Genomic DNA, 72,089 nt, shown 5'->3' with positions numbered 1-72,089 from the left:
TCTTTACAGTCCATTGCTCTCACCGCACCAATTGTGTTGCTGCTGCTTTTGAACTGTTATGCTAGGTTTATGCTTAGGGTATTGATGGGCTGTGACGTGTGCACACATAATACCTTGTCATGATTTGAATTCTCTCACACCATTATTGTTTGGAAAAGATTCCTATGCACATTGTTCTTACTGCACCGATTATGTTATTCTTGCTTGTGAAATGAGCTGCTAGGTTTATGCTTTATGCATTACTGTGATGTTTGCACACTTAATGCGTGTCATGATGCACAATCATCATTCAATTTGTACCACATTTTGTCACATTCTGTTCAAGAAAATGCAGAAGTTTTCTGCCTCAGTGCACAGCCTCATCAAGCTTGAGGTTTTTGTTTACACTTCATCCGAATTGTGGGTATCTGCTGCCATTTCTGAATTGTAACTGCTGAACTCATTGCAGGTTTTCCAGTTGCCCGAATTTCGCAGACTATCCCTGTTACCTTGGTGGGGCATGCTAAAAGTTTTGCACTTTCATCACTAACAAAAGCAGGTAAATTAGTTGGATGCCTTCGCATTTTTCAAACCACGAGGAAATCCCATATCAAAATTGCACCTGCAATATACGCGTCACTGATAATGATATTTGATTTTCCATGCTTCAGTTGCATGAATTTGGTTTATAACTGGCCATTCTTCTTTCCGAGTCTTTGTTTGATGCTTTTCTTCAACTCTTATGGTGAAGTTTACTGAAATGCATTGCCATGTTATTCTTTGATTTCATCATACATCATTCCAGCTTGCATTTCATAAAGGTTTGCATTATGGACGTAGTTTATTCTAACCGAGTCTCAAGTCCCTATGTTTTCTTTTTCATTTTTGGTGTTTATGTATCTTTGCGACAGATTCCTAACTGCTAAACTTGTTGCAGAAGTTCCATCCTTCATTCAGGTGCTCCATCCTTTGGAAGGTCCTGCTAGAAACTATGGGATCCCACCAGTGACAAATGCAGGTAAACAGTTAAGCATTGAGTACCTGGCTACCTGCCGCGATTTCTAACTGCTGAACTCATCGCAGGTGGTCTACCTTCACAGGCCATGTCTGCTATCTTGGCACCTCCTTATGACCAGTTCTTGATTACAACAGAGAAAGATGCAGGTAAATTGCACTTTCTTCTCTAAACATGAACGAACCTCCATCTACCGCCGTTTCTAACAGGTGAACTCATTAAACTCATTACAGGTGCTCTGTCCTCAAAGGCCATGTCTGCTATCTTGGCATCTCCTTCTAAATATATCAAGGCAAATGCAGGTAAATCACACGTTCTTTTCCCAACATGGACGAACCTCCATCTGTCGCCATTTCTAACTGTCGAACTCATTGCAGATGCTCTACCCTCAGAGACTATGTCTCCTATCTGGGCATCTCCTTATGAAAACTCTCTGGTCTCGACAATGACAAATGCAGGTAAGTTGCACGTTTCTTCCAAACATGGAAGAATCTCAATCTGCACAATTGGTCCCTGGAATTTTGTTGTTTCTTGACAACAACAAATGCACTTTTCAATGGGTTATATGAATGAATGATAATAATATTAAATATATTGTCAGACTAGTTCATTCGGTCTCTTGTGTGCTTCTATTTGTATTACTCCCTCCGATCCATATTACTTGTGTAGCTGAAATGGATGTATCTAGTGACAAGTAATATGGATCTGAGCGAGTACTTGTTTTTTGTCGTTGTAGAACTTGGAGCAGTTTGGCGGCTTCTCTTAATACAGGGGATGTGTTACTGTTTCGCAATGTGCACAAGTTTTTTGTCGGCTGTCAAACTTGGAGCAACAACACATTTTAGTGTAATGGAGATTTGTTGTTGTTTTGAAATGTGCACAAGACACGTTTTTCATCTTTTGTGCTTGAAATGTTCGTTGTTAATGAGCATTAAACATGTAATTGAGAGTCTTAAAGGGGTATTTTGTTGTGATAGTACTGAATCCATTAAACCTTAATGCTATTATAATTCCTGGCCAGGTACACATAAGCATTTGAGTCAAGAACATTGCTATACTGAGAATGTTTGCCAGGATTTCAGCCCAAGGAAGAATCCAAGGATGGAACTGACAACTGTTGGGCAAGGCTTTAATCCGAAAAGGCAACGGACAACTCCAGTAAGATGCTCTGATGCTGAAACTGGTGCTTAAATTTTTTTTGCGAATACGCATGTTGCGTATCATTCCATTGATAGAGGGTACAAATTACATGGTGGCGATCCTCGTATAGAGTACACTAAACACTAGAAGGCGCATACAGGGACGCAAATGAGCAGAAAGAGAGGGGTTGCTCGGCCCCAAGTTGCACGAAAATAAATAAATAAAATACAGTGAGTAAACAGTTAGCATGCAATCTTATATTATGTGGTGCCATGATATTTGAATAAACAATTAGTTCTTTACATGATATATGTAGCAACAACAAGATGTGGTCCACAGAAAACTCGCTCAATGTATTTCACGTTTCAAGAATTTCCAAGTTCCTTTACAACATTCTTGAACAGTTGAAGTTTCTAATTTTAGAACTAAATACTTGGCATATTTGGTGGTGGATATGGGTGCTTCATAATGTTGAGGGCATATTTACTTCGTTTTTAGTTGATGCTTATGTCAATTAATATAGACGCATGATTATAAATGTTTAACTCTAGCATGGATATCCTACTAAGGTACACTATTATGAATTGTTTTACCGAACATCACAATGGTCCCTGAGGTGTCGTAGAGCTGTATTATCAGTAGTATACTGTACTAAAACTTCACTGCTAACAAGCCACACCACTATCAAAATTGTAGCAATAGATCAAACTTAATCAAAATTACAATCCTTGTGTCTAAAGTACTGGAGAGATCATTTGATTAGAGTACATCTTTTCATCACAAAGATGAAAGTTTATAATCATGCACATTGTTTCATGAATTAAATGGAAAACATGTCATAGCAGAGTAATGCGTGGGCGATAGCAGTAGTTGCAAGTATTTTACAATAGTCCCCTCTAAAAGGGCCATAGTTTTGTTGACAATCCGTGCATTTTACAACACGATGTTGTATGCACTTAAGAAGTACTCTGTACTAGTTATCAGGCAATCTTGTTGCACTATGTGGCATCACCCTATTAATTGCTGTCTTGGACATTGCTAACAGGTATAATACTGTTCGAGTGCAGGCTTCGCTGATTGAAGGTAAAGCTGAAGGTCACCTCACACCATGTTCTTGAGTGGTGGGATCGACTTCACTCATGGGGCTTCTATCTTTGTGAAAAGACGCCCTGATACTGTTAGTGGGCTTGTTGTGCTGCTGCCCCCAGCGTGAACTTTGTTGTTTTTATTTTTTGTGAACCTATGTTGTGCATTCCGATTGTACTTTGAACTATGTATTGTCGCTACTTGAGCCAAGTTATGTCTTTTCTTTTTGTGAAATTTGAGTCGGCAACGTGTTTTTTCTAGGAATTTGGCTTAAAATTTGACATCGTTTTTTACTTGATTTTCTTGTTTGCTAGCTTACTAGTGATTTCTGGCACTGGGAATTGGAGTATGTTTGTGTAAATTGTGGTTCACAACATATTTGTTGGTGGTGTTATTGTGGATGCAATAGGCAAAACAAAGAACAGATGGGAGGAACTTGAGGATGCAATGGAAGAGTGGGAGGAACGCTTCCACCAGCAGGCCTAGGAGTGGAAATGAGGCATTCATTGGCATGAGCAAACACCAAGCTTCTGCATTGATAGGGTTAGTGTGAGAGCTTGTGTTGATGATGAAGTTCTTAGTTGCAAGTGTCCTGATGTTGTGTGCTGTTGGTGTTGTTTTCATTCTGAAAACGTAATGTACTGCATGTATGTGTTGTTTAGGTGCCAGTCAGTACCGTTTAAGTGTACTTTGGTTTTTGAACTTAATGGATGGACCTGATGTAAGACAAAGTTGAAGTTGATCATGTCATGTATGAACCTGCTGTATTTTGGACTTTATGATGCGCTTGTATCATGTTTATCCTGTAATGTGAAATATATGCAGTCTTTAGTCTATTATGGAAGTGGCTGATGAAGTTTATTTCTGTCAAGATTATTGAACGATGAAGCACATGTATGTGAAGCAGATCGACTACCTTTGACCCTGTTTGTTTGAGCTTCAATTGGATTCAAATTTGCTTCACTGACGAAGCTGATTTGAATCAACTTAAGATTTGCCACAAAAGCACATCGGGACGTGCTTCAGGGAAATACGCTGAAAAAGGCCCGAATCAGATTCCAACTTCATTGGCAAAGCTAATTCAAAATAGTTGTTTGTTGTAGATTCAACTTTTCAAATTAAGGAATGCCTCTACATGAGCGATAGTATCGCTCCTGGTATTGCATCAAAAGTACTGGTCCAGTAGTACCGCTGCATGCGGTACTACCACCATCTGGTGCTACACGGTAGAGAAGGTCGGCACTGCCGGACCTGGAAAGAGCCGGTAGTACCGCTCCATCAATCAGATGTACCGCTCAGGCCTCTCTTTCACACGCATTGCATTGACACATACCCTTCTCTCCCCCCTCCCTCTCTCCCATGTACACACGTACACTTACGACTCTCTTGCACAAACCATCTAGGTCGATGTTACACACATACACTCTCATTCTAGGTGGAGTACGTACACGAAGTGTTACATCCCAGGTTTTTTCAAATCTGAAATGTTTTAAATTTTCACAAGGAATTAAAATAATTCTAAGAAAACCTATGCACTAGTAGAAAAAGGACAATTTGTCCCGGTTCTAGAGGCCCATTTGTCCCGGTTTTGGAACCGGGACTAAAGAGTCGGGACTAAAGCCCAATACTTTTAGTCCTGGTTCGCCTACGAACCGGGACAGATGGGGCTCCACGTGGCCGCTGCGGCTTGCCCAGGCAGGAGGGCCTTTTGTCCCGGTTGGTAACACCAACCGGGACAAAAAAGCATCCACGTGTCAGCAGTTCAGGGGCTGGGGTTTTTGTTTTTTTTTGAAGGGGGGGGGGGGGGTTGGGGGTTTTGTATGGTTAATTTAGGGGTTTCATATATTGTGTTAGCTAGCTAATAGAGAGAAGTGACCTCTCTTATCTCCGTGCTTAGTCGACGCTACGTACTATACGTATAGAGAGAACTCACTACACGCCAGCTAGTAAGCAAATGAAGGGAACCATTAAGTACACAAGATCGTCATGAACATATACAGATAGAAGTGATCGACCTCCTCCTTCTCCGAGAGATTAATCGAACAACAAGTTTTCGTATATCTATCCGACGCTACTAGCTACATATATACAATATAAGATCTCTTACAATCCCTAACATCTGAAGTCAAGTTCCACATGGTATTCTCCGGATTTATTGATGACGTAGTCAAGAAAGAATCCTGCGATTTCCGCTTCAATTGCTTTTATGCGATCTTGTGGTAGGAGATCATCCCGCATCTACCAGATCTAAATCGAAGAAGAGGTTCAATACATGTGTATGAATGAAACTCAACACAAATGATGGTAATAAAATAAAATTGTGAATAGTTTTGCTTACACACTTCATATTGTTTTTCAGAGTAGCCCCGCTTATTCTTGGCCGTCTGGTTGTAGATGAACTCGCAAACGTACTATCCACAGAAATCATTCCTGCTTTCCTGCCACAAGCACTATACGAGAAATAGAGGTCAATCAAACTAATATAAGCAAGCATGCTAAATGGTATTGATGAAACTAGCTAGAATCAATGGGAGATGCGTGGAACTAGGTAGCAATACTTACTTTCGGGTGTTTAAATTTCAGCTCGGTCGGCAGTCCCGGAGAAATTCCAGTGAACTCTTTCCAAACCCTGCCGAACAAAGAAAATAATTACTTGATATCAGGAAATGAACAAAGTTGCCGATATGGTGCGATAATGATCGATTGAACCTACTTCTGGAGCATCTCAGTCATGTTCGCATAATCCTCGGGATCTTTTCGTCTCGAGTCTAAGACGGTTACTAATCTCTGCTCAAGGTTAATCTCTAGGAGAATAAAGTGGTAGCTGCGCACGCATGCATAACTAATCAGTTACATTACTATAACCTCGAGTAATAAGGGAAACCGAATGTGCACAAGACAGTAACACTCACTTGAAGTTGTAAGGAAAGAGTATTTTATCTTGCTTTGATTTTTGAGCAACGGTTGCAGCAAGTTGTCCTTAGTTTCTGTGACTCTGTTTTAACCGTCCATTCATGTATGAAATTTGGGTTAATGAACCCAATGTCATAGATTTGTGCTTTTCTGCATTCGACGATCTTCAATCTGTATAATATAGTGAGGATAATTATATATACATGCAATGAAAGAGCTGAGCTATATATATAGAGACTTAATTATAGAAAGTAGTCTTACAAACAGTAGCAAGCCATGAGTGATTTGTCGAGGGCCTTTAGATTGTAGAACTGGAAAAACTCGTCAAAATCAACAGTTAACAGTTCTTGTCCAGTGAAGTCGTGGTCCTCTTTAATTCTCATCGACAAAGCATCCTTCCCAGACTCCCTGCAGGTTTTCATGTACCATTTATGGAATCTTCGCATCATCGTTGTTAGAGGAGGACTTCCATCTTTGACGAGAGGCTTCTCGTACTAGTATTTGAATTCGTCCACCTCCATTGTATCAAAATGTGCATCGTCGGGTAGGTAATCACCAGGATTGGTACCGGGCAACATCCTCGGGAGATTTGCGACGATGTCGCTAGACACCTTGAGCGGGGGGCACGATTGGTTCTCCTATTCTCCGAGCTGGGGATTTTTTCCCACTTCTTCGATCTGCTAACCTTTTGTCACTTGAAGTAGTTCCTGACCACCGCACATCTTCATATGTCTTTTTAAGACAGCGGAGATGGTTGTCATCCGGCGAGGGCGGTGGTGGTCACTTCAGGGCATTGATAGTGCGTTGAACTTTTACGGAATCTATCTTCTCCTCTGGAGGTGGATGTTTCATAGCTCTTAGCGTTTCAAAGAAGTCCTTCACATAGGCTTCACAGATCTCCACGTTTTCCTCCATGGTCCTCTCGTATGGTAACTTCTCTAGAGGTTTGAGAGATGGACCGAATCTGTATTGCCTCCCGCCTCTGGCTGTACTGCTAGATGCCGGAGCAGCCGGAGCGGCGGCAGCTGTATTCCTTTGTTGCTTACGAGGCGGAGTGCTACGACGTGCCGGAGCAGCCGGAGCGGCGGCGGCTTTCTTCCGCCATTGCTGACGAGGCGGAGGAGGAGGCGGACTGCTCGGATGCGCCAGAGCAGGCGGAGAAGGAGGCGGAGTGCCGCCACATGCCAGAGTAGCCGGAGAAGGAGGCGGACTTCCCTGATCACTCGCCGGAGGAGGAGGAGGCGAAGTGCCCTGACTCGCCGGAGGAGGAGGAGGAGGAGGAGGCGGAGGCGTCCAGTTCGGAAGCTTGATGTGCTCCTTTCGCCATAGACATGGAGTCTTCAGAGCAAGACCCAGCTGAGTCTCCCCTTCACTGGTAGGGTGGTCAAGCTCGAGCTCCTCAAATCCCTCCGTTATTTCATCCACCATCACAACATCATAGCCTTGTGGAGTCGGAAGGCAGTGAAAAGTTGTGTCGGGTTCAGGAGGTGCAACAGAGCCAACTTGTTACGCCCTCGATGCGGCTATATCTCCCACGTGTCGAAGCATGACTTAGAGGCATAACCGCATTGAAAGCAATGTCGCAAGTGAGGTAATCTTCACACAACCCATGTAATACAATAGGGGAAAAAGATACATAGTTGGCTTACAATCGCCACTTCACACAAGTACATGAATAAAGCATTACATCATCCAAATACAATCAAGGTCCGACTACGGAACCAAAATAAAAGAAGAACCACAAATGCGACACGGTCCCCGATCGACCCCAACTAGGCTCCACTACTGATCAACTGGAAGCGGAACAACATAAAGGGCAAGATCTTCATCGAGCTCCTCCTGAGCTTGGTTGCGTCATCTGCACGATCTCATCGGCACCTGCAAGCTGGTTTTGGAAGTATCTGTGAGCCACAGGGACTCAACAATCTCGCACCCTCGCGATCAAGACTATTTAAGCTTATGGGTAAAGTAAAGGTATGAGGTGGAGCTGCAGCAAGCGACTAGCATATATGGTGGCTAACATATACGCAAATGAGAGCGAGAAGAGAAGGCAAAGCACGTTCGAGAAACTATGATCAAGAAGTATTCCTAGAACAACCTACGTCAAGCATAACTCCAACACCGTGTTCACTTCCCGGACTCCGCCGGAAAGAGACCATCACGGTTACACACGCGGTTGATGCATTTTAATTAAGGTCAACTTCAGGTTTTCTACAATCGGACGTTAACAAATTCCCATCTGCCCATAACCGCGGGCACGGCTTTCGAAAGTTCAAAACCCTGCAGGGGTGTCCCAACTTAGCCCATCACAAGCTCTCACGGTCAACGAAGGATATTCCTTCTAGCGGGAAGACCCGATCAGACTCGGAATCCCGGTTACAAGACATTTCGACAATGGTAAAACAAGTCCAGCAACACCGCCCGAATGTGCCGACAAATCCCGATAGGAGCTGCACATATCTCATTCTCAGGGCACACTCAGATGAGCACTACGTACATCTAAAACCAGCCCTCGAGTTTCCCCGAGGTGGCGCTGCAAGTGGCTCTGTTTGGACCAACACTCAGAGGAGCACTGGCCTGGGGGGGGGGGTTAAAATAAGATGACCCTTGAGTCTGCAGAACCCAAGGGAAGGTGGTAGGTTGTTAGTGCAAATGGTAAAACCAAGGTTGAGCATTGCTGGAGGAGTTTTATTCAAGGCGAACTGTCAAGGGGTTCCCATTATTACCCAACCGCGTAAGGAACGCAAAATCCGGGAACATAACACCGATATGAAGGAAACTAGGGCGGCAAGAGTGGAACAAAACACCAGCCATAAGGCCGAGCCTTCCACCCTTTACCAAGTATATAGATGCATTAATTAAATAAGAGATATTGTGATATCCCAACAAGTAAACATGTTCCAACAAGGAACAACATCTCCATGTTCCAACAAGGAACAAACTTCATCTTCACCTGCAACTAACAACGCTATAAGAGGGGCTGAGCAAAGCGGTAACATAGCCAAACAACAGTTTGCTAGGACAAGGTGGGTTAGAGGCTTGGTTCAACAATATGGGAGGCATGATAAGCAAGTGGTAGGTATCGCAACATAGGCATAGCAAAAGAGCGAGCATCTAGCAAGCAAAGATAGAAATGATTTCGAGGGTATGATCATCTTGCCTGAAATCCCGCAAGGAAGAAGAACGAGTGCATGAAGAAGACAAACGGTCGTAGACGAACGGGTCCTCACAAACGCGACGTTACCGGTACCAACCCGAAGGAGCAAACACCGGAAAGAAGCACACAACATAGTAAACAAACCACACATGAACATGATATGATATGCGGGATGCGGTATGCGATGCATATGCATGATTTGCAAAGGAATGATTGAACCTGGCCTCAAATTGGAAATCCAAGTGTGCCACTGGAAAGGTGAGGTGATTTCGGTTGAAATCGATATAAAGATCACCGGAATCGGATGCACGGTTTGGAAATGGCAAGCAATTCAAATATGGCACCGGTCTGCGATATACAGCAAGTAGCCATCTAAATGCAACAAGATAATTATGCTACATCACTCAAACATGGCAACAAAATACATGGCAGGGATCCACTCATAATTCTTGACAAAAGGTGAACACTGAGATACGGCCAATTCAACCATTAATAGGTTCAAACAAGCATGGCAAAACTGCAAACGGTAAACAGATTTCAGACTTGGTGAAATTAACACTAGTCTGGAATTTCAGATCAGGTAGCACACTTTGAAGAAATAAAACTATATGCTACAGGAACCTAACATGGCAAAGTAAGGCATGGCATGGAGCAAATCAAAGAGCTTAACAAAAGTCCCTTAGTGACCTTGAGGCAAAAGGGATCAGAAAATACAATTACAAGCATGTGAACATAGCAAAAACATAATCAGATCTCAGACTTAGAGAAAAACTGGAACATGCAAAACTGATATCAAGTAGGCATGTTCACGAGCTCGATGCACTCGCTACAGAGCAAGGCATGACAAACTAAGCATACACCCATCAACAATACATATTATATAAGCTAGACATGGCAAGAACAACAACATAGCATGCATGGATCAACAACAACATCCTCGGCAAAATCGCTAACAAGTAGACAATTTGCCCAGATTCACGAAATAGCAAAAGTAGAGCTCGATTGACTCAAGCTAGGTTGCTCCATAAATGCAAACAAAGACACGGATGGATAGAGCACTACAAGATTAACAAAACATCCTTACTGATCATACTCAAAAGAGGCACGGGTCACTAGGAAACAACATGAACATATGGCATATTGATAAAAACAGTCCAAGGACTTTGTGGAATTGCTAAGTCCCTGAAATCAGCATTAACGAATGCACCACTTTGCAAGCTTGTGCTAGTCACCACACACACCACAAAAATACATGGATAGCACCTCTGTAAAGATGGCAAAGCATATAAAAAACACATGTAGAGCTCATGGGCATATCATGCACACATTAATAATGGCAAAAATGACAAATAGCTATTTGGTGCAGCAGATCTGACAAATAACTCAAATAGCTCTCTTCCAACAGCATTTCGGGCATCAAGATGAGCTCAAATGAAAATGATGCAATGCGATGAAATGATGTACTCTCTGAGACGAACATTTTGATATGCTACACGCACAAAACGGAGTTACGGATGCGAAGTTACGACATGATGAACATGGGCATTTGAAACATGGAAATCTCGGGGACTTAGTGAAATTTTACCCTGCGGGAAAAGTCAACGGGACGAGGATATCCGGGGCGAGGAGATCCGGATCGAGGCGAAGACGTTTGGATCGGGGGAGTGGTGGATCTCATCCCACTCCCCGGACCGGATCCGGCCGGAGCGGAGGAAGACGCCGGCGAGGTCGGTGCGATCTCCGGCGAGCGGTGGAGCTCCGGCGAGGCGCGGTGGAGCTCCGGCGGCGGGGAGCCTCGGTGGCGGCGGCGGGGCCGCGCCGGCGAAGGGCGGCACCGGCGGGAAGGAGCGGTGGCGGCGGAGCAACGGCCGGGCGACGAGCTCGCGCGGTGGCGGCGGAGATGGCGGCGCGGTGGCGCGCGGCGACCGGCGGCGAAGGCGCGCGGGCGCAGGCGGCGGCTCGGGCGTCCAGGCGGCGGCGCGGCGACCGGGCCGCGCGAGCCCTGGCGGGCCGACGGGTGAGGCGCGGCGGCAGAGACAAGTGGCGGGCTCTGGTTGGACGCGGGAGGCGGCAGCGATGACGTGTCGGTCTGCCATTGGGCGGAGGGAGGTGGCGGCGCGAACGGACATGTCCGGGCGGCGAGGTTGTTGTCAGGCGGCGCGAGGGGAGGAGTTTTTAGGGTTCATCCGTGAATTTCGGGAGGGGAGCACATATTTATAGGTAGAGGGAGCTAGGAGAGTCCAAATGAGGTGCGGTTTTTGGCCACGCGATCGTGATCGAACGACCGAGATGATGGAGGGGGTTTAGGTGGGTTTTGGGCCACTTTGGAGGGGTGTTGGGCTGCAACACACACACACACGAGGCCTTCTCGGTCCCTCGGTTAACCGTTGGAGCATCAGACGAAGTCCAAATGGTACGAAACTTGACAGGCGGTCTAACGGTAGTAAACCAAGGCCGCATGACAAGTCCCGGTCCAATCCGGAAATGTTTAACCCCCACACACGAGAAGAAGGTAGAAATGACCACCGGAGGAGAACGGAGCGCCGGATTGCAAAACGGACAACGGGAAAAGTGCTCGGATGCATGAGACGAACATGTATGCAAATGAAATGCACATGATGACATGATATGCAATGCATGACACGCAAGCAATGACAACACAACAACAGCAAAAAAACGAAGGACACCTGGCACATCGGTCACGGGGCGTTACACAACAACAGCCTTGACTTTGAGGTTCTGCCATTGCGTCATAAGGTGGCAATGTTGAGCCTCCGTGATAGCATCACGGGGTAGCTAGGAGCCATGAAGTCAGGCTCCTGAAGGAGCTCGGTGGAAGCCACACTGCTTATCCGCTAAGATGGTAGGGTAGCTTCTGGGGTAGCTCCGGCAGGTCGCTGGCTGTGAACTGCTCGTTCCTCTAGCTTTCGTACCCTTGCATTCAGCTTCTGCAGTTCGCTCTGCTCCACTTTCCTCCTCTCCCGGGTTTTCTAACCGCCTGCGCCGAGAAACCCAACCTTCGACGCAATGGAGCCTGCCATGCCTCGTGTTCATCCTGGGTGCTCAAGATTCCCGAGGGCCTCTATGAGCTCGTCGTTCTCTCTGTCGGGGAACGAACATCCCTTGCTGCGCTGCGGCAATATACTTCTGAAGCTTCTTGACCGGTATTTCAAGTTGCTTGTCCGTCCAAACGCACTTCCCTGTTTCAGGGTCCAAGGTTCCCCCAACCCCGAAGAACCAAGTCCTTGAACGGTCTGGCCAGTTCAATGTCTCTGGTTCGACCCCTTTATCAAGCAGGTCATTCTTAGCCTTGTCCAACAATGGCCGGGCTTTGAGGTAGCCACCTGACCCCGTGTGATGGTGATGCTCCTTCTTTGCAGCATTTATCTTGTTTGTCGCTGACATCTTCTTACTCTTCTCCGATGTCTTGTGGGCCACAAATGCGGGCCAGTGATCTCTTATCTCCTCAAATCGGCTGGTGAATTCTGAAGTCTTCCCTTTGTCGAAAAATGTTGATTTCAACTCATTCTTCCACCTCTTGAATAGATCTGCCATCTTCTTAAGAGCATGAGCCTTGACCAATGGCTCTATTGGCTTATCCGGATCCTCCTCTGACGGTAGGGTGAAATTTTGCCTTCATCGTGGTCCAAAGATCAACTTTCTGTCTATCCTTGACATAAGTAACTTCAGGGTCTTCGTTCTTAGGCTTATTCCATTGGTGGCTGCTGATCGGGATCATGTCCCTAACAAGAACCCCGCACTGAGCAGAAAATGCTTCCTTGGTACGGATGGGTTCAATCGGTTGGCCATCTCCCGCGATTGCTGTCATCGTGAACCTTTCATCCTGGCGCAACCTTTTCTTCGGGCCTCGTCTCGTTACCGAAGTTTGGCTTGATCCGGAGGGCTAGAAAAGAAAAAAGAAGAGAGTTAATATGTGTACATACCAAAACAATTAATGCATCAATTAGCTAGTTAGCAAAGGCTTAATTAATATATATACCTCACCGGACTTTGCAACAGCTCTTTCCTCTGTTCGGTCACCAGAGCCGTCATCACGGTCTCCTTCTTCCACCGGCAATCGGTCACCGGAGCCATCATGATCATGTCCTTCCACCTCCATTGTTCGATCACCGGAGCCTGCTTCACCCTCTCCTTCCAGACCATCGGTGTCGTTGAGATATGACAAGACATCACCTCCGCCGAGGATTATGTCCCCCAACAACTATTCTATTTCGAAGTCTCGCTGCTCCATAGTTTCTGCAAATATTACAACATGGCAATTAATATACAAACATGGTAGATGGATATATTAGTGGCAAACGTAGACCTAGCTAGCTCGACGCTTCTACGGGTTGGGGTGGCCTCAACAACGCTTCTAGGGTTTGGGGTGGCCTCGACAACGCTTCTAGGGTTTGGGATGGCCTCGACAACGCTTCTAGGGTTTGGGATGGCCTCAGCAACGCTTCTAGGGTTTGGCGTGGCCTCGACAATGCTTCTAGGGTTTGGGCCGGACCGCCTCTCTCATGAATGTCCGACGACCGGACCGACAAGGGATTTAACAAAATGACGCCATTCTGGATGTGTAGAAAATGGTCCATATTTTTCCTCATCTCATCTACCCTTCGATATGTCACGTTGTCTAGTGTCAAAGGATTCAAGAAAACCATGGTTTCATCATTAGCCGGAAGTAATAGGCGCGTGATGGTATAAAGCTCTCCAAAATTATTTTGGAACGGAGTCCTAATAGGATAATTTGCTTTTTGGTACAAAGTTCAGCAAGAGCCTTTCGAATATCGCTATTTGGACGGCCTTTGCTGAACTTCATACCAAAAGGCGAATTATCCTATCAGGACTCCGTTCCAAAAAAAATCTGGAGAGCTTCATACCATCATGCGCCTGTTACTTCCGGCCAATTATGAAACCATGGATTTCTTTAATACTTTGACACAAGAGAACATGCACATATAGAATGGTAGATGAGATCAGGAGAAATATGGATCAACTTAATTATGCACATCTATAATGGGGGTATTCTTGATAAATCTCTTATAAATCTCGAGAGAGTTGTCGGGTAGGGGCGGGAGGGGGTAGGAGACCGACATCATTTTTTCTAGGGTTTGGGTGTCTTCGAGAGTTGGTTGAGCGAGAGGGGGTTGATCGACGTCCCCCTCTCGACCCCTCGGCGATCCTCGACCCTCGACGACAGAAACATTTTACCTTAGTAACTTAGAAAAAAAATGTTATCGGGGAGGGGGTATATCGACCCCCCATTCTCATGTCGAAGTTATCGGGGAGGGGGTATATCGACAACGACGACATACATACATGGAAAAAAATGTTATCGGGGAGGGGGTATATCGACCCCCCCTCATGTCGAAGTTACTGGGGAGGGGGTATATTGACAACCTAAAATGCACTAACCTAAATCAACGACACCCTCGTTCCCAATAAAAAATAAGAAGAGGAAGAAGAAGAAAAAAAGAGGAGAAGAAGAAGGAATGTTATTCTATTTTTTCTTCTTCTCCTCTATTCCTTCTTATTCTTCTATTTTTTCTTTCTTTTTCCTCTTCTTATTTATTTCTCCTCTTCTTCCTCTCCTCCTCTTCTCCTTCTTCTTCTCCTTCTTCCTCTTATTATTTTCCTTTTTTCTCTCCTTTTTTTCTTCTAAATATGAACATATACATAAATGACTTTGATCATACACAATTTTCCTATACATACACAATTTTTTTCTAAATATGCACATATATATGAATATATACATAAATTGACAAAAAAATTATATGAACAAAAAAAATCATAAAAACTCTATGAACATAAAAATTCCAACTTTTGCATATTCTTTGCATATGAACATATATACATTTTCTTATTTTTTTCTTAAATGTAACTTTTGCATATATGAACATACATACATGAAAAAAATTGCTATGAACAAAAAAAACATCATATATGAACATTTCCTATATACATCCATATCCATCCATCCATACATACATACATGGACAAAAAAATGCTATGAACAAAAACATCAGTAGTAATTATTTTTATAATGATTTGGCCTCAAAAAATTCTTTAATTAGTATTTTCAAACTCTAGAATGACCCTTTTGCACTAGAACTATTTCCAATAATTATTTTCAAATGCCACAAAAATTTTGGGAAGTCCTCTGATGCCTATAGATCATTTTTATGCAAAACCCCACTTTGGTCATTCGAAAATTTTGAGCACAACTTCCATTTTTCAATTTTGGTCCAATCTTGGCATTGAACTACAACCCTATTTTTTCCTTGCTAAAAAAATTCTGAATTTTTCACATCTTGTACTCCTTCCAACTAAACCCTTAAGTCCAGAAGGGCAGCCCCAATTTCATCTAGCAAGTCCACCAAAAAAATTCATGTAGTTTCTGTCCAACACTAAATTTTAATAAAACTTGCACTAACAAGTTTTTCCTTTTATCAAACCAACTTGACCATCTTCACTAACACCCAAGGAGACATCATCCTGGCAAGTTTCACATAAAACAAAGTTCCCTAGCTAGCCCTAGAATTTCATCATACACCTTGTGGACATGATTGAATTCTCTGAAACTTTGCACTGAACCAACTTCACCATCATCACATACATGGAGGAATGACAGAGGAGAGGGGTGGCAGCGAGGAGGTAATACCAGACTAGCCGGCGGGCAGTGGTGCGGCGGCGTTGACGGCAGGGCAGGGGCGTGGCGCGCCATCGGGGCAGGGCAGGGGCACGGTGGCGTTGGCGTCGAGGCAGGGGCGCACGGCGGCGGGGTCGAGGTCAAGGCAGGGGCGCATGGCAGCGGCGTCGGGCCAGGGCAGGGGCGCAACGGCATCGGGACGAGGCAGAGGCGCACGACGTCGGCGTCGGGGTAGGGCAGGGGCGCACGACATCGGCGTCGGGGCTGGGCAGGGGCGCGGCGGCGGCGGGGCAGGCAGGGCGCGGCCACGGCGTCAACGTCGAGGTACGGCAGCCTGGCGGCGTCGAAGTGTTCGTTGGTGTCGAGGTGTTCGGAGGCATAGCGAGGCAGGGCGCGGAGAGGTAGATCGAAGAACTAAATGAAAATTTTCACAAGTGCTGCTTATATACACTAAGCATTGGTCCCGGTTTGAGGCAGGAACCGGAACGAATACCCACCTTTGGTCCCGGTTCGTGCCACCAACCGGGACCAAAGGTCTCTTGGCACGAACCGGGACCAAAGGTGGGCATTGGTCCCGGTTGGTGCCATGAACCGGGACCAAAGGTACGCATTGGTCTCGGTTTGTGGCACCAACCGGGACCAATGGCCTGCGCCTGCCAAAGCCGCAGTGCGGTGGGATGTTTAGTCCCACCTCGCTAGCTGAGGGGCGGCCGCACCTGTTTATAAGCGCTGCCCCGCCATCTCTCTCGAACTCCTCTGAACTGTAGGCCTATGGGCCTAATCTGACACTGCTATGCTTGTGGGCCTGTTGGGCCTTCTGCGGGCCTGAATCCTGGCCCAACTAGCTGGATTTCTAGTCGTATTCAGGCCGTGGTGGCATAGTAGGTGGCATTTTTTTTCTTCTGTTTTTTGTTTTTTGTTTACTTTTTTTTGCAGTTTTCCAGTGATTCTTTTTGCTGTTAGGTCACAAAAATTATAGACTTTCTGTTAGTGCCATTAATTTTCAAATTTGAATAGTCTAAATTTGAATTCTTTTAAATTTGTGTGAATCACTAGTTTGTGAATAATTTTACTATAAAAATAGATTTTTGAGTGATTCTTTTTCCTGCTATTTAATATTATTGTGTTTTATCATTATATTAAATTTGGTAATTTTTAGGTTATTTTCAATGTCTGTTGTAATCAAGAACAGATTTTGTTATTTTAGTTTGCTATTAAAGTTTCTAACAAAAAATTTCTTTATGAAAATTCTTTTTGCCATTAATGTTTTGAACAGAAAATACTTTGATAATTTTAGTTGCATAAATTTTGTATAATTTTAGTTTAAAAAATACTAGAGGTTTATAAAAGCTTTTTAGTTGATTCCTTTTGCTATTAGAGTTTTATAAAAGCTTTTTAGTTGATTCTTTTTGCTATTGAAGAATATTATAGTTTTGTTTTAGTTGACCATAACAGAATATTTTAATTGATTATTTTAAGTTCATTCTTTTTGCTATTAGTTCATTCTTTTTGTGCTAAATGACCTTGAAATTGAAAAGCACTACAAATAACTCTGAAAAGGTTAAAAGTTGGCATGGTATCATCATTTTACCCACGTAGCATGTGCTAAAAAGTCGAGAGGGTTACGACAAAAACTGGATGCACTTCGTGTACAAAACGGGCAATCTCTTTCGAAGTATGAGGGTTTCGAACGAAAACTCATCTGTCATAAAGGGATTTCATTTTTTTGAACTTATTTGAACTCCAGACTTTTTGTGTGTTCAAAATGCACCATTCAAAGCCACATCATCAATTTTCAACCCTTTCTGACTTCATTTGTTATTTTCATGCATTTACTGTTTTTTGAGCTATATGACCCTGAAATTGAAAAGCACTACAAATGAACTCTGAAAAGGTTGAAAGTTGGCATGGTATCATCATTTCACCCACATAGCATGTGCTAAAAAATTGAGAGGGTTACGACAAAAAATGGATGCACTTCGTGCACAAAACGGACAATCTCTTTCGGAGTATCAGGGTTTCATACGGAAACTCATCTATTACAAAGGGATTTCATTTTTTTGAACTTATTTGAACTCCAGACTTTGTGTGTATTCAAAATGCACCATTCAAAGCCACATCATCAATTTTCAACCCTTTCTGACTTCATTTGTTATTTTTCATGCATTTACTGATTTTTTGAGCTATATGACCCTAAAATTGAAAAGCACTACAAATGAGCTCTGAAAAGGTTGAAAGTTGGCATGGTATCATCATTTCACCCACATATCATGTGCTAAAAATTTGAGAGGGTTACAACAAAAACTTGATGCACTTCGTGTACAAAACAGACAATCTCTTTCGGAGTATCAAGGTTCCATACGGAAACTCGTCTGTTACAAAGGGATTTCATTTTTTTGAACTTATTTGAACTCCAGACTTTTTGTGTGTTCAAAATGCACCATTCAAAGCCACATCATTAATTTTCAACCCTTTCTGACTTCATTTGTTATTTTTCATGCATTTACTGATTTTTTGAGCTATATGACCCTGAAATTGAAAAGCACTACAAATGAACTCTAAAAAGGTTGAAAGTTGGCATGGTATCATCATTTCACCCACATAGCATGTGCTAAAAAGTTGAGAGGGTTACGGCAAAAACTAGATACACTTCGTGTACAAAATGGACAATCTCTTTCGAAGTATCAGGGTTTCATACGGAAACTCGTCTGTTACAAAGGGATTTCATTTTTTTAACTTATTTGAACTCCAGACTTTTTGTGTGTTCAAAATGCACCATTCAAAGCCACATCATCAATTTTCAACCCTTTCTGATTTCATTTGTTATTTTCCGTGCATCTACTAATTTTTTGAGCTATATGACCCTGAAACTGAAAAGCACTTCAAATGAACTCTGAAGAGGTTGAAAATTGGCATGGTATCATCATTTCATTTCTTCACATGTAACTGAAGTGATATTCTAGATCAAAGGCATCATCATAATAGTTGTGGAGAGAAAGTCTTCACTTTTTCTTCGCTTGTGTCCTTTTCTTATTGCGCCATAACCATGGATATTCTTCATCGCTTAACAGGGTGCTAGGGTCAGCCTTGACTTTGAAGGGAGGAATTTCATGAAACTTTTCCTAATCTTCTGACATGTCTGTCTTGCCCTCCAATCCCACAAAGTCTCTTTTTCCTGAAAGAACTATGTGGCGCTTTGGCTCATCATATGATGTATTCGCTTCCTTATCTTTTCTTTTTCTCGGTTTGGTAGACATGTCCTTCACATAGAAAACCTGCGCCACATCATTGGCTAGGATGAATGGTTCATCTGTGTACCCAAGATTGTTCAAATCCACTGTTGTCATTCCGTACTGTGGGAATACCTGTACCCCGCCTCCTGACAGATTGACCCATTTGCACTTAAACAAAGGGACCTTAAAATCATGTCCGTAGTTAAGTTCCCACATGTCCACTATGTAACCATAATATGTGTCCTTTCTCCTCTTGGTTGCTGCATCAAAACGGACACCGCTGTTTTGGTTGGTGCTCTTTTGATCCTGGGCGATCATGTAAAATGTATTCCCATTTATCTCGTATCCTTTGTAAGTCAATACAGTCAAAGATGGTCCCCTGGACAACGAGTACAACTCATCAGAAATAGTGTTCTCACCTCTGAGACGTGTTTCCAACCAACTACCGAAAGTCCTGATGTGTTCACATGGAATCCAGTCGTCACACTGCTCCGGGTGTTTGGAGCGCAGAATGTTCTTGTGTTCATCGACAAACCCGGTCACCAAGGTAGAGTTGTGTAGAACTGTGTAGTGTGCTTGAGACCAAGAATGCCCATCCCTACATATTATTGAGTCCCCTCCTAGCGTGCCTTTTCCAGTCAGTCTCCCCTCATACCGCGATTGAGGGAGACCAATCTTCTGAAGGCCAGGAATGAAGTCAACACAAAACCCAATGACATCCTCTGTTTGATGGCCCATGGAGATGCTTCCTTCTAGCCTAGCGCGGTTACGGACATATTTGTCCACGAACCTCTCAAAGGGGAACATATTGTGTAGAAATATAGGGCCCGGAATGACAATCTCATCGACTAGATGAACTAGAACATGCGTCATGATATTGAAGAAGGATGGTGGGAACACCAGCTCAAAACTGACAAGACATTGCGCCACATCACTCCTTAGCCTTGGTAGGATTTCTAGATCGATCACCTTCTGAGAGATTGCATTGAGGAATGCACATAGCTTCACAATGGCTAATCGAACGTTTTCTGGTAGAAGCCCCCTCAATGCAACCAGAAGCAGTTGCGTCATAACCACGTGGCAGTCATGAGACTTTAGGTTGTGGAACTTTTTCTCTGCCATATTTATCATTCCCTTTATATTCGACGAGAAGCCAGACGAGACCTTCATACTGAGCAGGCATCCAAAGAAGATTTCCTTCTCTTCTTTGGTAAGAGCGTAGCTGGCAGGACCTTCATACTGCTTTGGAGGCATGCCGTATTTTTCGTGCAAATGTTGCAGGTCCTCCCGTGCCTCCGGTGTATCTTTTGTCTTCCCATACACGCCCAAGAAGCCTAGGAGGTTCACGCAAAGGTTCTTCCTCACGTGCATCACATCGATTGAAGAGCGGACCTCTAGGTCTTTCCAGTAGGGTAGGTCCCAAAATATACATTTCTTCTTCCACATGGGTGCGCTTCCCTCAGCGTCATTCAGAACAGATAGTCTGTCGGGACCCTTTCCAAAGATTACATGTAAATCATTGACCATAGCAAGTATGTGATCACCGGTACGCATGGCGGGCTTCTTCCGGTGATCTGCCTCGCCTTTGAAATGCTTGCCTTTCTTTCGACATTGATGGTTGGTCGGGAGAAATCGACGATGCCCCAGGTACACATTCTTCGTGCATTTGTCCAGGTATATACTTTCGGTGTCAGCTAAATAGTGCGTGCATGCATGGTATCCCTTGTTTGTCTATCCTGAAAGGTTACTGAGAGCAGGCCAATAATTGATGGTTACAAATAGCAACGCATGCAGGTCAAATTCCTCCTGTCTGTGCTCATCCCACACACGTACACCGTTTCCATTCCACAGCTATAAAAGTTCTTCAACTAATGGCCTTAGGTACACATCAATGTCGTTGCCGGGTTGCTTAGGGCCTTGGATGAGTACTGGAATCATAATGAACTTCCGCTTCATGCACAACCAAGGAGGAAGGTTATAGATACATAGAGTCACGGGCCAGGTGTTGTGATTGCTGCTCTGCTCCCCAAAAGGATTAATGCCATCCGCGCTTAAACCGAACCATACGTTCCTTGCATCACCTGCAAACTCCTCTCAGTACTTTCACCCATTTTTTCTCCACTGCGACCCGTCAGCGGGTGCTCTCAACTTCCCATCTTTCTTACGGTCCTCTCTGTGCCATCGCATCAACTTGACATCACTACAAAAAATACACTTCCGTGACGATACGTGTTTGTCACAGTAGGTCACGTTTTCTGTTATGCATGTACATCCATGACGATTTTATGATAGAATCAAGATAGTCATACCTGTGTTGTCGTAGAAGTGTTCCATGACATTACCAAAATTATCATCACGGAAGTGTCCACTTCCATGACGATAAATCGCGCGTCACAGAAGTGCTTTCGTCAAGGGTGACCGACACGTGGCATCGACCGTAACGGCTCGCCGTTAAGCTATCGGGTCCAGTTTTGGATCCGATAACCTGTTAACAACCTGGACCAATGGGGATTTTCCATGTGTAAAATTCTCATTGTCCGGAGGAAACACGTGTTGGCTCACCGTTGGGACAGATGTGATCCACTCATTGGACAGGAGGCACCTATGATACGTCGACACGTGGCACGACCCAACAGAGGCCCATTCCGGTGAAATGGCCGGGCCTGTCAAAATAAGCGGGCCGGCCCATTAGTGGCCTACTTGAGTCAGGTCCATTTACGAGTACGGCCCATACAAGTTACACAGAATCAGCCCATCAAAGGCCCATTCTAGATTAGACAATTTCCAGCCCATCGTCAGTTTAAGCCCGTTAACGGCCCGCTACGTTTTTGGACCCAATTGCGCCTGAGCTTCTTTCAGGCTGTTAGCAGCCCATCATCAGTTCCAGCCCGTTAACAACCCAAAACTTCTTTCGGCCTTTTCTCGGCCCATTCTGCAGTTGGGCCAATTCTAGCCCGCTGTGACTTTAGGCCTGTTCACGACCCATTCGGTAAATGGGCCAACTCTTAGCCTATTTTGTCTCTCGGCCTGTTAACGGCCCGCACAACAGTTGGGCCTTTGACTTTAGGTCCATTAGGGGCCCACGTTCCGCAGGGCATCATTTCAGCCCAACGTGACTTTCGGCCTATTAAAAGCCTAGTTTGCAAATTGGGCCTCCTCTGGCCCATAAGACTTTCGGCCTCTTACTGGCCCGTAAAGTAAAAGGGCCGAGACAAAATTGACATTTATTTCATCCTGCTAAAGGCCCACGGGTCATTCCCATTTATACGGCCCTATCGAGCTTTAGGCCTACTAAGGGCCTGCTAAGAGCCGTTGTTATGGTGGGCCACATCATTTGGGATCCACTTAATATTATTTTGACCAGCCCAATTAAGGCCCGCTTTGACTACACATGTTTGTTCGTTTGTATGGCGTCCAAGAAAAGTTTGGGCATGTTGGCCCCCGTTTCAATGATATAGCATATTCAAGAATTACCATACTTTATACTATCTCCTCTAAAAAACATACACTATACAATAGAAAGACTAAGGCATAGAAACGTAGAATAATCCTACACTATACAATAAAGAAATTACAGCCGAATATACCCACTGGGCATTATAGTTGGGCACCAGTGATTATAAAGCATACACAAACAGCAAATTACATACACTGGACAAATAAAGCTCATACATCATGGACACGCATCAACATAACTTACCATTTGAACTATAATCTCTTCAGAAAATAGGATTGGCCGGATTCAGATAGCACAAATTTCAGTCTGCAAAATCTCCAATTCCTTCGTGGTTACCTCAATGTATTGTTTCATTTTTTTGACTCCTACATCTAATACCTGCATGTCCAGTCTCAACTTGTTGATTGTACGTTGAGAATCATGTACACGTTGTCTTGCCACCTCTAGTTGATGCTCGAGAACATTAGCACATTTCAATTCCAATCCATAATCATTTGGTAACGGCCATGCCGCACTGCTCGCAGATCTTTGTGTTGATGTCACTTCATCGTGAAATGTTTCTGTAAGTACACATGACTAGGGCAAAAATATAGTTATAACAGTGAAGCGAGCAAGATAGACTATTTTGTACATGGCAAAAAAAGACTAACAATAATGTTACATGTCATCAAGCATAAGCAGGTGATATTTTAAAAATTATAAAAAGGTAGTTTGTGCAGCATGCATACAGAAATCTCTCTTAGATCACCAGAGGAGCATGATGTTGGGGCCCAATCCAAAACATAGACAAGTTACAAATTTAGACAACACGTTGCATATAAGTAAGCAAGCAGTTGGCCATTCTGTAGCTCAATTAAAGTCTTAGGGAGCATAATGAACAGCAGAGGGATTCATACAAACCTACTATAGCCTAGTATAAACAAGATTGTGAGCCTCATGCAATAATAGTTGGTTAATAGACTTCAAAGCTTCAGGCACACTTCGCTAGAGTAATTAAATGGTAAGGCCTTTAATTATGTCAACTCATAGTTATACAAGTACCCAACATTAGGCATCATTGTTTGGGCATCTCATTAACTGAGGACAAATAAAGCAATTGAAAAGAGCAAATTAATTATGCCTGGAACAAACAAGGAATTGAACTATTGAGTTGGATACAGTGACTTACCTTAACTGGTTGAACATGCTTAGTGCATCTCCTACTTCTGTTGCAAGGCTCCTTCCTAACATCTTGTACTTGGAAATACTCAATCTTATCTTCATTGCACCCCCTCTGCAAGGTGACACAAACTAGTTACTCATCTCCTTGGAAGATAAATATGCATACTTTCCAGTTTGTGAACAACACAAAATAATGAGATGATAACAAAACAATACCACATAATGAAACATGCCACATCTCTTGCACTTGCACACAATGAAATGAGCATTTACTATGTCTGCACTATGTAAAAACTAGGCATACCTTCAAACTGGATCTCCAGGTACTCTTGGAGAGCCTACTTTAGTGTACAACCAAACCTTTATGTCACCTATGAGTTAGACAAGGCCCCACTACAGCAGCCCTTAGTGTTTAAATCATTGACAAGCTATGTTAGAGTGTTTGGTCAAGAACAGCAAGTAATCAAAGCAAATAGTCCTAGTATGGCTGGTTGATGCAAACAAGCAATTGAATAGATGAGTGAGCAAATCTTACATATCAAGAAAAGAACAAAGAAGGAGGCTTAAAGACCAGCACTTGACTGACCAGATTTAAGGGGTATTTAAACATCATGTGCAACATATGAACTAACATAAACATTGCATATTCCAGATTCTACAATGGAATGCACATGTATTAGGTTATGCCATGTATGATGATGCCTGAATGTACACTATAGCAGGCAGGAGTGATTCATCATTGCACGCACAATTGAATTGCAGGTTAAGGGCCAGTTCGATTCCGCCTTTTCAGGGCTTATTGTCAAAATAAGCCATAAAAGATGTAAAGAAGTCATTTTTGAGTTATGGGCTTGGGCTTAACTTATTTCGCTTTGGAGGGGGGTGTTTCAGGTAGAAGCTCACTAAAAATTGAAGGGAAGGGGAATAGTGAAATGACTCCATTGTCTGCCTATATTACACTCAAAATGCAACTGCTCACGCCCGCGTCACACCTGACCCTCAAGTGAAAACAAACACACAAGCATTCATTGCCCTGCCCGCTTGCATCTCATCTCCCCTTTCCCTCTACCTTGATCCCCTGCCTGCAGCACTAGGGTTCCTCCAGCGAGCCATCGCCACTGGTCCCATCTGGCCTGGTCCTCGACGATGCTCTTTCCAGCTAGGCTACATGGCCGGCGGGTAGGAGCAAATCTCCCAGGCCGCTCCTCCCTCCGGCGCCGCCCCTCATTCTCATGGTCTCCAGCAGCTGCTCCACTGTGGTTCGTCCAACGAACTACTCTGGCAGGCGCTGCACAACTACGGCTGATGCCACACTACAACAGAAGGCACCTTATTCCCCCTACCCTCCTCCCAGGCCGTGGCCTTGAGGTGTTGTTGAAGGATGAGCTCACCCAACAAGGTGAGGATCTCCTCTGATTTTTTGTCAAATTTTCATTCTAATCCACTATAAGATGAATTGCTATGAGCTGCTTCTGCTGCTGCTATATGATGCATTGCTATGAGCTGCTCCTGCTGTTGCTATATGATGAATTGCTATGAGCTGCTGCTGCTACATGATGAATTGCTATGACCTGCTGCTGCTGCTGCTATATGATGAGTTGCTTTAAGATGCTCCTGCTACTGTATTATGAATTGCTATGAGCTGCTCCTGCTGCTGCTATATGATGAATTGCTATGAGCTGCTCCTCCTGCTGCTATATGATGAATTGCTATGAGCTGCTGCTTGTATACGATGAATTGCACACTGCTGTTGTTGCTGTATGATGAGTTGCTATGAGCTGCTGCTGCTGTATGATGAGTTGCTATGAGCTGCTGCTGCTATATGATGCTTTCAGGTGCTGCTGCTATATGATAATAACCAGCCACTTGGACCATCGAATTTCAATAAATAATTGTTCTTCATTTAAATGTGGGTCATGCGTTCTTCGTTTAAATTAGGCAATGGGATCTCTAAGGAAGACATTGACCAAATTAGATTGTGCTAAGTAGATGATATCTTTGTATTTGCATTTTGAACAAATAGTGATGGTATGTTTTCCTATCATATTAATTATTGCACTGGGTTCAATTTGTGATGTTTGCAAGCCAAATTATTTTTCATATGGGCAGCAAAATGAAAAAATATAATGCAATCTAGACTTTTCACTGATCATACCAAAGATAAGCTGAAAAGGAAGGCAATAAAAAGAACTGGTTGGGTTATTACCTGGAGGTTATATTCACATGTGCTTATTTTCTTAGGATAACTCATAATAATTGTCCCTAAGAAACTTTGCCAATAGAACTGACATACAAATAACATGTCACGATGATTGCAATGGAGGAGTGACCTACCATAGCACACTGTATAGGCTCACCACTGCCTCTCTTTTTTTGCGATGTTCCATGAAATTGCCACATACATCTTGTACTTTTTCATTGTGTAACCCTATCTGCAAGTTGACACGGCTAATTTCAGACATCTCTACATGATAATACATTGCATATACCTTGCGCATATTTAAACCACCAATTAATGATTGTGTGCGTAGCATAAACTAGCCATGACTCCGTGTGCTGGACTAGCAGGCACTCTAAGGGAGCCTAACGTAGTGCACTGGAATTCCTACATGCCACCTACGATTTTGTGTAATGTACTGCCTCTATTCCTAAATATATGTCTTTGTAGAGATTCCAGTATGGACCACATACAGATGTATATAGATGCATTTTCGAGTGTGGATTCACTCATTTTGCTCCGTATGTAGCCTATAGTGGAATCTGTAGAAAGACTTATATTTAGGAACGAAGGTACGAGGTAGTATCATGTATGACATCTACATATCTAATTTAGCAGCCAGTAATAGAAATCATTGTCTGCACAAAGGGATTACTGGTCGAAAATCTTAGCAAAGCACGCTGGCAGGCACACAACAATACAAGAGAGAGAGACACACACTTACAAGATCATAGCGATGCCTTAGTCCAGGATCTTGGTTGGCCAAGCTATTAGATCCAGAAGAAACATCGCCCTTGTAGTTTTTGCCAGCTGCATAACAGGTAATAGCGACCTATTAGTATATTTGAAGTACATCGGGCAGGTGATGCTGGACGGGTTTAAAGGTGACAAGTACCTAGGCCATGGCGGGTGCTTGGCATCTTGCTAGACAGTGGGAATCAGGTTAGAAACGTCAAGGGTGATGACGCTGCGCTGGCTGTCGGGGTCCGGTAAGGAGATCTAGAACCGTCGAGTAGGGTGTTTGTGGAGAGGCTCCGGTAGGGTGGACTACGGTGTGGGCAAAGAGGATCTGTGGCCGTGGACGAGGGCGTCCGTGAAGCTGCTCCGGTGGTTGGGGTTAAGGATGGTGTCGACGAAGCGGATCTGCGGCCATGGACGGGGCATCAGAAGCTGCTCCGGTAGGTTGGATGAGGGTGCGATGAATCGTATCTGTAGCCATGGACTTGTGAGTTGGCAAAGCAGCCCCGGTAGGGTTGAGAATGGTATGGGCGAAGCTACTCCGGTAGGGTTGACGATGGTGTCAGTGAAGCGACTTCGGTAGGGTTGAGGAAGGTGTCGGCGAAGAGGACTAGAGGCCGTCGGTGGGGCGGCTCCGGGGGGGGGGTGGACGAAGCGTCTCCAGTGGGGAGTACGAATGAGCCGCTGCAGATGCACTGCGATTGACGAGAGTACCGGCGAAGCAGATCCGGCGCCGTGGACAAGGCCTGAACTGAATGGGCTATGGTACAGTGGTGGATGAGCAGTCTACTTGTTTCTAGTGGAGGTGTGAGGGGTAGATGCGGCCGCAGAAGCAGATCCGGCGAGGTGGATGCCGCTGGCAGTGAATGGGCTCTGGTACGCCGGTGGATGAACAGTCTAGGGTTTCAAGAGGGGAGGGGTAGAAAGGCCAATGAAGTACGAACGGCGTGCTGTATGATGCTCTGGTGCTGTGGAGTTAGTCGTTTTTGCGGGAGGGGGAGATGAAATGGGGGTGTCGTGTGGTGGGGGAACCGGAAGTTACCAAAGCAGCCTCGACTTATTATGTAGATGAGGGTGGTATTGTAACTGTTGTTCTCCTTGCACCAAGGACAAAAGGGAAATTTCGCACGCTAATGACTAGGTGGCAGAAATTTTAGAAGGAGGCGGGAGATTTTGCCGCCCGTGGGATCGTTCATATCCAATTTCAACTAATTTTGGACCGTGCTAGTGGGAAGTTCATGCGAGACTATGTACAAGGGGCACGCGTCAGCAGTTAATAACTAGTGTGAAGTCCACCTCAGAAAAAAAAGACAATAACTCGGGATGATGCGCCGATAACTTGGACGTTCACACGGGCACGGCCAATCGTACGGGTGCAGAGGCGCGTTCACAAAAAAGGGATCAAACGCTCAACCTATGTATTTCTCGTGTAAATAGATAATTTAGTGCCATTGGTTATTTACTTTAAACATAATGCATTGACGTGTTAGTGTAGAGGCGCACAAAAAGAAATGGATATTGTAGTCCCACAAAAGAAATTGATATTTTAGTCCGCTACTTAAAAGTGTTACCTCATATGATTATATAGCCTCCATTTCATAAATTACGTACCCATTGAATTCATATATGAATATTACATATATTACTTCATAATAGAACCTTAAATCATCCAAGACTAATGAATTTGTATGCAAGAGTAACAATGGTGCATGTACATGATAGCCACATTGGTTGTTTGAAGAAACATCACTGTAACTTTGGCATGCACAATTGAAAAGGTTTATTTAGATAGGAAAAAGTGTTATGTGAGTGTCCAATCTTTATAGCGTTGAATCGATATTGTACCTTTGGCCATGTTACGAAGTAGATATTGATTTATGTTCAAGCGATGCACGTCCACGATCGCTAGATAGTGATACCTGAATGAATTGTGCAATGTCTCTCACACGCATACATATCTCATTTCCCCTTGGGCATCGAAATCACACACGCGCACTTCGTGTATTTCTCTCCCTCCGTCAAGGTTAGAATTCGTCTTTCTACCCCGTCCTACAAGTCTCTCACACAGAAACACACTCGCTCTCTCTGTCGAACACGCCCACCCCTTTAATTCCGCTCACCCCCAACCACTAATGTCTCAAAGGATAATTATGTCTCTCACACATATGCCTAAGGTTAACTCGAGTTCCAGAACCATATGAATACATACAATGGGATTCCAGCAGAGCACCTTTTGTTTTGAGATTTCTCTCCCTCTCTCTCTCTCTCTCACACACACCCGCGTGCATAGACATTATTGTTTATCGCTTCATTTTTTCTGGCACTTCCATGCACATCGTTTGTTTATTTCCATGATGCTTTAAGTATGCCTCACACACATCCTATCTACCTATCCCTTAATATAGATATGGGTCACACAAACTCCTTCTCCCTATGAGCAAGATGCCCATGCATTACACGGAACATCAAGATGCATTTGTATGAGTAGTTTATCTTGTGGGAGAAAAGGATGAACGAGGGAATGCCTTATTTGCAAATGTGGAGAGGGGTGTGGGTATCTTTTTGCAAAATTGCCATAGTTTCCTGTCACAGCCCCATAATTGTTTGTAATTAGTTGCATCTGCATCCATGCATCATGTTTAAATTCAAGGAAATTTGAATTGGGGATGACCAAGCCCTAGCACTAAATCAATTCAAATAGGTTCAACTAAAAATATTTTTCAATGAATCCAAATGGCCTTAAAAAATGTTCATCATTTTTGTAAAATGGTGGAAGCAATAACCAGAGATGATGCACATTTTTCCATGTCATTTGGATTTTTGAATCAATTCATATTGTATTTGAATTGGGGTTATTAATTCATATAAAATATTTAGTAGCTCCAATACTTCTGATTTTTGGTGAGGGGCTTTGGAATAATCCAACTAGTCCCTACAAGAATTATCAGAAGCAACAAAAATGATTTAGTGTCTGAAACTAAATCAAAACAAATTACAGAAAATGAAAAACAGAAGAAAAAGGAAAGAGAGTTACCTGTGCAGCCCACCTGGTGGCCAGCAGAGGCCCAGCCCACTGGCCCCTGCCAGTCACCTGCTACCTCTTGCCAGGCAGGCAGGGAGCTGCTGTCGCGCGCGCTCGCTCGCGGCCACCTCCTGCTGCCTCCCCCGTCCTCACTCGAGCGCCACGGAGACGCCTGCAACCCCCTGGTCACTTTCCCCTCTCTCCCGTGCCTATCCCTTGTCTGTCCCCCTTCCCCGAGCACCACCGAGCGAAGCTCGTAGCCGCCGTCCACTGTCTTCCACCTTCGGCACCGGCGATTGCTGTCGTCGATTCGCCACCGTCAGCACGCCCCCAGCTACCCCGAGCATCACTTCGTGATCTAAGTGAGCCCCGCCGTCTTTCCCCTCTCTTCTCTCCGCCGAACGCGTCCCCTAACCGTGCTCTTCACTGGAGACGAAAGCTACCGCCCGCCGGCCATGTCACCGCCGTCGTCGCAGCCGCTCAGGCTTAAAACCGAGCGTGTCATCATGCTCCCAGTAGCACATATCACTCCACTGCCGTCCTCCCCGTGCACCACAACACGATCCCGCGTGCAACCAAACTCCGGCCGCCGCCGTGAGCTTGTTTCCGGCGAGCTTAGGTCAACCCATAGCCTCCCACCTGCTCACCTCGATGCGGGAGAGCATGGGCTATGCCCCGGTGGTCTCCGCACGTCCATCCGCCGCCTCTAGCGCAGGTCCGGCGAGTTCCTGCCGCGCTTTTGGTCGCCACCGACCGAACTCCGGTGACAGCCGACGTGGCACCATCATCAGTACCAATCACCGCCAGTTAACCACTTAAGGGACACTGACAGCGGGCCCCACAGTTGGTCAAAGTGCGGGTCAACATGGGTTTAGCGCCTGTGTCACTAACCAGTGGACCCCATTGGTTAGGTTTGACCTGGTCAACTCGGTTGATCTGCTGACGCGGTAGTGACACACTGCTGACGTCATAATTACGTTGCTGGGATTTTCTTATTTAGAGATAAATCTGAAAATTCCAGAAAATAGTTAAAACTTCTAAAAATCATAGAAAATAATCTATAGCTCAGATTGAAAAGATTCCTATATGAAAAATGATCAGAAAAATCCAATCTATCCATCTGTACCATTTTAATGGATGTTTGAACAACCTAAGGTTGATGTATATGACAATTTGCATAATTGGCATTTAAATAATCACATATGGAGTTTGAATTTGAGCCCTTGGTTCAAATCAACTCCATTTAAATTGTTGCTAGCTGCATTAGCCAAAATCACAGCATATTGCCATGTCATGATCATGCATCATATTGTTGCATTGCATTGATTGTGTTCTTTCTCTGTTGCCGGTGGTTGTTCCCCCTCAGTAGACGTATGTTCCGACGATGAGTTCGATGACACCGATGAAGAGCTATATTATCTTCATAAGTGCCAGGCAAGCAAACCCCCCATTGAACATTCCGATACAATCCCACTCTCTCGCTCCTACTCTCTTTTACTGCATTAGGACAACAATGATTCAAGTGTTACATGCTGTGGTAGTTGAACCCCTTTCCTCTACATGACCCGTCATTGCCACATTAAATAGATGAAACCCACTAGCATGAGTAGGAGTTGTTTGAGCCCTGATGTGCCTACTCATTCATGCTTGTTGTCATGCCTGCTACTGCTTAGAGTTGAGTTAGGTCTGATTCATCGGGGATGAATTGGAATGTGGTGAACATGTCCTACTGTTGAGAGCTAAGTGTGTGAACACGATTTGGTAAAGGTAGCGATGAGAGGCCATGTAGGAGTACATGGTGGGTTGTCTCATTGAAACCGTCCTTAGGAACTGAGTTCTATGTTTGTGATCCATGAACAGTTACTACCACACATTGGAATGCTTAAGTGCCCCTCTCGACTTATTAATCAACCTGATTTCTGTCCAGGAGTTGCAACTAGTTTCTGGTGTTTGTAGGTAGTGCTAGTAGTCTACCAAGTGGCAGTCGATACAGGTGGGCTTGGCACAGACTAGGTGCAGTGGCACGGTGTACCAAGCATCGCCCGTTTGGTGGGATTGGGAACCTTGCTCACATCGTTTGGGGCCGTGAGAGACACACCTGCCGGATCTCCTTGCAGATGGAACCCGAATAGGCAATAAACCTGGACTAGAGACTTGTGTGGTTAGTCAGGTCATGGCTGACTCCCTTGCCAGGCTTCTGCTTGAAGGTTGCCGAGATACACGACGTGTACATGGTGGTAAGTGGCGAGAGCGTGTGTGAAGAAGTACACCCCTGCAGGGTTAACATCATCTATTCGAATAGCCGCGTCCGCGGTAAAGGACCTCTGGGTTGCCTGTACAGTTCATAGACAAGTGAAAGTGGATACTCTAAAATGCGCAAGATAAGCATGAGTGCTATGGATGGCCTTCTCGTAGGGAGACGGGAGCGGATCCATAGTGGTGTATTGATATGGTGAATATGTGGACTCGTGTGCACCACCTCAAAAGAGTTACTTGCAGTCGTAGTTCAGGTTAGCCACTGAGTCAAAGTTGGCTTGCTGCAGTTAAACTCCACCACCCCCTTTGTTGATACTGATGCATATGTAGTTAGTTCTGATGTAAGTCTTGTTGGGTATATTTGTACTCATGTTTGCTTAATTTATGTTTTGTAGAGAGACTTTAGTCTCGCTAGTAGTTCCGCGTAGACTTTGACATTTAGCTTGTTACCTCAGCTATGTTCTTGTACCCTTGGGAGGGTCTTGTAGATAGTCAGGCTTCTCAGCCTTTTTCATTTGTAGTTGTCCGTACTCAGACATGTTTATGCTTTCGCATGTGCTTGTTGCTTGTATGACTTGAATGCTGGGTCATCAGACCCATGTTTGTAATATCTGGCTCTTCGGAGCCTAATGAATAAATACTTTGAGTCATAGAGTTATGTTGTGATGCCATGTTGTATTTGCACATATCGAGCATATTGTGTGTATGTTATTGAAATGCTTGGTATGTGTGGGATCCGACAACCTAGTTGTTTATTCTTGGTAGCCTCTCTTATGGGGAAATATCTCCTAGTGCTTCCACTGAGCCATGGTAGCTTGCTACTGCTTCGGAACACTTAGGCTGGCTGGCATGTGTCCTTCTTCGTTCCTGTGTCTGTCCCTACGGGGAAATGTCACGCGGTGTCTACCGGAGTCCTGTTAGCCTGCTACAACCCGAATTCTCCGGAGTCCTGTTAGCCCAGCTGCTACAGCCCGGATTCACTCACTGATGACCGACACGTTCGTTGCTGGGTCATGTATGCCTGTCCTTGTAAGTTAGTGCCACTTTGGTTTTACGACTAGTCATGTCGGCCCGGGTTCTCTGTCATATGAATGCTAGCGGCACTATCATATACGCGAGCCAAAACGCACAAACAGTCCTGGGTCAGGTAAGGTGGCACCCATGGGGATACCGTGCGCGAGGCCGCAAAGTGATATGATGTGTTACATGATAGATCGGTGTGACTTAGGATCGGGGCCCTGATAGCTTTGGTATCAGAGCCTCACTGCCTGTAGGATTACCAAGCCAAAGTGGTCGAAGTCGTGTTTAGAAATGCTTTAGTTATATAAGGGAATTGCTTGTGGAAGGGAACGTAAGTCTCTTTTTACTCCTTATACCTTATGTCCTTCTGATCTGAGTCATCCTATCTTTCCTATGGGGTTAATAACTAGGCTTCTCATCTTTCTATCAGGTTCACGTGTTACTAATCCATAGACTTATAAGATTGATGGATTCAAGTCTCAGTTCAGTTTCTACTACCTCCGTGTGATAAGAGCTGGCCTCCGAACCTTGATATTGTGATGTTGAGTGGTTATGCCACCATTTTGCAGGATGTCTCAAAATCTTTTGAGCATTTACAGCCGTTATGCTCTCCAAGTTATCCCAGGTTTCTAAATAGTCTGATGCATTTGCAAATCCCTTCTTCCCGTTCCCGATGTCCCTTTGGGCCAGTTCAACCACACTAATCGGTGAGTTGAGGTAATTTATTTCCTCGACATATATGTTGGAGCCATTATTATGACCCTAGGCATCCTAGAGAACCACCCACTAATCTAGCAATGCTTTATATTCCTGATAACCCACAAGTGTAGGGGATCGCAACAGCTTTTGAGGGTAGAGTATTCAACCCAAATTTATTGATTCGACACAAGGGGAGCCAAAGAATATTCTCAAGTATTTGCAGCTGAGTTGTCAATTCAAGCACACCTGGATAACTTAATATCTGCAGCAAATATTTAGTAGCAAAGTAATATGATAGTAGTGGTAATGGTAACAAAAGAGTAATGAAAGCAAAAGTAATATTTTTGGTATTTTGTAGTGATTGTAACAATAGCAACGGGAAAGTAAATAAACGTAAACCAGTATATGGAAAGCTCGTAGGCATTGGATCGGTGATGGATAATTATGCCAGATGCGGTTCATCATGTAACAGTCATAACATAGGGTGACACAGAACTAGCTCCAATTCATCAATGTAATGTAGGCATGTATTCCGAATATAGTCATACGTGCTTATGGAAAAGAACTTGCATGACATCTTTTGTCCTACCCTCCCATGGCAGCGGGGTCCTATCGGAAACTAAGGGATATTAAGGCCTCCTTTTAATAGAGAACCGGAACAAAGCATTAGCACTTAGTGAATAGATGAAGTCCTCAAACTATGGTCATCACCGGGAGTGGTCCCGATTATTGTCACTTCGGGGTTGCCGGATCATAACACATAGTAGGTGACTATAGACTTACAAGATAGGATCAAGAACTCACATATATTCATGGAAACATAATAGGTTCAGATCTGAAATCATGGCACTCGGGCCCTAGTGACAAGCATTAAGCATAGCAAAGTCATAGCAACATCAATCTCAGAACATAATGGATACTAGGAATCAAACCCTAACAAAACTAACTCGATTACATGATAGATCTCATCCAACCCATCACTGTCCAGCAAGCCTATGATGGAATTACTCATGCACGGCGGTGAGCATCATGAAATTGGTGATGGAGGATGGTTGATGATGATGACGGCGACGAATCCCCCTCTCCGGAGCCCTGAACGGACTCCAGATCAGCCCCCCCGAGAGGTTTTAGGGCTTGGCGGCGGCTTCGTATCGTAAAACGCGATTGTCGGTGTTAAAACCGGCGGATCTTGGGTAGGGGGTCCCGAACTGTGCGTCTAGGCGGATGGTAACAGGAGGCAGGGGACACGATGTTTACCCAGGTTCGGGCCCTCTTGATGGAGGTAATACCCTACGTCCCGCTCGATTGTTCTTGATAATATGAGTAGTACAAGAGTTGATCTACCATGAGATCGAAGAGGCTAAACCCTAGAAGCTAGCCTATGGTATGATTGTTGTTGTTGGTCCTACGGACTAAACCCTCCGGTTTATATAGACACCGGAGGGGGCTAGGGTTACACAGAGTCGGTTACAAGGAAGGATATCTATATATCCGTATTGCCAAGCTTGCCTTCCACGTCAAGGAGAGTCCCATCCGGACACGGGACGAAGTCTTCCATCTTGTATCTTCATAGTCCAACAGTCCGGCCAAAGGATATAATCCGGCTGTCCGGATACTCCCTAATCCAGGACTCCCTCAGTAGCCCCTGAACCAGGCTTCAATGACGATGAGTCTGGCGCGCAGATTGTCTTCAACATTGCAAGGCGGGTTCCTCCTCTGAATACTTCATAGAAGATTTTGAACACGAGGATCGTGTCCGGCTCTGCAAAACAAGTTCCAGATACCACCGTAGAGAGAATAATATGTCCATAAATCTAATCTGCTGACGTACCCCATAGTGTGACATCACACCACAGCCAGGTCTTTATCCGAATCGTTTTTCATAACCAATCTCAGCGTGTTTCGCGAGGCGGTTTCCTTGGCACGTCTTGTCAAAGCAGAGATCGTGTCCCCTTTATTACGGGATTCTCATCAATACGGACGTGGCTAACCCAACCGTGTCTATTGGTAGGACTCCTAGATCTTAGGTAAGTCCCAAACGGCCACGAGGAGGATGCTTGATATTCACCCTCTTTATAAAGGGGACAACTTTTTCCTCTCGATCTTAATCGAATCCGCCTCCCGCCTCGAGTTCCAACACCCAAAGCTCAGGTTTAGGCACTTCGGACCTTCAACTATGTCCGGATCCAACCTTCAAGGTCGATGGATGCCTTCCTCCATCACAGAGGAGGACATCAAGAAGTTGAGAGAGGCCAAATATCTGACCGCCGAAATTTCGCATCGGCTGCCTTCCCGAGGGCAAGTCGTCCCAACTCCCGAACCCAACGAGAGCATCGTGTTCGTCTCCCACTTCCTCCGAGGACTAGGCCTCGCTCTGGATCCCTTTGTTAGGGGTCTTATGTTCTATTATGTGCTAGATTTTCATGATCTGGCCCCGGATTCCCTTCTTCACATTTCGTCATTTATTGTCGCATGTGAGGCCTTCCTCCGCATTACCCCTCACTTCGGCCTGTGGCTCAAGACCTTCGATGTGAAGCTGAAGATGATCAAGAGGCATCATGCAGCGTGCGGAGGCGCTTCAATGAGCAAAATCGCTGACGCTCCATGGCCTGAGGGTAGCTTCCCACAGGTGTCCGGATTGTGGCAGCGGGAGTGGTTCTACATCACAGCTCCCCGAAGTGCCAAGTGGGTAGCTGCCCCCACCTTTCGCTCAGGCCCCCCACCACAACTGATGTCATGGATCAGCAGGGGGCTGAGCTGGGGTCCAGGCAAGGACGTGCCAATACTGCAAAGCCGTATCCGAGATCTCTTTGAGAGAGATTTCAGTCTGGTTATGGTAGTGCAAGTTATGCTAGTTCGTCGAGTCCAGCCTTGCAAACGCCGCCCCCTCCGCATGTGGGAGTTCAACCCGGAGGGACCGCGAGCTATCCAACACTTCCTCAGCATGACGCCTGAGGAGATGTACAAATTGTTCTTCGGACCACAAATAATGTGTTCGGACATCACTTAGGATGCATGTCTGAGCTGCAATCGCCCTGATACCCAAGTAAGTAGCCCCGCATCCGAACACATTGTCCGTTTATTTATCGCAACGTCGCCCTAAAAAAACTGCTCTTTGACCAGGATTGGATAGCGAAGGCAAAGTTGATCAGGTGTCCGGCCCCCCTCCATGAGACCTCACCAAATCCCGTGCTAACCAGGATGCTAGAGATCACGCCTTATCAAGCGCCCTTAGGAGAAGATAAAGGGGGGAACAAGGAGGCTAGCGCCTTCACGAAGGAGGTTAGCCGGGGAGGAGGGACTGAAACTCCCTCTCCCCAGGGAAGGAAGAGGACCGCCTCCGAGGACCCGGAGACAATGGTCTCCAAACGGGGGAAGAAATCTTCGCCGGAGGGTCCTGCCTCGGGGGCTACCCCGGCCGCACTATGCCCTCAAGGGGATCAGCCCTCCACCGAGATGTAAGTAAAAGGGTACTTAATAATGAAAATACCTTGCTTTACTTCTGAGGAAAATAACCGAAGCATTTATCTTGCAGTTCGGATCTTAGCCCTTCTCAGCAGAGCTCGTCTTCAGGGGATTTTCTTCCAGAGATGATGGAGAGCGAAACGCCTCCCCCTGCCATACCGCCTCATGAGGCGAGCAACCCCGAGGTGTCGTCACAGAGGGTTTCTCCTGATCCGAAAAGGCCAGAAGGCAATCCTATGGCCACTCGAAGTCCTCAGTATCCGGCTCTTGAAGAGAGCAATCGAAAGAGTCCGGCACCGTCTGGTGTGTGGTCGGACGTACTGAGGGATCTGCTAGAGCGAGCGGCTATCTCAGAAGAGCACCGCACGTTGATGGGTACGGTGATTGAAAGGATTTTGTCCGCCAAAAGCGGGTTGCATGAAGCCTTTATGAGTCTACTGACGGGTTTTGAGGTACGCGAAATGGTGTACGTTTTTGACAGTACCGCACATTTTTAGATGTGCCCTGTGTAAATAGTAGCCCCTGAGACTCTGGGTGCTGTCGAAGACGACAATGCACAGAGGATCATAGTCCCAGGAATAATCGTGCCGCCTTAATATGCAGGTGGCGGAGGGTCCGGTGGCTAGCCGGACTGATGAGTTTGCCGAGCTAAAGCGGCAGCTTGACATGGCAAACGCCGACATCGTACTTGTCAACAAGCGGCTTGACGAGGCACAGGGTATGTGATTCCTCCGGTGACACATGGGAAGAGGAGCATGATGCCAGTATCTATAACATGTGTGTGAATGCAGATGAAGCTGCGACCGTGGAGAACCTTCGGGCGGAACTTGCCCGAGCCAAAGAACAAGCCAGGAAAAGCGATGCGGCTGCCCTAAAGGCAATCGAGGAGCTGAAAGCCGAACAGGCTGCTCACTGCCAAAGCAAGGAGGAAATAGCCAGGATGGCTGTGGAATTGAAGAATGCCGCTGACCGTTACGAGCTTCTTGAAAAGTAAGATCGAGCGAAGAGGACAGACCTGGAGAAGACCACGATGGCGACCAAAGACACCCGCTCTGCAATGAGAGCGATGAAGGATGAGCTGCATCAAGCCGGGGATATCGTGGCTGGGAAGCCCTTTATGCTGCGGATGAAGTTTGGAGATCCTCGGTACGCCCCTTTGGACCGGCTGTGGAGTTCTGCAGACGCATATCTGGATTTAGCGGCGAGTGCTGCCGATGCGGCCGAATACTTCCGAGATCAAAAAGATCGCGAAGTGGAAAAGCTGTTCTGGTCACAATTTAATGTTCCAGAGCGTCCGCTTCCATTGACTGATCGGTTGGCCGAATGGGCCGAGCTGAATAGATTGTCCGGACTCGCCATGAGGTCTGTTGTGGATCATCTGTGGCCGAAAAGGCCAAAGCCGAACAATTATTTTAGTTTGGTGCAGCAGTTCCTTGGTGCGGTGCCACACATCAACGCGATGAAGAGGTCGGCGTGCGTAGAGGGTGCGCGGATGGACCTTGCCCGTGTGAAGACATACTGTGCGGAGATGGAGGCCACCGCCATTGCAACCCAAGATTCGGATGAGAGCCGAGTACCTGCCGAGCACTACTTTCGAGAAGTTCTTGAGGGTGCTCGTTCAATAGAAGCGCAGTGCTCGAAGAATATTATGTTCTAATGACATGTATTCCCATTGAAAAACAATGTTTTATTGAGTTTATCAAGGCTGTTTTTATACTTTTGTTCGAAAGTACTATGATGCCTCCTGTTCGGCCGTTTATGTATATATGTATATAACCTGAAAGATGGCAGTCGTTGGCTTCAGCGCCCACGCATATAATGCAGGGGTGCTCGCAGAAGACGCATGTTCACACTTGATCCAACGTCTTGGTCCATTAAGGAGGTGATAGCGCAGCGAGCTAGGCAATCGGCCTATAATGCTTTAACACTTTCACTTAGCCAGAGGAGTTTGACAGTGGGGCTACTATATAGCCCCTGGTGGCTCCGCGCTCATCTGAATTCGGGGCGCGTACATGCCTGGCCGGGAAACGGCCCTTCGTTAAGGCAGAGGAATCCCGAAGATTCCGCTAGGTCATCGAGTGGTTGACCAGTCTCATGCTATATCATGACAGTCATAATTCGGCTTTCTCTACTAAGGTGCTCGTCCGGATGAACCAGGGCACAATTGCACTAGTTCTCCCGGTGCCACCCTAGACGATAGAGTGGAACGTAAGGCAGCAAAACACAGGAGCCGGGCAAACCCAACATTTGACCAAAGACATGATTCGGAGCTGATGCATATAAGGCCAAACTCGCGACGCCGAACACTCCCTAAGGTATTTGGTCTTTATGATGTAAACCGGGCTAAACAGTGCCCTTTGTAATAATCCCCTGGTGTCCAGGCACGTGCAATATTCTGACGTGGCCACATGCCAATACGCCAGCATCCTTCTCAGTTGTACTGAGAATCCGGGTGATGTGTATCAACAAGAGACAGTAAAAAGGTTTACACAGGGTCTTAATCTAAAAAGAATCCTTGGAACGGGTCCCTGCTGCACGTCTGCGCCTGTGTCTCTGTTGTGCCGTATCCTGGACGGGTGTAGCACGATGGTCATCTGTAAAAGAGAGGAACTTAGTTGAAAATTTGTTGTGCAAAAGGTAGGTTATACTAAATAAACCATGTACAGTTCAAGATGTGTAAAGTTGAGCCTAATTGTCACTTGTTTACACGCGTTGAGCCCCTTGTATTGTTATAGGGGTATAGCCATCAAACCTGTATCAATTATATATAGTTACACCGGACTCGTCTAACTGTGTCCGTGGTCTTAACGACCGGTCAGATGCTCTAGTTGGTGAGGCCGTCTAGTGTGCGGCTGCCAAGGCAGCCGCACGGTCTTCCGCGCGCAAGGAGCGCTCAATATTTCCATTTACTGTAATGATGCCACATGGACCGGGCATCTTAAGCATGAGAGAAGCGTAATGCGGCATTGCGTTAAGGCGAGCGAAAGCTTCGCGTCCGAGTAGTGCTTGATAGCCACTTTGGAATGGAGCGATGTGGAAGGTTAACTTTTCACTGTGGAAGTTATCGGGAAAGCCGAATATAACCTCTAGTAGCGGGGAGCCCGTGCAATGGGCTTCTGGACCTGTCGTTACTCCTTTAAAGGTAGTATTGCTATGGCTGATTTTTGTTGGGTCTATCCCAATTTTGCAGACTGTGTCCTGATATATCAGGTTTAAACTACTGCCGCCGTCCATCAGGACTCGTGTGAAGTGGTATCCGTCAATTATCGGGTCTAACACCAAGGCAGCCCATCCTGCATGCCGGATACTTGCCGAGTAATCCCGATGGTCAAAGGTGATCGGTTTGGACGACCAGTGGTAGAACTCCGTGGTGATAGGCCCTGGGGCATGTGTCTCTAGGAGTGCCGCTTTGTTTCTCCCCTTCATCACGTGTAACACGTTTACTGTTTTGACTTCTGGTTGGAATTTCTTATGTTCCCCAGTGCTTTGCTTGCGAGGCTCGTCCTCGTCTTCGCTTGGTGTATCCTGCCCCTTGTGTTCGGCGTTGAGTTTGCCGGACTGCTTGAAGACCCAACATTCTCTATGGGTATGATTTGCAGGTTTATCCGGGGTGTTGTGGATCTGACATAGTTTGTCCAAAATCTTGTTCAGGCTGGACAGTTCGTCTTTGTTGCCTTTGGAGGGCAGCTTTTGCTGACCTGGCCGAGAGCTTCTGAATCCGGCGTTTACCGTCGTGCTCTTCGGGCTATCTTCTTTATTTCGGCGCTTGTTTTTGCTGCATCGTGGCTTCCTGTTTCCGTGCCTGACTTCGGATGTACTTGGGTCGCTGGTACTGCATCGGGCTAACCAGCTGTCCTCGCCCGCGCAAAAGCGGGTCATGAGGCTTGTTAATGCTGCCATTGTTCTCGGCTTTTCTTGGCCGAGGTGTCTGGCAAGCCATTCGTCTCGAACGCTGTGCTTGAAAGCTGCTAAGGCTTCGGCATCCGGACAGTCGACTATTTGGTTCTTTTTAGTTAGAAACCTGTTCCAAAGCTTTCGGGCTAACTCTCCGGGCTGTTGAGTTATATGACTTAAATCGTCTGCATCTGGTGGTCGGACATAGGTCCCTTGAAAATTTGCCCAAAAAGCGTCTTCGAGCTCTTCCCAGCTTCCAATGGAGTTTTCGGGGAGGCTTTTAAGCCAGTGTCGAGCTGGCCCTTTGAGCTTGAGGGGTAAGTACTTGATGGCGTGGAGATCGTCTCCTCGAGCCATGTGGATATGGAGGATGTAGACCTCAATCTAGACCCCAGGGTTTGTCGTTCCATCGTACGCCGCTATGTTTACGGGTTTGAATCCCTCTGGAAATTCTTGGTCCAGCACCTCATCGGTGAAACATAGGGGGTGTGCGACACCCCTGTATTTGGGTGTACTGTGGTGTTCGGATTTTTGTTGTGTTGCATTGCGTGCTGGAGCGCGCTTGCTTGGCCCATAGATGGATCTGGTTGTGCCATCCTTTTGATGGAATCCCTCACGTGGATCGCGTACTGGCTTGTGTGCAGCGTCGTTTGCCGCTCTATGTTGGCCACGAGGTCGTCTATCCGACCGGATGGCTGTTTTGTTTTTTGATTGCGGGGGATCTAAGGCCTCCTCATCGAATTCAGGTAGCAACTTTCGCTTCGGGTAGCTCTTTGTGTGGCGACTACCGCCGTACTTTGCTGCAGTGTTGAGTACTTCACTCCATCTAATTCTGAGTGTGTCTTGTGCAGCCCTGAGCCTTTGCCTCTGCTTTTTCAGACTTCTCGCAGTGGCAACAAGCCTTTGATGGGTATTCTATTGCTCCGGGTGCCTGTCCGGTGTGATGTCACCCGGACTGTTATCTTCGCCGGAGTCGGGTTGTTCGGTTTGATTCTCCGTGTTGCCGTGGTCGGACGGTGGTTCAATGCCGTGTTTGTCGTCCGCTGGCTCACCCTGCTCTATCGCTGGGTCTATATGATCGCTGTTTCTGCCGAGGCGGGATTTGGAGCAGCGCTTACGCCGCCGCTTTGACTGCTTCTCAAGGGAATGATCCTTCACTGCGTCCTTCCGTTCCTCGTCATCGTTTTCTTTGGGTGTGTCCACCATGTATACATCATATGATGAAGTGGGCGTCCAGTGCCCTGTGGGCAGTGGCTCTTGTTCGTCTCCTGCATCGTCGTCCATACCGTCGATGTCTTCGGAGTCGAAGGCGAGCATGTCGGTTAAATCGTCAATAGTGGCTACTAAGTGGGTGGTGGGTGGGCGGCGAATTTCTTCGTCATCCGCATCCCAATCCTGCCGGACATAGTTCGGCCAGGACTCTCCTGACAAGGAGAGAGACTTTAATGAATTTAGTATGTCACCGAAGGGCGACTGCTGAAAGATATCCGCGGAGGTGAACTCCATGATCGGTGCCCAGTCGGATTCGACAGGCACGGGCGCAGGCGGTTCGGAGTTCGTGGCCGGGGAAGAGTCCGCCAGTTCGGCGTCACGGCTCCCGTGAAGGGTAAGGTCGGTATTTGGCTCGATCGCCGCTGAAGATGCGGCCTCCGTGACGGGGTCTATCCACCCGTCCTAGGATGGCGCATTGGGCTCCGAATTGAGGGTCGGAACGGTCGCCGGTGCGATCTCCCGAACTCTGTCCGACGGTACAGCTAAATCATGCTCATCGTGACCGCGCAGCGCACTCGGCAAGGGCTCGAATCTGCCGAAGATCTGTCCGGGGAGGAAAGTCTCACCCTGGACTACATTGCTATCGATGATTGAAGGGGCCATCTGTTGGGGAACGTAGTAATTTCAAAAAATTTCGTACGCACACGCAAGATCATGGTGATGCATAGCAACGAGAGGGGAGAGTGTGATCTACGTACCCTCATAGACCGACAGCGGAAGCGTTATGACAACACGGTTGATGTAGTCATACGTCTTCACACCCGACCGATCAAGCACCGAAACTACGGCACCTCCGAGTTTTAGCACACGTTCAGCTCGATGACGATCCACAGACTCTGATCCAGCAAAGTGTCAGGGAAGAGTTCCGTCAGCATGACGGCGTGGTGACGATCTTGATGTTCTACAGTCGCAGGGCTTCGCCTAAGCACCGCTACAATATTATCGAGGAGTATGGTGGAAGGGGGCACCGCACACGGCTAAGAAAATGATCACGTGGATCAACTTGTGTGTCTAGGGATGCCCCCTGCCCTCGTATATAAAGGAGCAAGGGGAGGAGGCCGGCCGGCCCTAGGGCGCGCCAAGGAGGAGTCCTCCTCCTAGTAGGAGTAGGACTCCCCTCTTTCCTACTCCTACTAGGAGGGGGAAAGGAAGGGGGAGAGGGAGAAGGAAAGGGGGGCGCCGCCCCCCCTCTCCTAGTCCAATTCGGACCAGAGGGGGAGGGGGCGCGCGGCCCACCCTGGCCGCCCCTCTCTCTCTCCACTAGGGCCCATAAGGCCCATTACTTCTCCCGGGGGGTTCCGATAACCCTCCGGCACTCAGGTTTTCTCCGAAATCATCCGGAACACTTCCGGAGTTCGAATATAGCCGTCCAATATATCAATCTTTATGTCTCAACCATTTTGAGACTCCTCGTCATGTCCGTGATCATATCCGGGACTCCGAACTAACTTTGGTACATCAAAACTCATAAACTCATAATATAACTGTCATCGAAACCTTAAGCGTGCGGACCCTACGGGTTCGAGAACAATGTAGACATGACCGAGACATGTCTCCGGTCAATAACCAATAGCAGAACCTGGATTCTCATATTGGCTCCCACATATTCTACGAAGATCTTTATCGGTCAGACCGCATAACAACATACGGTGTTCCCTTTGTCATCGGTATGTTACTTGCCCGAGATTCGATCGTCGGTATCTCAATACCTAGTTCAATCTCGTTACCGTCAAGTCTCTTTACTCGTTTCGTAATACATCATCTCGCAACTAACTCATTAGTTGCAATGCTTGCAAGGCTTATGTGATGTGCATTACCGAGAGGGCCCAGAGATACCTCTCCGACAATCAGAGTGACAAATCCTAATCTCGAAATACGCCAACCCAACATGTACCTTTGGAGACACCTGTAGAGCTCCTTTATAATCACCTAGTTACGTTGTGACATTTGGTAGCACACAAAGTGTTCCTTCGGCAAACGGGAGTTGCATAATCTCATAGTTATAGGAACATGTATAAGTCATGAAGAAAGCAATAGCAACATACTAAACGATCGGGTGCTAAGCTAATGGAATGGGTCATGTCAATCACATCATTCTCCTAATAACGTGATCCCGTTAATCAAATGACAACACATGTCTATGGTTAGGAAACATAACCATCTTTGATTAATGAGCTAGTCAAGTAGAGGCATACCGGTGACGTTTGGTTTGTCTATGTATTCACACAAGTATTATGTTTCCGGATAATACAATTCTGGCATGAATAATAAACATTTATCATGATATAAGGAAATAAAATAATAACATAATTATTGCCTCTAGGTCATATTTCCTTCAGTCTCCCACTTGCACTAGAGTCAATAATCTAGATTACAGAGTAATGATTCTAACACCCATGGAGCTTTGGTGCTGATCATGTTTTGCTCGTGGAAGAGGCTTAGTCAGCGGGTCTGCAACATTCAGATCCGTATGTATCTTGCAAATCTCTATGTCTCCCACCAGGACTAGATCCTGGATGGAATTGAAGCGTCTCTTGATGTGCTTGGTTCTCTTGTGAAATCTGGATTCCTTTGCCAAGGCAATTGCACCAGTATTGTCACAAAAGATTTTCATTGGACCCGATGCACTAGGTATGACACCTAGATCGGATATGAACTCATTCATCCAGACTCATTTGTTTGCTGCTTCCGAAGCAGCTATGTACTCCGCTTCACATGTAGATCCCGCCACAACGCTCTGTTTAGAACTGCACCAACTGACAGCTCCACCGTTTAATGTAAACACGTATCCGGTTTGCGATTTAGAATCGTCCGGATCAGTGTCAAAGCTTGCATCAACGTAACCATTTACGATGAGCTCTTTGTCACCTCCATATATGAGAAACATATCCTTAGTCCTTTTCAGGTATTTCAGGATGTTCTTGACCGCTGTCCAGTGATCCACTCCTAGATTACTTTGGTACCTCCCTGCTAGACTTATAGCAAGACACACATCAGGTCTGGTACACAGCATTCCATACATGATAGAGCCTATGGCTGAAGCATAGGGAACATCTTTCATTTTCTCTCTATCTTCTGCATTGGTTGGGCATTGAGTCTTACTCAATTTCACACCTTGTAACACAGGAAAGAATCCTTTCTTTGCTTGATCCATTTTGATCTTCTTCAAAATTTTGTCAAGGTATGTGCTTTGTGAAAGTCCAATTAAGCGTCTTGATCTATCTCTATAGATCTTAATGCCCAATATGTAAGCAGCTTCACCGAGGTCTTTCATTGCAAAACTCTTATTCAAGTATCCCTTTATGCTATCCAGAAATTCTATATCATTTCCGATTAGTAATATGTCATCTACATATAATATCAGAAATGCTACAGAGCTCCCACTCACTTTCTTGTAAATACAGGCTTCTCCAAAAGTATGTACAAAACCAAATGCTTTGATCACACTATCAAAGCGTTTATTCCAACTCCGAGAGGCTTGCACCAGTCCATAAGTGGATCACTGGAGCTTGCACACTTTGTTAGCTCCCTTTGGATCGACAAAACCTTCCGGCTGCATCATATACAACTCTTCTTCCAGAAATCCATTCAAGAATGCAGTTTTGACATCCATCTTCCATATTTCATAATCATAAAATGCGGCAATTGCTAACATGATTCGGACAGACTTAAGCATCGCTACGGGTGAGAAGGTCTCATCGTAGTCAATCCCTTGAAATTGTCGAAAACCTATTGCGATAAGTCGAGCTTTGTAGACAGTAACATTACCGTCAGCGTCAGTCTTCTTCTTGAAGATCCATTTATTCTCAATTGCTTGCCGATCTTTGGGCAAGTCAACCAAAGTCCACACTTTGTTCTCATACATGGATCCCATCTCAGATTTCATGGCTTCAAGCCATTTTGCGGAATCTGGGCTCACCATCGCTTCTCCATAGTTTGCAGGTTCATCATGATCTAGTAGCATGGCTTCCAGAACAGGATTACCATACCACTCTGGTGCGGATCTTACTCTGGTTGATCTACGAGGTTCAGTAGTATCTTGTTCTGAAGTTTCATGATCATCATCATTAGCTTCCTCACTAATTGGTGTAGGTGTCACAGAAACCAGTTTCTGTGATGTACTAATTTCCAATAAGGGAGCAGATACAGTTACCTCATCAAGTTCTACTTTCCTCCCACTCACTTCTTTCGAGAGAAACTCCTTCTCTAGAAAGTTTCCGAATTTAGCAACAAAAGTCTTGCCTTTGGATCTGGGATAGAAGGTGTATCCAATAGTTTACTTTGGATATCCTATGAAGACACATTTCTCCGATTTGGGTTCGAGCTTATCAGGTTGAAGCTTTTTCACATAAGCATCGCAGCCCCAAACTTTCAGAAACGACAACTTTGGTTTCTTGCCAAACCACAGTTCATAAGGCGTTGTCTCAATGGATTTTGATGGTGCCCTATTTAACGTGAATGCGGCTGTCTCTAGAGCATAACCCCAAAATGATAGCGATAAATCAGTAAGAGACATCAAAGATCGCACCATATCAAGTAAAGTACGATTACGACGTTCGGACACACCATTACGCTATGGTGTTCCGGGTGGCGTGAGTTGCGAAACTATTCCGCATTGTTTCAAATGTACACCAAACTCGTAACTCAAATATTCTCCTCCACGGTCAGATCATAGGAATTTTATTTTCTTGTTACGATGATTTTCAACTTCACTCTGAAATTCTTTGAACTTTTCAAATGTTTCAGACTTATGTTTCATTAAGTAGATATACCCATATCTGCTTAAGTCATCTGTGAAGGTGAGAAAATAATGATATCCGCCATGAGCCTCAACATTCATCGGACCACATACATCTGTATGTATGATTTCCAACAAATCTGTTGCTCTCTCCATAGTACCGGAGAATGGTGTTTTTGTCATCTTACCCATAAGGCACGGTTCGCAAGTACCAAGTGATTCATAATCAAGTGGTTCCAAAAGTCCATCAGTATGGAGTTTCTTCATGCGCTTTATAACGATATGACCTAAACGGCAGTGCCACAAATAAGTGGCACTATCATTATCAACTCTGCATCTTTTGGCTTCAACATTATGAATATGTGTGTCACTACTATCGAGATTTAATAAGAATAGACCATTCTTCATGGGTGCATGACCATAAAAGATATTACTCATATAAATAGAACAACCATTATTCTTTGATTTAAATGAATAACTGTCTCGCATCAAACAAGATCCAGATATAATGTTCATGCTCAACGCTGGCAGCAAATAACAATTATTTAGGTCTAATACTAATCCCGAAGGTAGATGTAGAGGTAGCGTGCCGACCGCGATCACATCGACTTTGGAACCATTTCCCACGCGCATCGTCACCTCGTCCTTAGCCAATCTTCGCTTAATCTGTAGTCCCTGTTTCGAGTTGCAAATGTTAGCAACAGAACCAATATCAAATACCCAGGTGCTATTGCGAGCATTAGTAAGGTACACATCAATAACATGTATATCACATATACCTTTGTTCAATTTGCCATCCTTCTTATCCGCCAAATACTTGGGGCAGTTCCGCTTCCAGTGACCAGTCTGCTTGCAGTAGAAGCACTCAGTTTCAGGCTTAGGTCCAGATTAGGGTTTCTTCTCTTGAGCAGCAACTTGCTTGCTGTTCTTTTTGAAGTTCCCCTTCTTCTTCCCTTTGCCCTTTTTCTTGAAACTAGTGGTCTTGTTGACCATCAACACTTGATGCTCCTTCTTGATTTCTACCTCCGCAGCTTTCAGCATTGCGAAGAGCTCGGGAATAGTCTTATTCATCCCTTGCATATTATAGTTCATCACGAAGCTCTTGTAGCTAGATGGCAGTGATTGGAGAATTCTGTCAATGACGCAATCATCTGGAAGATTAACTCCCAATTGAATCAAGTGATTATTATACCCATACATTTTGAGTATATGCTCACTGACAGAACTGTTCTCCTCCATCTTGCAACTATAGAACTTATTGGAGCCTTCATATCTCTCAATCTGGGCATTTGCTTGAAATATTAACTTCAACTCCTGGAACATCTCATATGCTCCATGACGTTCAAAACGTCATTGAAGTCCCGATTCTAAGCCATAAAGCATGGCACACTGAACTATCGAGTAGTCATCAGCTTTGCTCTGCCAGACGTTCATAACATCTGGTGTTGCTCCAGCAGCAGGCTTGGCACCCAGCGGTGCTTCCAGGACATAATTCTTCTGTGCAGCAATGAGGATAATCCTCAAGTTACGGACCCAGTCCGTGTAATTGCTACCATCATCTTTCAACTTTGCTTTCTCAAGGAACGCATTAAAATTCAACGGAACAACAGCACGGGCCATCTATCTACAATCAAACATAAACAAGCAAGATACTATCAGGTACTAAGTTCATGATAAATTGAAGTTCAATTAATCATATTACTAAAGAACTCCCACTTAGATAGACATCCCTCTAATCCTCTAAGTGATTACGTGATCCAAATCAACTAAACCATGTCCGATCGTCACGTGAGATGGAGTAGTTTCATTGGTGAACATCACTATGTTGATCATATCTACTATATGATTCACGCTCGACCTTTCGGTCTCCGTGTTCCGAGGCCATATCTGTATATGCTTGGCTCATCAAGTATAACCTGAGTATTCTGCGTGTGCAACTGTTTTGCACCCGTTGTATTTGAACGTAGAGCCTATCACACCCGATCATCATGTGGTGTCTCAGCACGAAGAACTTTCGCAATGGTGCATACTCAGGAAGAACACTTCTTGATAATTAGTGAGAGATCATCTTAAAATGCTTCTGACAAACAAAGCAAGATAAGATGCATAAAAGATAAACATCATATGCAATCAATATAAGTGATATGATATGGCCATCATCATCTTGTGCTTGTGATCTCCATCTTCGAAGCACCATGATCACCATTGTCACCGGCGCGACACCTTGATCATCATTGTAGCATCGTTGTCGTCTCGCCAATCTTATGCTTCCATGACTATCGCTACCGCTTAGTGATAAAGTAAAGCATTACAGCGCAATTGCATTGCATACAATAAAGCGACAACCATATGGCTCCTGCCAGTTGCCGATAACTCGGTTACAAAACATGATCATCTCATACAATAAATTTAGCATCATGTCTTGACCATATCACATCACAACATGCCCTGCAAAAACAAGTTAGACGTCTTCTACTTTGTTGTTGCAAGTTTTACGTGGCTTCTACGGGCTTAAGCAAGAACCAATCTTACCTACGCATCAAAACCACACCGATAGTTTGTCAAGTTGGTGCTGTTTTAACCTTCGCAAGGACCGGGCGTAGCCACACTCGGTTCAACTAAAGTTGGAGAAACTGACACCCGCCAGCCACCTGTGTGCAAAGCACGTCGGTAGAACCAGTCTCGCATAAGCGTACGCGTAATGTCGGTCCGGGCCGCTTCATCCAACAATACCGCCGAACCAAAGTATGACATGCTGGTAAGCAGTATGACTTATTTCGCCCACAACTCACTTGTGTTCTACTCGTGCATATAACATCAACACATAAAACCTGGCTCAGATGCCAGTGTTGGGGAACGTAGTAATTTCAAAAAAATTCCTACGCACACGCAAGATCATGGTTATGCATAGCAACGAGAGGGGAGAGTGTGATCTACGTACCCTCGTAGACCGACAGCGGAAGCATTATGACAATGCGGTTGATGTAGTCGTACGTCTTCACGGCCCGACCGATCAAGCACCGAAACTAGGGCACCTCCGAGTTTTAGCAGACGTTCAACTCGATGACGATCCCCAGACTCCGATCCAGGAAAGTGTCGGGGAAGAGTTCTGTCAGCATGACGGTGTGGTGATGATCTTGATGTTCTGCCGTCCAGGGCTTCGCTTAAGCACCGCTACAATATTATTGAGGAGTATGGTGGAAGGGGGCACCGCACACGGCTAAGAAAAGGATCACGTGGATAAACTTGTGTGTCTAGGGGTGCCCCCTGCCCTCGTATGTAAAGGAGCAAGGGGAGGAGGCCAGCCGGCTCTAGGGCGCGCCAAGGAGGAGGAGTCCTCCTCCTAGTAGGAGTAGGACTCCCCTCTTTCCTACTCCTACTAGGAGGGGGAAAGGAAGGGGGAGAGGGAGAAGGAAAGGGGGGCGCCACCCCCCTCTCCTAGTCCAATTCGGACCAGAGGGGGAGGGGGCGCGCGGCCCACCCTGGCCGCCCCTCTCTCTCTCCACTAGGGCCCATAAGGCCCATTACTTCTCCCGAGGGGTTCCGGTAACCCTCCGGCACTCCGGTTTTCTCCGAAATCATCCGGAACACTGCCGGTGTCCGAATATAGCCGTCCAATATATCAATCTTTATGTCTCGACCATTTCGAGACTCCTCGTCATGTCCGTGATCATATCCGGGACTCCGAACTAACTTCGGTACATCAAAACTCATAAACTCATAATATAACTGTCATCGAAACCTTAAGCGTGCTGACCCTACGGGTTCGAGAACAATGTAGACATGACCGAGACATGTCTCCGGTCAATAACCAATAGCGGAACCTAGATGCTCATATTGGCTCCCACATATTCTACGAAGATCTTTATCGGTCAGACCGCATAACAACATACGTTGTTCCCTTTGTCATCGGTATGTTACTTGCCCGAGATTCGATCGTCGGTATCTCAATACCTAGTTCAATCTCGTTACCGGCAAGTCTCTTTACTCCTTTCGTAATACATCATCTCGCAACTAACTCATTAGTTGCAATGCTTGCAAGGCTTATGTGATGTGCATTACCGAGAGGGCCCAGAGATACCTCTCCGATAATCGGAGTGACAAATCCTAATCTCGAAATACGCCAACCCAACATTTACCTTTGGAGACACCTGTAGAGCTCCTTTATAATCACCCAATTACGTTGTGACGTTTGGTAGCACACAAAGTGTTCCTCCGGCAAATGGGAGTTGCATAATCTCATAGTTATAGGAACATGTATAAGTCATGAAGAAAGCAATAGCAACATACTAAACGATCGGGTGCTAAGCTAATGGAATGGGTCATGTCAATCACATCATTCTCCTAATAATGTGATCCCGTTAATCAAATGACAACACATGTCTATGGTTAGGAAACATAACCATCTTTGATTAACGAGCTAGTCAAGTAGAGGCATACTAGTGATGTTTAGTTTGTCTATGTATTCACACAAGTATTATGCTTCCGGATAATACAATTCTAGCATGAATAATAAACATTTATCATGATATAAGGAAATAAAATAATAACATTATTATTGCCTCTAGGGCATATTTCCTTCACCATCTAGCCTAACGACGAGGACACAGAGGAACTCTCAATGAAAGCACCAATGTCAGTGTCAAAACCGGCGGATCTCGGGTAGGGGGTCCCGAACTGTGCGTCTATGCGGATGGTAACATGAGGCAGGGGACACGATGTTTACCCAGGTTCGGGCCCTCTTGATGGAGGTAATACCCTACGTCCTGCTCGATTGTTCTTGATAATATGAGTATTACAAGAGTGGATCTACCACGAGATCGAAGAGGCTAAACCCTAGAAGCTAGCCTATGGTATGATTGTTGTTGTTGGTCCTGCGGACTAAACCCTCCGGTTTATATAGACACCGGAGGGGGCTAGGGTTACACAGAGTAGGTTACAAGGAAGGAGATCTCTATATCCGTATTGCCAAGCTTGCCTTCCACGCCAAGGAGAGTCCCATTCGGACACGGGACGAAGTCTTCAATCTTGTATCTTCATAGTCCAACAGTCCGGCCAAAGGATATAATCCGGCTGTCCGGATACCCCCTAATCCAGGACTCCCTCAGCGATGATTTCTTCTCCTTGATTTTTTTTCCCCGAAAGCAAATATATAGAGTTGGAGTTGGCATCAGAGGAGCTCCAGGGGGCCCACGAGGTAGGGGGGCACGCCCTAGGGGGGGCGCCCCCCACCCTCGTGGACAGGGTGTGGGCCCCCTGGTCTTCATCTTTGGCAAGGATTTTTTTATTATTTTTAACTAGATGTTCCGTGATGTTTCAGGTCATTCCGAGAACTTTTGTTTTCTGCACATAAAACAACATCATGGCAATTCTGCTGAAAAAAACATCAGTCCGGGTTAGTTCCATTCAAATCATGCAAGTTAGAGTCCAAAACAAGGGCAAAAGTGTTTGGAAAAGTAGATACGACGGCGACGTATCAATTCCCAGTGTGATGATTCTAGCCGTCATTCTCGAAAGCATCCCATGATGCCATTCAGTTTGTAGGCATTCCATTCCCGGGTTCTGTTGGGGAACGTAGTAATTTCAAAAAAAATTCCTCCGCACACGCAAGATCATGGTGATGATGCATAGCAACGAGAGGGGGGAGTGTGATCTACGTACCCTTGTAGATCGACAGCGGAAGCGTTAGCACAACGCGGTTGATGTAGTCGTACGTCTTCACGGCCCGACCGATCAAGCACCGAAACTACGGCACCTCCGAGTTCTAGCACACGTTCAGCTCGATGACGATCCCCGGACTCCGATCCAGCAAAGTGTCGGGGAAGAGTTCCGTTAGCACGACAGCGTGGTGACGATCTTGATGTACTACCGTCGCAGGGCTTCGCCTAAGCACCACTACAATATTATCGAGGATTATGGTGGAAGGGGGCACCGCACACGGCTAAGAATATGATCACGTGGATCAACTTGTGTGTCTAGGGTGCCCCCTGCCCCCGTATATAAAGGAGCAGGGGGAGGTGGGGCCGGCCAGGAGGAGGGCGCGCCAGGAGGAGTCCTACTCCCACCGGGAGTAGGATTCCCCCCCTTTCCTAGTTGGAATAGGATTCGGGAGGGGGAAAGAGGAGAGAGAGAAGGAAGGGGGGGGGGCGCTGCCCCCCTCTCCTTGTCCTATTCGGACTAGGGAGGAGGGGCGCGCGGCCCAGCCCTGGCCACCTCTCCTCTCTTCCACTAAAGCCCACTAAGGCCCATATACCTCCCGGGGGTTCCCGTAACCTCCCGGTACTCCGGTAAAATCCCGATTTCACTCGGAACACTTCCGATATCCAAATATAGGCTTCCAATATATCAATCTTTATGTCTCGACCATTTTGAGACTCCTCGTCATGTCCATGATCACATTCGGGACTCCGAACAAACTTCGGTACATCAAAATGCATAAACTCATAATATAACTGTCATCAAAACCTTAAACGTGCGGACCCTACGGGTTCGAGAACAGTGTAGACATGACCGAGACACGTCTCCGATCAATAAACAATAGAGGAACCTGGATGCTCATATTGGCTCCCACATATTCTACGAAGATCTTTATCGGTCAGACCGCATAACAACATATGTTGTTCCCTTTGTCATCGGTATGTTACTTGCCCGAGATTCGATCGTCGGTATCTCAATACCTAGTTCAATCTCGTTACCGGAAAGTCTCTTTACTCGTTTCGTAATACATCATCTTGCAACTAACTCATTAGTTGTAATGCTTGCAAGGCTTATGTGATGTGCATTACCGAGAGGGCCCAGAGATACCTCTCCGACAATCGGAGTGACAAATCCTAATCTCGAAATACGCCAACCCAACATGTACCTTTGGAGACACCTGTAGAGCTCCTTTATAATCACCCAGTTACGTTGTGACGTTTGTTAGCACACAAAGTGTTCCTCCGGCAAACGTGAGTTGCATAATCTCATAGTTATAGGAACATGTATAAGTCATGAAGAAAGCAATAGCAACATACTAAACGATCGGGTGCTAAGCTAATGGAATGGGTCATGTCAATCATATCATTCTCCTAATGATGTGATCCCATTAATCAAATGACAACACATGTCTATGGTTAGGAAACATAACCATCTTCGATTAACGAGCTAGTCAAGTAGAGGCATACTAGTGACGTTTGGTTTGTCTATGTATTCACACAAGTATTATGTTTCCGGATAATACAATTCTAGCATGAATAATAAACATTTATCATGATATAAGGAAATAAAATAATAACATTATTATTGCCTCTAGGGCATATTTCCTTCAGTCTCCCACTTGCACTAGAGTCAATAATCTATATTACACAGTAATGATTCTAACACCCATGGAGCTTTGGTGCTGATCATGTTTTGCTCGTGGAAGAGGCTTAGTCAATGGGTCTGCTATATTCAAATCCGTATGTATCTTGCAAATCTCTATGTCGCCCACCTGGATTAGATCCCGGATGGAATTGAAGCGTCTCTTGATGTGCTTGGTTCTCTTGTGAAATCTGGATACCTTTGCCAAGGCAATTGCACCAGTATTGTCACAAAAGATTTTCATTGGACCCGATGCACTAGGTATGACACCTAGATCGGATATGAACTCCTTCATCCAGACTCCTTCGTTTGCTGCTTCCGAAGCAGCTATGTATTCCGCTTCACATGTAGATCCTGCCACAACGCTTTGTTTAGAACTGCACCAACTGACAGCTCCACCGTTTAATGTAAACACGTATCTGGTTTGCGATTTAGAATCGTCCGGATCAGTGTCAAAGCTTGCATCAACGTAACCATTTACGATGAGCTCTTTGTCACCTCCATATATGAGAAACATATCCTTAGTCCTTTTCAGGTATTTCAGGATGTTGTTGGCCGCTGTCCAGTGATCCACTCCTGGATTACTTTGGTACCTCCCTGCTAGACTTATAGCAAGACACACATCAGCTCTGGTACACAGCATTGCATACATGATAGAGCCAATGGCTAAAGCATAGGGAACATCTTTCATTTTCTCTGTATCTTCTGCATTGGTCGGGGATTGAGTCTTACTCAATTTCACACCTTGTAACACAGGCAAGAATCCTTTCTTTGCTTGATCCATTTTTGAACTTCTTCAAAACTTTGTCAAGGTATGTGCTTTGTGAAAGTCCAATTAAGCGTCTTGATCTATCTCTATAGATCTTAATGCCTAATATGTAAGCATCTTCACCGAGGTCTTTCATGGAAAAACTCTTATTCAAGTATCCTTTTATGCTATCCAGAAATTCTATATCATTTCCGATTAGTAATATGTCATCTACATATAATATCAGAAATGCTACAGAGCTCCCACTCACTTTCTTGTAAATACAGGCTTCTCCAAAAGTCTGTACAAAACCAAATGCTTTAATCACACTATCAAAGCGTTTATTCCAACTCTGAGAGGCTTGCACCAGTCCATAAATGGATCGCTAAAGCTTGCACACTTTGTTAGCTCCCTTTGGATCGACAAAACCTTCCGGTTGCATCATATACAACTCTTCTTGCAGAAATCCATTCAGGAATGCAGTTTTGACATCCATTTGCCAAATTTCATAATCATAAAATGCGGCAATTGCTAACATGATTTGGACAGACTTAAGCATCGCTACGGGTGAGAAGGTCTCATCATAGTCAATCCCTTGAACTTTCCAAAAACCTTTTGTGACAAGTCGAGCTTTGTAGACTGTAATATTACCATCAGCGTTAGTCTTCTTCTTGAAGATCCATTTATTCTCAATTGCTTGCCGATCATTGGGAAAGTCAACCAAAGTCCATACTTTGTTCTCATACATGGATCCCATCTCAGATTTCATGGCTTCAAGCCATTTTGCGGAATCTGGGCTCACCATCGCTTCTTCATAGTTCGTAGGTTCATCATGATCTAGTAGCATGACTTCCAGAATAGGATTACCATACCACTCTGGCGCGGATATTACTCTGGTTGATCTACGAGGTTCAGTAGTATCTTGTTCTAAAGTTTCATGATCATTATCATTAGCTTCCTTACTAATTGGTGTAGGTGTCACAGAAACTGGTTTCTGTGATGTACTACTTTCCAATAAGGGAGCAGGTACAGTTACCTCGTCAAGTTCTACTTTCCTCCCACTCACTTCTTTCGAGAGAAACTCCTTCTCTAGAAAGTTTCCGAATTTAGCAACAAAAGTCTTGCCTTTGGATATGGGATAGAAGGTGTATCCAATAGTTTCCTTTGGATATCCTATGAAGACACATTTCTCCGATTTGGGTTCGAGCTTATCAGGTTGAAGTTTTTTCACATAAGCATCGCAGCCCCAAACTTTCAGAAACGACAACTTTGGTTTCTTGCCAAACCACAGTTCATATGGCGTCGTCTCAACGGATTTTGATGGTGCCCTATTTAACGTGAATGCGGCCGTCTCTAGAACATATCCCCAAAACGATAGCGGTAAATCAGTAAGAGACATCATAGATCGCACCATATCTACTAAAGTACGATTACGACGTTCGGACACACCATTACGCTGTGGTGTTCCGGGTGGCGTGAGTTGCGAAACTATTCCACATTGTTTTAAATGTACACCAAACTCGTAACTCAAATATTCTCCTCCACGATCAGATCGTAGGAATTTTATTTTCTTGTTACGATGATTTTCAACTTCACTCTGAAATTCTTTGAACTTTTCAAATGTTTCAGACTTATGTTTCATTAAGTAGATATACCCATATCTTCTTAAGTAATCTGTGAAGGTGAGAAAATAACGATATCCGCCACGAGCTTCAACATTCATCGGACCACATACATCTGTATGTATGATTTCCAATAAATCTGTTGCTCTCTCCATAGTACCGGAGAACGGTGTTTTTCTCATCTTACCCATAAGGCACGGTTCGCAAGTACCAAGTGATTCATAATCAAGTGGTTCCAAAAGCCGATCAGTATGGAGTTTCTTCATGCGCTTTATACCGATATGACCCAAACGGTAGTGCCACAAATAAGTTGCACTATCATTATCAACTCCGCATCTTTTGGTTTCAACACTATGAATATGTGTGTCATTACTATCGAGATTTAATAAGAATAGACCACTCTTTAAGGGTGCATGACCATAAAAGATATTACTCATGTAAATAGAACAACCATTATTCTCTGATTTAAATGAATAATCGCCTCGCATCAAACAAGATCCAGATATAATGTTCATGCTTAACGCTGGCACCAAATAACAATTATTTAGGTCTAATACTAATCCTGAAGGTAGATGTAGAGGTAGCGTGCCGACTGCGATCACATCGACTTTGGAACCATTTCCCATGCGCATCGTCACCTCGTCCTTAGCCAATCTTCGCTTAATCCGTAGTCCCTGTTTCGAGTTGCAAATATTAGCAACAGAACCAGTATCAAATACCCAGGTGCTACTGCGAGCATTAGTAAGGTACACATCAATAACATGTATATCACATATACCTTTGTTCACCTTGCCATCTCTTATCCGCCAAATAATTGGGGCAGTTCCGCTTCCAGTGACCAGTCTACTTGCAGTAGAAGCACTCAGTTTCAGGCTTAGGTCCAGGTTTGGGTTTCTTCTCTTGAGTAGCAACTTGCTTGCTGTTCTTTTTGAAGTTCCCCTTCTTCTTCCCTTTGCCCTTTTTCTTGAAACTAGTGGTCTTGTTGAGCATCAACACTTGATGCTCCTTCTTGATTTCTACCTCCGCAGCTTTCAGCATTGCGAAGAGCTCGGGAATAGTCTTATTCATCCCTTGCATATTATAGTTCATCACGAAGCTCTTGTAGCTTGGTGGCAGTGATTGGAGAATTCTGTCAATGACGCAATCATCTGGAAGATTAACTCCCAATTGAATCAAGTGATTATTATACCCAGACATTTTGAGTATATGCTCGCTGACAGAACTGTTCTCCTCCATCTTGCAGCTATAGAACTTATTGGAGACTTCATATCTCTCAATCCGGGCATTTGCTTGAAATATTAACTTCAACTCCTGGAACATCTCATATGCACCATGACGTTCAAAACATCATTGAAGTCCCGATTCTAAGCCGTAAAGCAAGGCACACTGAACTATCGAGTAGTCATCAGCTTTGCTCTGCGAGACGTTCATAACATCTGGTGTTGCTCCAGCAGCAGGCCTGGCACCTAGCGGTGCTTCGAGGACGTAATTCTTCTGTGCAGCAATGAGGATAATCCTCAAGTTACGGACCCAGTCCGTGTAATTGCTACCATCATCTTTCAACTTTGCTTTCTCAAGGAACGCATTAAAATTCAACGGAACAACAGCACGGGCCATCTATCTAGAATCAAACATAAACAAGCAAGATACTATCAGGTACTAAGTTTCATGATAAATTTAGGTTCAATTAATCATATTACTTAAAGAACTCCCACTTAGATAGAAATCCCTCTAATCCTCTAAGTGATTACGTGATCCAAATCAACTAAACCATGTCCGATCATCACGTGAGATGGAGTAGTTACATTGGTGAACATCACTATGTTGATCATATCTACTATATGATTCACGCTCGACCTTTCGGTCTCCGTGTTCCGAGGCCATATCTGTATATGCTTGGCTCGTCAAGTATAACCTGAGTATTCCGCGTGTGCAACTGTTTTGCACCTGTTGTATTTGAACGTAGAGCCTATCACACCCGATCATCACATGGTGTCTCAGCACGAAGAACTTTCGCAACGGTGCATACTCAGGGAGAACACTTCTTGATAATTAGTTAGAGAGCATCTTATAATGCTACCGTCAATCAAAGCAAGATAAGATGCATAAAAGATAAACATCACATGCAATCAATATAAGTGATATGATATGGCCATCATCATCTTGTGCTTGTGATCTCCATCTTCGAAGCACCGTCGTGATCACCATCATCACCAGCGCGACACCTTGATCTCCATCGTAGCATCGTTGTCGTCTCGCCAATTTTATGCTTCCATGACTATCGCTACCGCTTAGTGATAAAGTAAAGCATTACAGCGCGATTGCATTGCATACAATAAAGCGACAACCATATGGCTCCTGCCAGTTGCCGATAACTCGGTTACAAAACATGATCATCTCATACAATAAAATTTAGCATCATGTCTTGACCATATCACATCACAACATGCCCTAATCCTAATTGGTAACCCGCCGGAGTGGCGACTCACGAGCCTGGTGACTCACGGATGGCCCTAACGGCGGGTCAGATAGAAGACTAGGCCCAAGGACTGGAAGGACGGCTCGTGTTACAGTGGGCTGGTTTACGAGGGAAGGCATATGGAGTTTTCCCTTAAGGGGCAGACTAGGGTTCCACTTGTAATAGACTAGTCCTAATCCTAATAGGACTCCACATGTAACCCGCCCCTTCAACTTATATAAGGAGGGGCAAGGCACCCCAAGAGGGAGAGAACACGCAATAATCTCTAGGGCTAGACACAACTAAAGGGGAGCCGGCTTATGCGGCGTCTCCTTGATGAGCATAATGAGATCTAGCCACAAATAGCATGTAGGGCTATTAACGGATGATGTTTCCCGGGGCCCAAAGCTGTCTAAATCCTTGTTTGGTGTGTTGCGTCTCTCGTCCCGATTAACCCCTCTCAAGCTACCACGTAGATGTGTTGGCCTCGTGACTAAGTCCTAACACTAAGGACATCTGCCGTGACAAATCCACGACACTATGGATGAACAGTTACAGGGGAAGAACAGCCTCCTGAGGAGAGGTGTTGTTGTGCTTGGTGAGTGTGAGGATGGTCTGAAATGCTCTCTCGATCCGCTCAAGGTCAGATGATCTGAGATGAGATGAGATCAGATCAGATGCCTCCTACGATGGTGGCTAGTCCTATTTATAGAGGCCCTAGTCCTCTTCCCAAATATTGAGCGGGAAGGGATGCCACAACGGCCAATTTGAAGGGGGACAACTAGTACAAGCTATCCTGACTAAAGGTGGTCTTTGCCTGCCAAAGGCTCTGGTGGTGACGTCGTCTTGGGCTCCATGGTGACCTCCGTCCTGCCGTCCTGCTAGTCTTGGTCTTGTTGCACCGATATGGAAACCTTTGCCTAATGCCTCGGGACTCCTCGCCTGCGCTTGCCTCTTTAGCACCAAAGAGGAAACGAGGACAATTTGCTCGCTGGCGCCCGCCTGGTCTTGGTCGTCATGGCTTATGTCATAGGAACCTCGTGAGGTTCCCCTTGCCTTGATCTCTCTGCCCCTCGCGAGCCAGCCTAGCGAGGCTGCCCACGAGGGGGTCTTGCGTCGTCCGCCTCATGAGGCTTCGCCCCTCGCGAGGGTCTTGAGTGTTTTCTGGTGAAGATGGGCCGTACAGGGCCACTGGTGGAGCCACGCCGTGGGCCACAGGCAAGCAAGTCTGGGGACCCCCGTTCCTTGGATGCCGACAGTAGCCCCCGGGCCTAAGGCGCGCTCGGACTTGGCTTCAAGGTGAAGCCAAAGGGAAAGTGCGGAGCGCCGCGGGCCCCAATAGCCTGCGGCCTTGGTCGACGTGTGGCAATTGATTGGACGTGGGCGTCTCCGCTTCCCCACGCTGCCTCGGCAACTGCCCGACTTGACGAGTCCCTGCTGCATGCATGGAAAAACCATCATTACATGTGATCGTGGGGATCGCTGATTGGCCTTCTCCTGCTATAAATGAGGAGGGGGGCGAAGCCCCCGTCGCCCATCTCTTCCCGTTCCGCTTGCTCCTTCTCCCTTGCTCCATTGCTAGTAGCGACTCCCATGGCACCGATTTGAAGGTTCTCGGCCGCGTAGAAGGAAAACACCCCCGCGATGAGCCCGTGCCACTTCCACTGAAGAAGAGGCCGGTCCACCGCCATGACGTAGTCGAGAGGCCGGAGGTGACAAGGCCTTGGTGCGAGCGGCCACCTCCTGGGTATCCGCTGCCTCTGTACGCCCAAGCCGAGGGCTCTGGAGGAAGAAGCGGCGAGCGACGACATCCACGCCGCAGCCATGGTCGCCGCGCCGCGGTGACACACGCCGTCGCCCCAGGAGCCCACGCCACAGACTCCTCGCGCGAACTCGTGATGTGGGCGGCGATGCCTCCGTGCACCTGGATCCGCTTCCCACAATTCTTCTCCGCCGAGGGGGACCCTTGAGCTTTGGCTGCAGCACGCCGACTGTGATGCCACGACAACTGGAGCGGAGGTTGAAGTCGTTTCCTCGGGCAAGATCTTCATGACCCGCGGCTGGGGTGAGGTCACCCGGGTTTGCCGTACGGAGGGCGCCCTCACGATCCACTTCAAGTACGATGGCGCCTCCATGATGTTCTTCAAGGTCTTCAATGCGGAAGGCCGTCGATTGGAGTGCTGCCTCGGAGAGGGCCGCCTGGACGGCGCCGCGACAGGAGCCGGGCCTGCCGCCTGCCTCGCCAGCGGCTCATCTAGCAGTAGTAGTGTCGCTTGGGAGTCCACGACTGTCCCGAGCCCTACGAGACTCCGAAGATGAGCGACGACAGCTACGTGCCCCTGAGCTCTCCCCGTGCCCAGAGCAAGGCCGCAACATCCAGCCACCACCGTCGCTGATCTGGATGGGGTTGGCGCCGGCCTCCCGTGGCCCACGGTTGATGAAGGCGTCAGCCGCGCCGGTGCGTGTAGATAGGACCCCTAGAATCTCCCTTCTTTTGTTCCCTGCGAGGAATCGAGACGAACCCCGCGGGGGCGTGTAAAGGGTCTGTAATGTCTTTTGTTGATATTGTCCTCATTATGAAAATTTGCGAGCGCATGTCCTGTATCGGCTCGGTCCCCCCTTTCCAACCCCGCGATGGCTTGGTGCTCTACGCTGACAGGTCCCGGTCCCCAGGAAGGCTGCAGCCATCGCTGGTATGCCAGGTCGCGATGTCGTGGTCAAGGCCAGGAGGTGAGCGGCCCGAGGCCCAGTAAGAGCTCCTGAGGCGTGGTGCTCAGGAGGCCCCCTTTAGCGCGCAAGCGGCCATCGAGAGGTAAGAAAGGAAGGAGACGTTGCCGCAACAGGGCTGCAGCAAGTGAGAATCCTATGACGTAGCGATTGGTTGACCTGGGGGCGAAACTTATCTTGGTAGTCCAGAGTCGGTTCCTCGTGATGCCCCAGACTCGTGCGTCGGCGGTTGTAGCGCAGCCAGGTTAGGACCGTGCGAGCCTCCCCCTCTTCTCCACGCTCTTCTATGTTGTCGGTGTGGAACGACACCTATGGGATCACAAGAATCCCTACTACGGTTGCCGGGACGCGGTGTTGTGAGAAGAGCAGGATTAGTAATCAGCACAAGGGTCGTTTACCCAGGTTCGGGCCGCAAGGATGTGTAATACCCTAGTCCTGCTTTGGTGGCTGTATTTTAGAGAGTTCTTGAGCTCTCGAACTAGCTATGGTGGCTGGATCGTCCCAAAGAGCCGAATCCTTCTCCAGTACGCCATGGGCCTCCTTTTATAGTTGAAAGGGGCTGCCACAGTGGCACACAGGAGGTGGAAAGGTGTATAGTGCTATGAGCTTATCGCTCGTATTATAGGACAAGACGCATTTAATGCATCGCTTAGGTGTCCCCTTGCTTTATTGGGGGCGGGAACGAGGCTCGTCCATCGCCGCTCCTCCCTTCTTCGACACGCGCCCTGGACAGTGACGCATGCGGCACCACTTAGGCAGGCAGGCAGCTGAGGTGGCGCGGTGGTAGGGTCTCCACGAAGATCTACATGCCGCCACACAGGCGTGTGCTGAGTTGGCCTGGAAGCTGCATGCCGCCACGCAGGTGCCTGCCCAGCTGGTTGGGTTGGCAGCTGCATGCGAACGGCGGTGGAGACTTGGTTGGTGCGGGCCTGGAGGTGGCCCTACTGGCGCCCTTGGCGAGGGCCTTGCCAGGGGGCCCGGTAAGGGTCTTGTCGTGGCGTGTTGTCGTTCCCGGCAAGGATCTTGCTGGGGGTCTTGGGGCTCTCCTCTGCAAGGATCTTACCGAGGATCGTTGTCTTTTAATCCTTATCTGATCTTGAATGTTCCTTCTCTTCACAAAGATCTTCATGCCACCATGGAGGTGCCTCCCGGGCCCTGGTCCAACATGGTCGATGGTGTTGGAGACCGTGGGCTCAAGGGTGGCGCGCCCCGCTGGTGTTGGACGAGCCGCCCCGGCAAGGGTCTTGCCGGGGCTGCTCAGGCTGCCCCCGGCAAGGGTCTTGCCGGGGGAGCCCACTTCGCCTCTCTGCTTCTTTGTGTTCTTGGCCTTGGCGTTGCTCTAGATGTCTTAGGCTTCAGTTTTACCTTGGTTCACCTCCCCTATTCTGCTTGGTGTAGTCGTGGGCGCGGCTCCGACTGCCCGTGCACAGGTAAAGGGGTACAAAGGTGCGCCCCTTCTTTTGTACACCGACATATGTGCTCTACGTCCTCAGGTCCCGGCCCTCAAGCGAGCTCAACCGCCGCTGGTATGCCAGGTCGCAATGCCGTGGCAAGGCCAGGGGGTGAGGGCTGGAGAGCCAGTAAGAGCTCCTGAGTCGCGATGCTCAGGAGCCTCCCTTTTAATGCGCAAGCGAATCGCATGGGAGAAGAGGGAGCCCGTGGTACCGCCTGCTGTTGTCCTCATGAGGTCCCTGCAGGTTAGCGTGAGGAGGGACATAGATTGCCACTATGATTGCCGGCCTGCCACAGGTTGCTCCACAAGAGGATGAAGGCACTGATGGCCTGGTGAGGTGACGTGCGCGGGGCGTGCCACGAGTCAGAGCTCGACCGCTCAGATTTGTCGGCGTTGCAGGGACGGACCCGAGCACAAGCGCCGTGCCAGCGTGAGTAGCTCCCGTGGTGGGTGATAATCAAGCAGGTGATAACCATAGGTAGATTATGCATGAAAAGCAAACTAGCTTAGGTAAATGCAAGAACGACACACGCCACTGGGTTGGACCCAAGCGGCTTGGGGAAGATGCAGCCCAAGGGGCGCCTCCAGTAGAGTAAGCTGAAGACATAAAAGGGATACATGCCGCAGGGACAGGCCCATGTAGCCTGGGAATGATGCGGCCCAGAGGGCGCTCCGAGCTAAATAAACATGGAAAATGTCACCTGGTTCCGTTGTCGAAGGGCCGTCGGGGTATCTGAAGACACGTGGCGAAGGGGTTGCTCCTCACAAGCCACCGGGGCCCTGAGCCTCGGGAAGCTCTAGGGGTCCAAGCGGTTCCTTAAGGACCATCTCCATCTCCGCGAGGACTGCGTGATGCCTGGCCTCCTGAGCCGCCAGGACGCTCTACAGGTTGCGCTGGAAGGCGGATGCCACGCTCGGCAGGCCGAATGGCATGCGAACGTAGCTATGAGGTGGGCCCTTGCAATGTCCCACGCGCGAAGGCCAGAAAAGCTCCTGAGATGCGGCCCTGTTGAGCCTTGGGATGTCGATGCAGACACGCAGCCTGCCATCCTTGCCTGGATGGGGAGCCACGCCAGGTGAGCGGCGATCCCCGCGCATGGCCCTTGCATCCTGTGGATCCTGAGTGGTCTTGGCGATGAACTCCTAAGCGCTGGGCGCTCCTCGCCCGGTGTCCTCCTGAGGGAAATGTGCCGCAAAGCACGCCTCCATGTGGTGCCCGAGCTCCTCCCTCGTGATGTTGGAGAGGTCTGAGGCCCTCCAGAAGAGAGCCCCCGAGCCCTGCCCGAGGAGGGCGCCGGGCACGCCTTCCTATACGAGGGAGGGAGGCACCCCCGGTGTGGGTGCCGATCCTGACGTGGAACCTCTCGAGGCGCCGGCCCCTTGAGGCCCTATGCAGAGTAGCTGCTTCTTCTTGTTGGGGATGGCCTCAAGGGGGTACTCGCCGCTACTGTCAGAGTCTTCGATTGCTGCGGCTTGGAAGGCGCACTCGAGGGAGCACACCGCGTCTCTTTCCTCGCAGGGTACCGTGATGATCCTGCCGCTTCCTGGCATCTTGAGGACGTTGTAGCCATGGTGAGTTACCGCCATGAACTTGGCCAGGGCCGGATACCCAAGGATGTCATTGTACGGCAGGCGGATGTGGGCGACGTCGAAGTCGATGAGCTCGGTGCAGTAGTTGTCGCGCTGTCCGAAGGTGATAGGGAGGCGGACCTGACCTATCGGGGTGGTGCAGCTGTCGGTCATTCCTGAAAAGGGCTTGGTAGGCTGAAGCTGATCGTATGGCACTTGAAGGCTGTCGAACGTCTCGACGGACAGGATGTTAAGCCCCGCGCCGCCGTCGATGAGGGTCTTGGTGACTTGTACGTTGCTGATGACGGGTGAGCAGAGCATCAGGAGGGCGCCAGTGGTGGCCGCACACTTGAGCTGATCTGCCGAGCTGAAGGTGATGGCGCACTTGGACCACCTAAGTGGGCATGCGGCCTCGAGCCTGGGGAGGACTGCATTCACCTCGTGAGCAAACTGCTTGAAGATACACTGAGATGCTGGGGCTTGAGCTTCGCCCAAGATGCAAGCGATAGCACGCGGCTCCTGGAAGCCCCCAGCCCCCTCGTCCTGATGGTGGTCATCCTTTCAACTGGGTGGTGGCGGCAGCGGAGGAAGACCAACGTTGCCCTGAAGGCGGTCCTCGTGAGGCTGATCCCTCCAGGCGTCCTCACGAGGCTGGTCCTGCCAGCGGTCCTCACGAGGCCGGTCGCGCCACTCGTGGCAGGGCCATGGTCATCCCAGCGCCCTCCGCCACGTTCTCCTCCTCGGCCATAGCCTCGGTTGTTGTGCTCGGGGCGTCGACCAAAGCATCCATCTTGAATGGCCCTGAGCTCTTGACAGTCGTTAGTGTTGTGGCTGTGTACGTTGTGGAAGGCGTAGAACGGCCGGCTGCTTTTGGACGACTCGGGATGGTCCTGGCCGGGTTTCGTGTCCGGCTCCGCCGCGAGCACGGCCACTCCCTTGCGCTTCACATCCTTGGCCTTGGCTTTCTTCTCCTCCAGGTCGACAGCTGGGAGCTCGAGGAGGGAAAGGCACCCTTCCTCAGCTCTCACGCACTTGGTCGCCAGGTTGAACAGCTCCAGAGCCGTGCATAGCTCCTCGTGGATGGCGAGCTCCTCCTTCATCTTGACGTCGTGGACACCATCAGAAAATGCCTAAATGATGGCCTCGTCCATTACCTTGGGGATCTTGAGGCGAACGCTGTTGAAGCGCTGGATGTACTTCTACAGGGTCTCTCCTGGCTGCTGCTTGATGCGGCGTAGGTCACCCGCGTCCAGAGGGCGGTTGCGAGTGCCCTGGAAGTTGGCGACGAAGCAGTCGTGCATCCCGTCCCAGGAGGAGATCGAGCCTGGAGGCAGGTTTAGGAGCCACGAGCGGGCACCATCCTTGAGAGCCATGGGGAACCAGTTTGCCATGACTTTTTCATCACTGTTGGCCGCCTCGATGCTCAGCTCGTAGAGCTGCAAGAACTCTGCGGGGTCGGGGGTGCCATTGTAGCGAGGAGGCAGGTCTGGCTTGAACTTGCCCAGCCAGGCGACACTACCCAGCTCAGGGTGAAGGCGCGGCAGCCTGCTGTGGCCACCGGGGCCCTTTGCTAGTGTGGAGCCTGCCCTTGATGCCCGCGCACCGCCACTACTGGCGGCACCCGTTCATGTCGCGGTGGCACTAGGAGCGCGGGAGTGTTCTCTTGTGGCCGAGGAACTTCTTGGTAGCTTCCTTCTTCTCGTGCGGGCACCCGACAAGGTGGGTCTCGCCGAGGGGGCCAGAACGCCGTCTTCGTGCGGAGGTGGTGGAGGTGCTCCATGAGCCACGTCGCCCACAGGTGGCGGAGGGTGAAGCAGCGAAAGGGATGGTGCGGGGGAGCCCCCTGCGGCGCTGGCGAGCTCGATGATGCGGTCTAGCCAGTCCTCGTAGAGGTCGTCCACACGGCGGTAGCGCAGGAGCTCGTGTGCCATGAGTAGCGCAGCCAACGCGTCCGTGGGAGCGCGACGAGCGTGAGACGACGAGCTGGCCGGGGTCAGCGACGGAGTGGCGGTGCGGCCATCCTGCCGCATCGAAGGGTGCAGCGAGGACGCTTGCTGCTTGTTTCCCGCTGGACCGGTGGCGGCATTGGCGGCGGGCGACGGTGAACGACGGGGAGGCTCACCGACAGGAGCTGTCTAAGCGACGCGGGCGGCGAGGGCGGCCCGGTGATACGTCTCCGTCGTATCTATAATTTTTGATTGTTCCATGCCAATATTATTCAACTTTCATATACTTTTTGGCAACTTTTTATATTATTTTTGGGACTAACATATTGATCCAGTGCCCAGTGCCAGTTCCTGTCTGTTGCATGTTTTTGGTTTCGCAGAGTATCCATATCAAACGGAGTCCAAACGGGATAAAAATGGACGGAGCTTATTTTTGGAAAATATGGAAAATTCGGAAGGAAAATCAACGCGAACCTGTGCCCGAGGTGGTCACGAGGCAGGGGGGCGCCCCCTAGGGCGCGCCCCCTACCCTCGTGAGCCCACCGAAAGGCGGTTGACGCTCTTCTTTTGCCGCAAGAAAGCTAATATTCGGAAAAAAATCATGACGAATGTTTCAGTCCAATCGGAGTTACGGATCTCCATATATATACGAAACAGTGAAACAGAGAGAGACAGAGAGACAGATCCAATCTCGGAGGGGCTCTCGCCCCTCCCACGCCATGGAGGCCATGGACCAGAGGGGAAACCCTTCTCCCATCTAGGGAGGAGGTCAAGGAAGAAGAAGAAGGAGGGGGGCTCTCTCCCCCTCGCTTCCGGTGGCACCGGTGCCACCGGGGGCCATCATCATCACCGCGATCTTCACCAACAACTTAACCGCCATCATCACCAACTCTTCCCCCCTCTATGCAGCGGTGTAACCTCTCTCTTACCCGCTCTAATCTCTACTTAAACATGGTGCTCAACGCTATATATTATTTCCCAATGATGTATGGCTATCCTATGATGTTTGAGTAGATCTGTTTTGTCCTAATGGCTATTTGATGATCGTGATTGGTTTGAGTTGTATTTTTTATTATTGGTGCTGTCCTATGGTGCTCTCCGTGTCACACAAGCGTGAGGGATTCCCGATGTAGGGTTTGCAATATGCTTATGATTTGCTTATGGTGGGTGGCGTGAGTGACAGAAGCACAGACCCGAGTAAGTAGGTTGTTTGTGTATGGGATAAAGGGGCCTTGTTACATTAATGCTATCGTTGGGTTTTACCTTAATGAATCTTTAGTAGTTGCGGATGCTTGCTAGAGTTCCAATCATAAGTGCATATGATCTATGTAAAGAATTATGTTAGCTTATGCCTCCCCCTCAAATAAAATTGCAATAATGATTACCGGTCTAGTTATCGATTGCCTAGGGACAAATAACCTTCTTGTTGACAAAAGCTCTTTACTAAAACTAATTTAGTTGTGTCTAAACAGCCCCTACTTTTTATTTACTTGCTCTTTATTATCTTGCATACCTATCCAACAACACCTACAAAGTACTTCTAGTTTCATACTTGTTCTAGGTAAAGCGAACGTCAAGCGTGCGTAGAGTTGTATTGGTGGTCGATAGAACTTGAGGGAATATTTGTTCTACCTTTAGCTCCTCGTTGGGTTCGACACTCTTACTTATCGAAAGAGGCTACAATTGATCCCCTATACTTGTGGGTTATCAAGACCTTTTTCTGGCGCCGTTGCCGGGGAGCAATAACGTGGGGTGAATATTCTCGTGTGGGTTGTTTGCTTTATCTCTAAGTAATTTTTATTTTCTGTTCTTAGTTGTTTTCTATCTTTAGTTATGGGTAGGAAACGCAAAATACCAAAAAAAATTAGTTGTACCTACTGAACCAATGGTTGAAGAACCAATCAAAATCTATCACACTGCTGAAGCTTATTACTTGGATCATCTTCGATCCCTGTGTGCTCGTGCTGAAACCCCAACTAGCTTAGTTGAGGGCAAATCTTTAGATGAGCATGCTTGTTATGTGCGACACCGAATATCTGAAAAAGGGAAAACTTTATTGGATCAAATTCATCGTTTGCAATGCTATGCTTGGAATTTATGTGAAATATATGATTATACTTGTTGTTCTGAAGACCCTAAGAAACACCTTCCCTACCAATGTTTGTTTAGTGATAATGGAATCATATCCTCTTATGCTAAGGGTGTTTATAGTTACTATGATGTTCAACAAATTGAAGAATTTGTTGCTTTTAAGGGTGCTTATGAAATTCCTTCTTTGATTGAAAAGTATGATGCTACTCTTTACAAATTTGAAAATTTTGCTATACTTAAATATTGCTATGATAATTATGATTCTAATGCCTATGTTAAACCATATATCGAGGTCTACTCCGCTGTCCAAGAAGAGATTAATATTTTGCAGGAGTCTATGGAAGAAGAAATTGATGAAACTGTGAGTTCATTGGATGAAAAAGATGAGGAGGAGAGCGAAGAACAAAAGGACGAAGAGCGGATTAGCTACCCGTGCCCACCTTCTAATGAGAGTAACTCTTCAACTCATACATTGTTTAATTACCCTTCGTCCTTACCGAAGGATGATTGCTATGATGACTATTATGATCCCATTGATTATCTTGAAATATCCCTTTTTGATGATGCTTGCTATGCTTGTGGCCAAGATGCCAATATGAATGATGCTTATGGAGATGAACTTGCTATAGTTCCTTATGTTAAACATGAAATTGTTGCTATTGCACACACACATGATAGTCCTATTATCTTTTTGAATTCTCCCAACTACACTATATCGGAGAAGTTTGCACTTATTAAGGATTATATTGATGGGTTGCCTTTTACCGTTGCACATGATGTTTTTGATGAATATAATATGCATGTGCTTTCTGCTCCTACTTGCAATTATTATGAGAGAGGAACTACATCTCCGCCTCTTTATGTTTCCAATACAATAAAATTGCAAGAAACTGTTTATACTATGCATTGGCCTTTACTGTGTGTGCATGAATTGTCCTTTTATGACATGCCGATGCATAGGAAGAGAGTTAGACTTCGTCATTACATGATATATGTTACCTTGTGCTCAACACTAAATTACAAATCATTGTTAATTAAAATTGGCTTTGATATACCTTGGGATCCGGGTGGATCCATTACTTGAGCACTACATGCCTAGCTTAATGGCTTTAAAGAAAGCGCTGCCAGGGAGACAACCCGGAAGTTTTAGAGAGTCATTTATTTCTGTTGAGTGCTTTCATATAGTTTAAAAACAACAAAAATAAAGATGGGAACCCAAAGCTTTTTCAAAAAGAAAAGTGAAAGTGAGAAAGACAAGCATTGTTGAAGTGGGAGCTAGCCTTGAACTTTGTTCACGCTCACAGAAACTTTGTGAATCTTGATTACAGAAACTTTTCAATAAAAATAATTATCCCCTTGTACAATTCCACTGTATTATAAAAATAATGTTCCAAGGTTTGCCTTTAGGATGTTTACATTTGCTTGATGGTTTGTACGGTGTAGGAGAGAAACTTTGGCTGTAGTGCGCGATTTTACATTTTTAGCTGGAACCTCAAATGGTTCTGATTCTTTTTGCACGGTCTTCCTATAAAAATATTTTATTTTTACTAATTGTGGTAGAATTTTTCAAGTATCAGAAGTATGGTGAATGTTCAGATTATTACAGACTGTTCTGTTTTAGACAGATTCTGTTTTTGATGCATAGTTTGCTTGTTTTGATGAAACTATCAATTTATATTAGTGTATTAAGCCATGAAAAAAATTATATTACAGTAGACAAAATGCAAAAACAAAATATTAATTGGTTTGAAACAGTACTTAAAGTAGTGATTTGCTTTATTATACTAACGGATCTTACCGAGTTTTCTGTTGAAGTTTTGTGTGGATGAAGTGTCCGATGGTTGAGAAGGTCTCGATGTGAGAAGAAGGAAGAGAGGCAAGAGCTCAAGCTTGGGGATGCCCAAGGAACCCCAAGTAAAATATTCAAGGAGACTCAAGCATCTAAGCTTGGGGATGCTGGGGAGGCATCCCCTCTTTCGTCAACAAATATCGGTATGTTTTCGGATTCGTTTCGTTCATGCGATATGTGCAATCTTGGAGCGTCTTTTGCATTTAGGTTTTTCTTTTTTATGCACCATGCTGGTATGAGATAGTCCTTGGTTGATTTATAGAATGCTCATTGCACTTCACTTATATCTTTTGAGTATGGCTTTATAGAATGCTTCATGTGCTTCACTTATATCATTTGAAGTTTGGATTGCCTGTTTCTCTTCACTTAGACAACCGCCATTTGTAGAATGCTCTTTTGCTTCACTTATATTTGTTAGAGCACGGGCACATCTTTTGTAGAAATAATTAAACCCTCTTGCTTCACTTATATCTATTTAGAGAGATGACAGGAACTGGTCATTCACATGGTTAGTCATAAAATCCTACATAAACTTGTAGATCACTGAATATGATATGTTTGATTCCTTGCAATAGTTTTGCGATATAAAGATGGTAATATTAGAGTCATGCTAGTCGAGTAATTGTGAAATTGAGAAATACTTGTGTTGAGGTTTGCAAGTCCCGTAGCATGCACGTATGGTGAACCGTTATGTAACGAAGTCGGAGCATGAGGTGTTTATTGACTGTCTTCCTTATGAGTGGCGGTCGGGGACGAGCGATGGTCTTTTCCTACCAATCTACCCCCTAGGAGCATGTGTGTAGTACTTTGTTTCGATGACTAATAGATTTTTGCAATAAGTATGTGAGTTCTTTATGACTAATGTTGAGTCCATGGATTATACGCACTCTCACCCTTCCACCATTGCTAGCCTCTCTAGTACTACACAACTTTCGCCGGTACCATAAACCCACCATATACCTTCCTCAAAACAGCCACCATACCTACCTATCATGGCATTTCCATAGCCATTCCAAGATATATTGCCATGCAACTTCCATCATCATCATATACATGACTTGAGCATCATTCTCATATTGCTTTGCATGATCGTAAGATAGCTAGCACGATGTTTTCATGGCTTGTCCATTTTTTGATGTCATTGCTACGCTAGATCATTGCACATCC

The 72,089-nt window shown here is 46.5% G+C and overlaps 1 protein-coding gene and 1 pseudogene across 2 annotated transcripts in view; one reads left to right on the top strand and one right to left on the bottom strand.

The window, feature by feature from the left end:
* LOC125528671 (uncharacterized) overlaps nt 1-3,454 on the top strand; it is a 10,090-nt gene extending 6,636 nt beyond the window's left edge. The window contains exons 13-19 of one of the 2 annotated variants that reach the window (XM_087525989.1): nt 449-538; nt 917-997; nt 1,063-1,143; nt 1,228-1,296; nt 1,372-1,452; nt 2,016-2,152; nt 3,202-3,454. In XM_087525989.1, coding sequence (XP_087382115.1) covers nt 449-538; nt 917-997; nt 1,063-1,143; nt 1,228-1,296; nt 1,372-1,452; nt 2,016-2,152; nt 3,202-3,252 — 590 coding nt within the window. In that variant the 3' untranslated portion in view covers nt 3,253-3,454. Of the gene's footprint in view, nt 1-448; nt 539-916; nt 998-1,062; nt 1,144-1,227; nt 1,297-1,371; nt 1,453-2,015; nt 2,153-3,179 lie in introns of both variants that reach the window. The other variant, XM_087525990.1, reaches the window with a different exon arrangement.
* A 10,063-nt stretch (nt 3,455-13,517) lies between these two features.
* Nucleotides 13,518-66,136, bottom strand: LOC147971283 (uncharacterized; annotated as a pseudogene).
* Between the last annotated feature and the right edge of the window lie 5,953 nt (nt 66,137-72,089).

The sequence above is a fragment of the Triticum urartu genome, chromosome 5A (assembly GCF_056163025.1).
Source record: "Triticum urartu cultivar PI428250 chromosome 5A, HENAU_Tu73, whole genome shotgun sequence".
Lineage (NCBI taxonomy): Eukaryota > Viridiplantae > Streptophyta > Magnoliopsida > Poales > Poaceae > Triticum > Triticum urartu.
This window is presented reverse-complemented; position numbering and strand designations above follow the sequence as displayed.